The following is a 72,089-nucleotide window of genomic DNA, read 5'->3' as shown; positions in this document are numbered from 1 at the left end:
GTCCCTTGCTGCTTTTAATATTTTTTCTTTGTGTTTGATCTTTGTTAATTTGAGTAATATGTGTCTTGGGGTGTTTTGCCTTGGGTTTATCCTGTTTGGGACTCTCTGGGTTTGTTGGACTTGGGTGGCTATTTCCTTCCCCATTTTAGGGAAGTTTTCAGCTATTATCTCCTCGAGTATTTTCTCATGGCCTTTCTTTTTGTCTTCTTCTTCTGGAAATCCTATGATTCGAATGTTGGGGCATTTCACAGTGTCCCAGAGGTCCCTGAGGTTGTCCTCATTTCTTTTGATCCTTTTTTCTTTTTTCCTCTCTGATTCATTTATTTCCACCATTTTATTTTCTACCTTACTTATCCTATCTTCTGCCTCCGTTATTCTACTCTTGGTTCCCTCCAAAGTGTTTTTGATCTCATTCATTGCATTATTCATTTTTAATTGACTGTTTTTTATTTCTTCTAGGTCTTTATTCAACATTTCTTGTATCTTTTCAATCTTTGTTTCCAGGCTATTTATCTGTAACTCCATTTTGTTTTCAAGATTTTGGATCATTTTTATTATCATTATTCTAAATTCTTTTTTGGGTAGATTCCCTATCTCCTCCTCTTTTGTTTGACTTGGTGGGCATTTTTCATGTTCCTTTACCTGTTGGGTATTTCTTTGCCTTTTCATCTTGTTTAGATTGCTGAGTCTGGAGTGGGCTTTCTGTATTCTGGAGGTCTGTGGTTCCTTTTTATTGTGGAGGATTTACCCAGTGGGTGGGGTTAGACGATTGGCTTGTCAAGGTTTCCTGGTTAGGGAAGCTTGCGTCAGTGTTCTGGTGCGTGGAACTTGATTTCTTCTCTTTGGAGAGCAATGGAGTGCCCAGTAATGAGTTTTGAGATGGGTCTATGTGTTAGGTGTGACCTTGGGCAGCCTGTATGTTGATGTTCAGGGCTATGTTTCTGCGTTGCTGGAGGATTTGCATGGTATGTCTTGCTCTAAAACTTATTGGCTCTTGGGTGGTGGTTGGTTTCAGTGTAGGTATGGAGGCTTTTGGACAGTCACTTGTTACTTAAAGTTCCATGTAGTCAGGAGTTTTCTGGTGTTCTCAGGTTTTGGGCTTAAGTCTCCTGCCTCTGGATTTCAGTTTTATTCTTCCAGTAGTCTCAGGACTTCTCCAACTATACAGCACTGATAAGAAAACTTGCTAGGTTAATGGCGAAAAGATTCTCCCCCGTTATGGACACCCAGAGAGGTTCACAGAGTTACATGAAGAAGAGGAGAGGGAGGAGGGAGATAGAGATGAGCAGGAGGAGAAAAAGGGGGACTCAAGAGGATAGAGACAGATCTATGCAGCTGTCTGTTCCCAGAGTGTTCTCCGGAGCCCAGTCACCTACAAAGATTCACAGAATTGGATTGGGAAGAGAAGGGGAAAGGAGGAAATAGAGGTGTTCTGAGGTAGAAAACAGAGAGTCAAGATTGGGAGAGAATAATCTTCGGTTTAAAAATAGGGCTTCTCTTCTTCTTTTTTTTTTTTTTTTGTAAGGTTATAGTGTATTGAAAATGAAAATTAAGGAGTAGTAGAGGAGTACTAGAGGACTTTAAAAGAAATAAGAGAAAAAGAAAAATAAAAAATAGAAGAGAAAAAGGAAAGAAAAAAAAGAAGAAAAAAGGAAAAAAAAGAGAAAAAAAAAGAAAAAAAAAGAAAAAAAAATTTTTTTTCCCTAATTAAAAAAATAATAAAAATCTATGAAAATGAAAGTTAAGGAGTAATGGGGGAGTAATAGGGGGTTTTAAAGGAAAATAAAAGAGAAAAAATAAAAAATAAAAAAAGAAAAAGAGAAAAAAGTAAAATTATATCTAGGAGTTTCTCTGGAGCTGTTGCGGTCAGTGTGGGTTCGGCTCAGTTTCAGATAGCTCTTCGTTCCAGCTTACACTTCTTGATATCTACAGGCCCCTTCCGGTGTAGTCAGCGTTTCCTAGAGGGATTTTAATCTGTTGCACCAGTCCCTTCTGAAGCGGTTCCCTTTGTTTATTTGGCTTCTGTTTGCCGGTCTCTTCAGAGCCTCATTTCCGCCCTGACACAGGCGGGCGGAGGTGGACTCTTATTCAGGTAGCTAGTTCCGTCGCTCTGCGGGGCAGGGAGGGGCTGGCGCCGCGGGGAGGGGCTGGCGCTGCGGGGACAGGCTGGCGCTGCCAGGAGGGGCTGACGCTGCTTTCTCGGTCTGCGCTGCTCAGGCTCCCGGCTGTTCTATATGGAGCGCGCCCCGCGCTGCGCGAGGTTCCAGCCCTCGGGTGTTCCACAAAAGCGCAGAACGAAAAGCTGCGTAGCTCTCTGTGCCTTCCCCGTCAGAGCGGTCCAGGCAGCCAGGGGCTTGATGGGCGCACTATCCCCAGGTGTGGCACACTCACTCCCTTCCGCGGACCCAGTCTCAGTTTCCGTGGCGCCAGTCGGGTGCGCGGGCCTTCCGCCCTCCGCATCCCCAGCCCCAGTCCCCGCCCGCGCCGGTCGGGTGCCTGCGCCCTGTGTCTCGCCCCGACCTTCCCCTCCCCCCTGCCTCCTACCTCCGGCGGGGCTGGGCCGGTCCACAGCCTGCGAGCTCTTCTCTGGACTTTCTCGGTCTCTTTGTTCTGCGAACGGCCGGCAGTGTGTTCGGGGTGGTTAATTTACTCTCTCTCTTTTGGTCTCCCACAGTTCAAGTTGGCAACTCACAGAAGCTCCCTCCGATTGTCCCCAGGGCACTCAGGCCCGGACCCTACCCCAAGCAATGTCACCTAAGACTCCCTTCCCGGGACGGATCTCCGTCCTTAGCTCTTTTGTCTCACTTTTTATCTTTTATATTTTGTTCTACCTCCTTTCGAAGACAATGGGCTGCTTTTCTGGGCGCCTGATGACCTCAGCTAGTGATCAGAAGTTGTTTTGCGAAGTTTGCTCTGTGTTCAGTTATTCTTTTGATGAATTTGTAGGAGAGAAAGTGGTCTCCCCGTCCTACTCCTCCGCCATCTTGGCTCCTCCCCCTTCCTATTGGGTTCTTCCAAGGGAAATTCTTTTTTAAGATTAGAGGAAGGAATGAGTAAGGTTAGGGTCTTTATTTCCCTAGTAACATTCATGTCATGTCACTTAAACTGGATGGGCTGCATTGCCTAAACATATATACACCTTTCAAAGTAGCCTTATTTTCTCCTTTATTTTAATAACTATACTCTCCCTCTCCCACTCAGTCTAGAGGTGAGAAATAGCATTCAGTAGCCAAAGTGACTGCATTATCTCTATATTCACCTATGCTTCTGTAAATAGTCCATTTATTAAACATTTCTTGAATTTTTTAAATTGGAGTGTACCATCCGTTTTTACTTAGACCTTGTTCAATTATAGAAAAATAATAAGCAAGTACCCAGTAGGGCTATATCTTTGTTGCTGCCCTGTATATTTTTCCTGGGAAACCTGTTTAATTTATGCTCATTCTTTCCCCCTCCATTCTTCAGGTTAAGTTTTTTGACAAGTAGATGTGATCAAATCTTTGTTGTCATGTGCTATATCAAATCTTTAGACTTAGTGATCTGGCTCAGAAAGGAGCATGACATAAACAGCATTTTGGTAGTTTCGTATCTCAGCCAAAACTCATCTGCATTTTAGGGCAATGATCCATTAGTTTATAGAAAAGCGTCATGTTTTCTGATAGAAACCTTTCGTCATTCTAGTGTAAAACATCATGTGTGTATATTAAAACATCCACATTTTTGCTTTGGGATTATTTGTCGTATATATTTAACTGCCCAACCTCTCCTATAATATAAAACACAGATTTTATGTGTAATTTGGTTTGTCAAACAGATGAACTGTTCTTCCCTTACTACTATTCTTTTATGAAAAAAAAAAAAAAAAAAGACAAAACAGTGAGCTAATGGCATGTTGGATATTTAGACTCTTAGTAGGTATGTGGATGATGCTTCTTTAATTTAGCAAGGTATTTAGCATCAGTTCTATACACAGGAACTATCTGCCTTCACATTTAAAATTAATATAAGATTATAGCTTTATTTTAAATTCTCAGTTACACACCATTAGAAAGTAACAAATGAGATGAATTTTGAAAAATATGAGAAATTTTGAAAAAACAAAGTTATCAAGTAATTCCAGGAGATACTTTATAACATATCCAAGACATCATTTTAACAATACATATTGAAAGCTCCAAGCAGTATTTTATTAAAAAAATCAGAACATCTGTTTCAATACAGAATTATATTTTATATATTAATAAAACATTTAAATTATTTTTTTCAAGTAATATATTTTACATAAAGATTTATAGAGGTAATAATGATGCTAATTAGCAAGATTTTAAAAACCCTTTTAAATATTTAATTCATTTCTCACAATGAGATTTCTTATTTCCTAAAGGGCAACACACTTATGATCTTTGTCTAGTATCATCCAAAATTCTTTGAAGATACAATAGAAAAGAACTAGTCCTTTGAAAAGATAAGCATATTGATAATACTTAATCCTCAATCAAAAGAAGAAAAGGGAGAAGGACCAAATAAAATCATTTATTAAAAGTTAAAAATGATACCACAGAAATAAAAAAAAGATCATAAGAGATTACTGCCACTAATTGTATTCCAGGGAAATAGACAAACTATAGAAATGAGCAAATTCCCTAAAAGTGTATCACTTCCCATTAGAGTCAGAAAATAAGGACATACCAATACTAGTATTGAAAATGATCAGCAATAATAATAGTAAACCTCTAACAAACAATAGTCCAAGACCAGTTTCACAGGTGACTTCATGAAAAATTTAAAGAAGAGTTAACACCAATCCTTCTCGAACTATTCCAAAACCTTTAAGAGAAAGGGACACTATGAACTCATTCCAAGAGGTCATCATCATTCTGCTACCAAAACAAAAGACACCACAAAAAAGAAAATGATAGTTTAATATTACTGAGGAGCATAGATGTAAAAATCCTGAAATAAAATACCAGTAAACCAAATTTAGTAATACACTAAAAGCATTGTACACCATGGTCAAGTGGGATTTATCCCAGGAATGCAAAGATATTTGTAGATACATAAATCCAACCACATGCTATATGACATTAAGAAAATGAAGAATAAAATTTACATGATCATCTCCATAGACGCAGAAGAACATTTTGACAAAATTCAGTACAAATGCATAATAATAAAAAACACTCTCAACAAAATGGCTATAGAGTAAATATACCTCAACATAAATAAGGCCATGCATGACAAAGCTACTGCCAAAATCATACTCAGTGATAAATAGCTGAAAGCATTTCTTCTAACATCAGCATCAGGCCAAGCACACTCACTCTAACTTTTATTTAGCATAGTATTGGAAGCTTTAGCTACAGCAGTTAGACAAGAGAAAGATGTAAAAGAAATACATATTGGGAAATAATTAAAACTCACTATTTTTGGATGACATGATACTTTATATAGAACATTCTAAAGATGCCACCAAAACCTATTATAACTAATAAACTTTCAGGGTATGAAGTTAATGTACAGAGATCTATTGTGTTTCTATACATGAACAACAAGATATCAGACAGGAAAATTTTAAAAATTCAGTTTAGAACTGCATAAAAAGGATAAATCTAACCAAGGAGGTAAAAGACCTTACTTGGAAAACTATAAGACACTGATGAAAGAGATTTAGGGTGACGCAAACAAATGGAAAGATGCAGTGCTCTTGGACTGGAGGAATTATTCTCTTATTGGTCTATACTGCCCAAGGCAACCTATAGTTTCAGTGTGATCCCTATCAAAACACCAGTGGCATGTTTCACAAAACTGGAAGAGATACTTCTAAAATTTGTAGGGACACACAAAAGATTCCAAGTAGCCAAAACAATCTTTAGATAGAACAAATCTGGAAGTATCATGTTTCCTGGTTTCAAACAAGGTTACAAAGCTTCAGTAATTAAAACATTGTGGTACTGGGGGGAAAAAAAAAAAAAAACGGAGCAGACCAGTAGAACAAAATAGAGAGCCCAGAATTATGTCCACACTTATTTGATCAACAGAGGCAACAGAGGCAAGATTATACAATATGGAAAAACTCTCTTCAGTTATTAGGTCTTGCTTTTCCTATACACTTTAATTTTCATTTCCATCCATGTTGTATTTGGCAGGACCCTCTCACGGTGAAATCATATGCCATTTCATATATATACCACATCTTCTTTACCCACTCATTCATTGATGGGCACTTAAATCATTTCCGTCTCTTGGTTGTTGTAGACAATGCTATAATAAATGTGGCAGAGCAAATACTGCTTTGATATTCTGCTTTTATTTTGTTTGGTTACATATTCAGAAGATGAATGGCTGGATGACATGGTAGATTAATTTTTTGAACAACCTCCATAATATTTTTCATATTTTTAAATTTCAGTTCAGTTCAGTCTTTCAGTCATGTCCGACTCTTTGCAGCTCCATGGACTGCAGCATACCAGGCCTTCCTCTCTGTCACCAACTCCTGGAGTTTACTCAGACTCATGTCCATTGAGTCAGTGATGCCATCCAACCATCTCACCCTCTGCCATCCCCTTCTTCTCCCACCTTCAGTCTTTCCCAATGAGTCAGTTCATATCAGGTGGCCGAAGTATTGGAGTTTCAGCTTCAGCATCAGTCCTTCCAATGAACACCCAGGACTGATTTCCTTTAGCATTGACTGGCTGGATCTCCTTTCTGTCCAAGGGACTCTCAAGAGTCTTCTCCAACACCACAATTCGTAAGCATCAATTCTTCAGCACTCAGCTTTCTTTATAGTCCAACTCTCACATCCATACATGACTACTGGAAAAAACATAACTTTGACTAGATGGACCTTTGTTGGCAAAGTAATGTCTCTGCTTTTTAATATGCTTTCTAGGTTGGTCCAATTTATATACCTACTAATGGTGTACAGGTAGTCCCTATTTTCCAAATCCTCACAAACACTTGTTATCTTTTGTATTCTTGAATATAGCCATTCTGACATATATGAAGTGATACCTTAATGAGGTTTTGATTTACATTTCCTTGGTAATTAGTGGTTTTGAGCATGTTTCATGTAACTGTTGGCTCTTATGGAGTAGGAAATGGCAACCCACTCCAGTATTCTTGCCTAGAAAATTCTGTGGACAGAAAAGCCTGGCTGACCATGGTCCATGTGGTTGCAAAGAGTCACACATGACTTAGTGACTGAGCATGAATCCAAGTATGGCCATTTCTTCTTTTATTTGCCTGGAATACCATTGCCTATGCTTTCACTTTGAACCTATGTGTGTCTTTAGCACTAAAATGAGTCTCCTGTGGGCAGCCTATGTGTGTGTGTGAGCTAAGTTGCTTAAGTTGTGTCCGACTCTTTGAGACCCCATGAACTGTAGCTTTCCAGGCTTCTCTGTCTATGGGATTTTCCAGGCAAGAATACTGTACTGGATTGCTGTGTCCTCCTTTAAAAGATCTTCCTGATCCAGGGATCGAACCTGCAACTTTTATGTCAACTGCATTGTCAAATGGGTTCTTTACCACTACTGCCACCTGGGAAGCCCAGGCAGCATATCATTGGGTCTCACTGATACATTTTTTTGTCTATCTAATCACTCTATGTCTCTTGATCAGTGAATTTTATTTTATTTATTTTACATTTTTCTTTTGGCCTTGTCCAGTTGCCCAGGGGGCTTGGCAGGTGATCCTAGTGGTAAAGAACTCACCTGCCAATGCAGGAGACTAAGAGATGAAGGTTTGATCCCTGGTTAGGGAAGATCTCCTGGAGGAGGGTATGGCAACCCTCTCCAGAATTCTTGCCTGAGGAATCCTGTGGATAGAGGGACCTGGTGGGCTATAGTCCATGGGGTTTCAGAGAGTTGGACACAAGTGAAACAGCTATACATGGCATGCACAGTTGCCCAGGGTACAATATTAAATACAACCAGTAAGAACTGGCTACACCCTTGTGTGTTGTTCACCCAACACTTGGTTTTGATTCCCCAGGCCAGTGGGAATAGTGTCTTTCTGATAACATCTATTCAAATTTTTACTGCTCCACATGGTCCTGCTTGTCAGTTTTCAGACAAGGAACTTCAAATATGTAAGCATACTTACACTTTTCCTTTCTCCCAAATGTAGTATAACCTTTCAAATCTACTTTCCTTCAATCATGCAACATTGCATTCAGTTCAGTTCAGTTCAGTCGCTCAGTCATGTCCGACTTTCCGACCCCATGAATCGCAGCACGCCAGGCCTCCCTGTCCAGCACCAACTCCCGGAGCCTACCCAAACTCATGTCCATCGAGTCGGTGATGTCATCCAGCCATCTCATCCTCTGTCATCCCCTTCTCTCCTCCTGCCCCGAATTCTTCCCAGCATCAGGGTCTTTTCCAATGAGTCAACTCTTCATATGGGGTGGCCAAAGTATTGGAGTTTCAGCTTCAACATCAGTCCTTCCAATGAACACCCAGGACTGATCTCCTTTAGGATGGACTGGTTGGATCTCCTTGAAGTCCAAGGGACTCTCAAGAGTCTTCTCCAACACCATACTTCAAAGGCATCAATTCTTTGGTGCTCAGCTTTCTTCACAGTCCAACTCTCACATCCATACATGGCCACTGGAAAAACCATAGCTTTGAATAGGCAGACCTTTGTTGGCCAAGTAATGTCTCTGCTTTTTAAAATTCTGTCTAGGTTGGTCATAACTTTCCTTCCAAGGAGTAAGCATCTTTTAATTTCATGGCTGCAATCAACATCTGCAGTGATTTTGGAGCCCCAAAAAATTAAGTCTGACACTGTTTCCACTGTCTCCCCATCTATTTGCCATGAAGTGATGGGACCAGATGCCATGATCTTAGTTTTCTGGATGTTGAGCTTTAAGCCAACTTTTTCACTCTCCTCTTTCACTTTCATCAAGAGGCTGTTTAGTTCCTCTTCACTTTCTGCCATAACGTTGGTGTCATCTGCGTATCTCAGATTATTGATATTTCTCCCAGCAATCTTGATTCCAGCTTGTGCTTCATCCAGCCCAGCGTTTCTCATGATGTACTCTGCATATAAGTTAAATAACCAGAGTGACAATATACAGCCTTGATGTATATCTTTCCCTATTTGGAACCAGTCTGTTGTTCCATGTCCAGTTCTAACTGTTGCTCCCTGACCTGCACACATGTTTCTCAAGAGGCAGGTCAGGTGGTCTGTTATTCCCATCTCTTTAAGAATTTTCCACAGTTTATTGTGATCCACACAGTCAAAGGCTTTGACATAGTCAATAAAGAAGAAGTAGATGATTTTCTGGAACTCACTTACTGTCTCAATGATCCAACGGATGTTGACAATTTGGTCTCTGGTTCCTCTGCCTATTTTTATATTTTGTTTTGAGTTTTTGGTTTTTGTCTGCAGGTACTTGGTCTGTTAGAAGCTTCTCTACCATTACTTAAGATCTTCAATTTTCTCTTCAACTGACTTCATTTCATGTAATACTCAATTTTATTTATTGATAGGAATCATGCAGTTTAAAATAAATCATTGAATGGAGACAGACTATTTAACCAAATATTTTAATTTTTTGTGTTAGGTAGAACAAGCTTTTTTAACCATTTTATTTTAAATGATTTTTAACCATATATTTTTTCAAAGAATTACTATCCATATTTTAATTTCCTCCTTCATTGTGTATTTTAGTAGATTGTAGACTAATGTTTAGATTAACTTTTTGTTTCTTCTCTTGTATCATCTACTTTGCCTGACTTTTATTCCCAATACACAGTTCTCACTATTTTCTAGTTATGATTTATAAGTTTGATATAAAAAATTAATATTATAGTACAGTCTTTCAAATATTACTTTTATATTTAATGGGAATTCACAACTTAGATTTCCAAATGTTTAAACTTATTCATGTTTCTACTAATTCAGCAAACATAAAATGAAGCCTCCCATGTACCAATAACTTATTAGTTATTATAAACACAGTAATAAACAAGGAACTAATCTTCATCCTTAAGGATTGGGTCACAATCAAGAAACATTGCAATGCAATCTGTATAATGCAACATGTCCTACACCACTTAGGATGGATAGGTAAAATGTCCTAGTGCCCTGCTCAAATTTTATCTTATAGAAAATATTTTATTGTTGTTTTTCTTGTTTTAAGCTCTAGATTCATTCAGAAATCCTTCAGTTACTATTTCCCATGGATGCTTTCTTTCTCTTTCCAAAAGAATCCCTGAGGATATGTCTCATTTACAATCTTTTTGCAAGGATTTTACACATCACATAATATACACTCCCATTGTCAGCCTTCAACCCAATTCTGGTTTTATATTCACAAAATCACCTTGTGCTGTTCTGACATAGTCTGCAATGATTGAAATGTTGGCAGTTCATTTATTATGATTTTAACACTTTGGAAGAAAAGAAAAGATTTATAAAAGATGTTAGAAGCTCTAGAAAGCTAACACTCAAATCTCACTCTGCTTCTAACTAAGCTAATATGCATACACATTTCTGCAAGGTCAACTGCAGGAGAGTATACATACACACTGAGAGAGATTGAAAATTGTCTCAACAGCAAAAACCACAGCAATGATACTCTAAGGCCAGTACTCTAAACAGAAATGATCATATAAATAATAATAATAAATAGAAAAAAAGAGAAATGATCATCAACTAGTTCCAATGAATTCATTTGTCGTTTCTTCCACCAAAGAAGGTAGGGACTGTTTCGTACATGGCTTTATGCTCTCAGTTCCTAGCTAAGTTTTACTTTCAAAACAGGAGTCAGGAAATATCTGTTGCCCTAAAAATGACAGCCTACCATGTGTATCAAAACTGAACTTGGTAGGAGAGAGTTATGAATAAATGATATTATTCTTGTCCTCAAGGAATTCACAAAATTGAGAAAGATAGACAAATAAGCTAAACATTAATTGTGATTATATGATTGTAATCACATAAATGTGACTGATCTGATAAACAGGGTACTGTGGGAGAAGAGTGAGAGATCAACCTTGGCCTTTAAAAACTGGTTTCAACAAATGTAGTTATGAATGAATAAGAAGGAAATTTTTAACTGAACTAGAGAGAATGAAGTCCCTATTATCCCTATTACCCTCAAAACTGTATAAATAGCAGAGAATCAGAAGGAGCAGGACCTTTTTAGGGAAATTTCAACAATTTTGTATGTTGGGAGGTCAATTGGCATCAGGTCAAATGACTTATAGATTTTATTTTTTAGGTGGTATGGAATGATATAGACTACTTGAATTAGGAAGAAAATTCTGAAAGTGTGATGACACTTCTGTTTTCTCACTCAGTGCTTATTCCCACCATACCCCTACTTACATCCTGATACAACTCATTTTATTCAGTTATCTACTTTTTATAACAATGTATTTTGACTGAGGGAGTTAAGATTCTAGCAAAGATAAATCTCATTTCTAAGTGCCCACTATTTTTCAAATTTCATATTTTTAATCATCACAGACATGCAATAAGATAGACTTTCAGGATACATTGGGGAAAATAGCTGAAATGGCTCTTAGTAGGGAGAAACAGGTGAAGCGCCTTTGACTCGGCTCTGCTCAGCACCTTTGTGCATGGGAGATCCAATAGCTCAGCACACCTATAATGAAGTCACAGCATTTCATTTGGGGATTATTCCTCTAAACAGTTTACATTCATTGCATCTATCTGAGTCATGAACCCACGATTGAAGTCAGTTAACACAAGCATTGCCTTACTGTTTTTCTTTCAGAAGTAGACACATGGCCCACATCAATGTTACACTGAAGAGATCAATTGTAGGAAAGACTTACTCTTTCTTTTGTGTATCAAGGAATTTCATAGCCCTTGTTGAGGTGCACAGCCAGCTCATAATCATGAAGGGCACCAAAAACAGGAAGAATTTGTCATATAGAAGACAGAAGGGAGAACCAGGATCTTTGAGCAGATGGCAAAGCAAGTGACATCAAGAGTGTGATGAGGGTTAGAAACCACTTCCATGGGAAAGGGAATATAAACTACTTTTACAGACTATAGATTCTCGTTGGTACTTACCTCCCTTGATATAAATTTTTCTTTCTTGTCCTATTCAGCTGCGTCAGTTTAAAAGGAAGAATCATTTGTTTGAGTTCGTAAAGAGCTGAAGATTTGCCAAACAGGACCATCAAAAGACAAGGAAGCAAGGGAATTAAAGGTGATGGGAAAGGCACCCAACAACTCATCAGTACTCCAACTTCGCAGGAAAAGCAGAGCAGAGAATGTCTGGTAAGATGCTTCATTTCATCAGTAGTAAAAGGGTTAACCAGAAGTTTTGATACATTATCTTTGTGTATTCTTTTTTCTGTCTTTTGCATAGGAAAAAAAGATATATAATATGTGTTACAAAATATATTTAGATATAATCTCTTGTAAACAATTTTGTGTTGGTGATATTAATGAAATAAAAACCTTCAACTTTGATCAGCTTTCTTTATTTTTCTTAGTATATATACTTCACTGAAGTATACTTGACTTACAGTGTTTCAGGTATGCAGAAAGGTGATTCATTTATATACATATACTATTTTTGAAGTTATTTTCCATTACAGGTTATTACAAGATATTGGCTATAGTTCCCTATGCTATACAGTGTTTGTTTCTTGTTGCATATCTATTTTTAATTAGAAATCTAGCATTTTATTAATAGTAAGTCAAACAAGTGGAATCAAAATATCATAAAAATTTTAGTTAGGCAAAAATGCGTAAAGTTTTGAAGTGTATATATAATACATTTTATTTACATATATGTATATGAAAGCTTTTCCACTACCCTTGATAAGGGCTTGAGAAAGAACATCCAAAAAAGAAAAAAAGAAGAGATGGGGAGATTGGAAAGCATAAATTAAATGAAATGGGAGCACTGGCTATGAAATAGAGGAAGTGAAACAAACTAGATAAAAATAAAAGATCATCATATACTCCAGTTGTTTTAAAACATGACTGCTCATTAGAAATATATCTGGTGCTCTGAAGGAAAAAAAAGGCATTATCTGGGCATTTGAAATTTTCAAAAAATTTCAAGATAATTTGATATGCATCTGGAATTTTAAAAGTGATTGCAAGTTTTTCTATTAAATCCTAGTTTTGGTGATATAGAGTTCTAGTATTTTAACATTGACCAATCATAATACAATTGTATTAAGTGAGTAATAGTTATATAATCTGGAGAAGGTAATGGCAACCCACTCCAGTACTCTTTCCTGGAAAATCCCATGGACGGAGGAGCCTGGTAGGCTGCAGTACATGGGATTGCAATGAGTCAGACATGACTGCGCGACTTCATTTTCACTTTTCACTTTCATGCATTGGAGAAGGAAATGGCAACCCACACCAGTGTTCTTGCCTGGATAATCAATCCCAGGGACGGGGGAGCCTGGTAGGCTGCTGTTTATGGGGTCGCACAGAGTTGGACATGACTGAAGCTACTTAGTAGCAGCAGTTACATAATCACAATAGTAATAGATGTTTATCAGTTTTCACAATCAATTGCTAGACAGAAAATAAAAGATAATTACAACTGCAAGTCATAATGGGGACATGATTAACCTAAGAATATAAATAATATACATACTTACATAATAAGAATATAAATAATTACATAAATAATATAAATAAATAATTGGAAGGTCAAGCAGAGTGATTTGGTAAGTGGAAGTGCATACATGCACGTGTCTTCATCTGCCCAGTCAGTCTATGTCTGGTGCATTTAACCATTTGCATTTAAGGTAATTATTGATATGTATGGTTCTATTACTGTTTTCTTAATTGTTTTGGGTTTATTTTCTATAGTCGTTTCCTTCTCTTATGTTTCCTGCCTAGAGAAGCCCTTAGCATTTGTTGTAAAGTTGTATGGTTTTGCTGACTCTTCTTCACTTTTGCTTGTCTGGAAAGCTTTTGATAGGTCCATCTTATCTGAGTGAGAGTCTTGCTAGGTAGAGTACTTTTGGTTGTAGATTCTTCCCTTTCATCACTTTAAATATATCACACCATTCCCTTCTGGCTTATAGAGTTTCTGTTGAGAAATCAGCTGATAGCCTGATGGGAGTTCCCTTTTATGTTATTTATCATTTTCCCCTTGTTGCTTTTAATAGATAATTAGCATTTTCACACATTTTGTAAACATGTACCCCTATAGAATGTAAAGTATTTCACATTTTTGTCAAACTTTATTAACCAACAGTTTACATAAACATTTACAAATAATAAAATTCCTTACTTACATTGATGAGATTGCTCCAGTGTAACATATTTTGAATTCTTCAACTTCACATTGACTCATTTATCACCTAAGATTCATAAGTTTTTTATATTATTGTACTCACCAATACTAATTCTTAATTTTTTCTTTTTCTTAATTAATTAATTTTTTTATTGAAGGATAGTTGCTTTACCGAATCTTTTTTTCTGTCAAACCTCAACATGAATCAACCATAGGTATAGATATATCCCCTCCCTTTTGAAACTCCCTCCCATCTCTAAAATTTATTGTACTCCTTAATATTCATTCAAGGAGCTAGAAAGAATCAATCATAAATACATTCAAGAAAAAGTTGACCTATATAGTATTTGCATTTATCAGTATGTTTTTATTAGGTCATAATTTGTTTTATCAAAATATGTACTATAATATTGCTCAGTATGCAATCTGATAGAGATTTTATAGTATGGACATAAATCATTATTATGCAAAGTATCTTGTAATAAGCATTATAAAATGTGTATAAAGAGTCATGAAAACAGCATCAAAATGATTTTGAGCTGGATCCCAGAAGACTCCATGAAAAGCATTTGGGTTGGCATCTGAAAAAACTATAGAATCAATCTATTTTGTTGTCAATATCTGTTTATACTGAATCTTAAATTCAACAAGCTGTTACTTCCACATCATAATACTCTTTGGAGTCTATAGGGTTTGTTTTTGGTTTTGTTTGCTGCTTCCCTCCTCAAATTCCAAATTTTTCTTGTTATTTTCATCCATTTTTTAAATTTTAATTTTTTGGACATGGAATATTTAATAGAGTCAGATAAGCATATTACCTGCCTAGAGGTAGTTCATAAATGCTAAGAATAGTCAACAGTGTTGCTTCAACTATTGGCTTAGCAAATTGGCAATAGCACTTTAGTTGCCTTAACCCTCTGCCACCTTCATATTCTAATTTAATCTAATTTAGTAAATATAAATATATATTTATATTCACACACATGCACTCATTGGACCACCAATAGACTTTATATTTTGTTTTCTAAATTCTAATTTAAAAAATCTTAAATTCCAAATTTATGACGTAAACGTTAGAGTTTGAGAGGGGCTAAGGTCTTACCCAAGACCTCTTCCCTCATCTGATTTTGACCCAACTGAGGATTCAAATGAATAAAGCAGCTAGATATTTAAATATCAATTTTATTAGCAGAATGTCTAATATTTGGGATTGAAACTAGTTTATAGCTGTGGCAAGTTGCTATATATATTTCTCTATATATAAATTTCTCCATTTATTTCTCCATAATTATTTCTCTCTATATATAATTCATGTATATATACATTTTAATATATATTAAGGGGGCTTCCCCAGTGGATCAGTGGTAAAGAATTCGCCTTCAATGCAGGAGATGCAAGAGAAACGGGTTCGACCCCTGGGTCAGGAAGAACCCCTGGAGGAGGAAATGGCAACCCACTCCAGTATTCTTGCCAGGAAAATCGCATGGACAGAGAAGCCTGGTGAGTTGCCGTCCATGGGATCACAAAAAGTTGGACATGACTGAAGTGACTGAGCACATAGAGAGAAAAGTAATAACAAATATATATATATATACATATATATGTATATATATAATATGCATATGTGTATGTCATGCATATATACACCTTAATATATATTAAAGGATTAAAGTATACAGTTAAATAGATATGATTTAACTCTTTTTAATTTTTAAATGGCACAATCATGATATAAAACATTTCCATCATCATTTAGAGTAAATCCTCTTCTTCTACCTCTAGTCCCAGAGGTAACATCTGATCAACTCTCTGTTGCTATAGTTTTGACTTTTCTCAAAATTATACAATTTCTGACCTTTTTGTCTACCTTTCTCCACTGAACATAATGCTTTTGAGATTCATCAAAGCTGGTGTATGTGTCAGTAATTTTTTCTTCTTAATTGCTGACTATTTTGCTCTGTAGATACAACAGTATTTGCTTCTCCTTGTATACTTTGATGAACATTGGATTGTATTTAGTTTTTTGACTAAAGTAAATGAAGCTGATAAGAACATTTGAGATGTCTTTAGATTGACATAAATTTTTCATATTGCCTTTGCACATACTGAGGAGTGCTATTTCTGGTTTATATAGTAAGTATATGCCTAACTTCCTAAGATGTTATCAAAGTGTGTTACAAGGTAGTTGTACCATTTTACATTTCACCAATAGTGTGCACAAATTCAACCTCCATGTCCTCAAGTCTGTAAAAATATCTAGTTTTCCGTATCACCTATATATTTATTTTCAAACTTGTTTTCTAACAATTTCAAGTTGTCTGTCCTTTATAACTGCATAACAACATAAATTTCCCTTCCAAATATCAATGTTGTCTTTTATTTATGGAACTTCAGTGTCTTTATTATGGAGTAACACATTCAAACAGTGATTTATTAATTCAGTTTACATTGTTTTTAATTTAATCTGTAACCTTAACTTGTCTGGTTTGGTAAAGTTGCTATTTTTTCCTAATGGTTATTTTTCCCTCATGGATACAGCACATATTTCATCCTCTCACTGTAGGTTGCTTTATTTGTCCACTGTTCCCTCTTAAAAGTACAACTAAAAGTACAGCATGTTTTATTTTCCACAGTCACCTCCCACTAACATATTCCTTAGATCTTTCATATTATTCTTCAATTTCCCAATTCTAAAATTTGAAAGTATTGCAAAATAGCTGCTAGTTTTAACTCTAAATTATGATTATATCCTTCTTTACAATGGGGAGGGGGAGTGTATTCTTGAGCCCATGATCCATGGAATAGAATTCAAAGAATTTGTGAACCTGGATAGTGTAGTGGAAAATAATGATCACAAGTACTTTAAATTTGCTTCCATAGAGATATGGATCTTAATTATTGCTTCCTTCATTCTAATGAGGACTTAGTGATTTGCTTGACCAATAGATTGAAGTGTAAGTAACACTTTGAGTTTTCTGAGTCTAAGTTAAAAAATCATTTGCAACTTTTGGTTAGGAATTGATTTGTGATCTTAGAAGATTCCCTTTTGAAATGCATCATCATGATTCTGTTGTTGTTGTTTAGTCTCTAAGTCATGTCCAACTCTTTGTCACCCCATGGACTCTAGCCCACCAGGTTCCTCTGTCCCTAGGATTTCCCAGGCAAGAATACTGGAGTGGGTTGCCATTTCCTGCTCTAGAGGATTTTCCAGACCAAGTATCAAGCCCATGCCTCCTGCATTGGCAGCAGAGTCTTTACCACTGAGACACCAAGTAAGCCTAGGCATCATGATATGAGAAAGCAAACCTATTGTTGTTGAGTCGCTCAGTCATGTCTAACTCTTTGTGACCCTAGCAGATTGCAGTCTGCTAGGCTTCCCTGTCCTTCACCATCTCCCAGAGCATACTCAGACTCATGTCCATTGAGTTGGTGATACCACCTCACCATCTCATCCTCTGTTGTCACCTACTCCTTCTACCTTCTATCTTTCCTACCATCAGGGTCTATTCCAATGAGTTGGCTCTTTGCATCAGTTGGCCTAAGTATTGGAGCTTCAGCTTCAGAATCAGTCCTTCCAATAAATATTCAGAGTTGGTGTTGTTTAGGATTGACTGGTTTGATCTCTTGCAGTCCAGTAGACTCTCAAGAGTCTTCTCTAACCCCACAGTTCAAAAGCATTGATTATTTGTCACTCAACCTCCTTTATGGTCCAACTCTCACATCCAAATGTGACTACTGGAAAAACTATAGCTTTGACTGTATGTACCTTTGTTGGCAAAGTAACTTTTCTGGTTTTCAACATGCTGTCTAGGTTCATCACAGCTTTTCTTCCAAGGAGAAAGTGTTTTTTTAATTTCATGGCTGTAGTCACCTTCTGCAGTGGAATTTGGAGAGCAAGAAAATAAAGTCTCTCATGTTTCCATTTTTTCCCCATATATTTTCCATGAAGTGGTGGGACCAATTCCATGATCTTTGTTTTTTGAATGTTGAGTATTAAGCCACCTTTTCCACTCCTCTTTCACTTTCATCAAGAGGTTTAGTTTTGTTAGTTAACACAGTTCTTAGGGTTAAAGCTTATACACAAATGTTTAAAACCAGGCTCTGAAATAAAAGGAGTTGGCTAAAACATCCTTACACCTTTACATTGATTACTAGGAAGACAAAACATATCTATCAGTTCAGTTCAGTTCAGTTGCTCAGTCGTGTCTGACTCTTTGCGACCCCATTTATCGCAGCACGCCAGGCCTCCCTGTCCATCACAAATCCCTGGAGTCTACTCAAATTCATGCCCATTGAGTCGGTGATGCCATCCAGCTATCTCGTCCTCTGTCATCCCCTTCTCCTCCTGCCCCCAATCCCTCCCAGCATCAGGGTCTTTTCCAATAAGTCAACTCTTCGCATGAGGTGGCCAAAGTATTGGAGTTTCAGCTTCAGCATCAGTCCTTCCAATGAACACCCATGATTTATCTCCTTCAGGATGGACTGGTTGGATCTCCTTGCAGTCTAAGGGACTCTCAACTTATTGTAAATGATATAACTTGGTAGATTTAATTTTTGTGAACATTCACCTAAGTGTGATTAGTCATTTAACAAGGCAATTTCTCTTAGCTCACAATATCATCTATAGTCTGTGTTCTTTATCTTTCTTAATTTTAAAAAGAGAAACAACTTATTACATGGCATTTTGATGAACAAAATATTTTTATGCCCAAAGTGTATGTGCAAAACTCTTAATCTATATCAAAATTGTAAATTTTCATAAAAATTAAATAATAAGAGACCTGTATAGTTTTATTCTTAATGTTTCTTGCCAAAATCGGTGACTTAAAATTTGATCCCATTAACTATTTCTCTCAACATCACCTACCCACCTACACACACACACACACACACACACACACACACACACACAATGCCAAAGGAAAACAAAGACAAAAAAAGACTAAATCAGAAAATATTTAAGGAAGCAAACTTCATCAACAAAGAATGCAAATAAGTTAAAAGTTCATAAGAATTGGCTTTCTAAATTAAAGGTATTTTTAAAGTAGTGATATTAGAAGAAAGGGAAATAATGCCAAGCTTAACCACATTTTCATCACTTTGTTCATAGCAGGAAAATATCAACTTTCACAGATGTTTATAATATTTGTCAACATACATATCCAAAGATATAACAAAATCAGGATAAAGTTGCTGTTCATAAGAGCTTCAATTCTGTTGGACACGATCAAGGATTTATTAATTTGGGGACCAGACTCAGACCAGATGACCTTATCATTACTTATTTATCTTAGTGTGAAAATGTTTATTTTTTTCTTGGACAAACTGTGAACGTACCTAACATAATGAAAACAGAGCAAAGTGTCAGTTTCTGCTTCTAAAGCAAGTGTTGTGAATGTATATAGTAGAACTTGTGTATTATGTTGGTATAGTAGCTGTATATTACAGTGATCAAAAGTGAGGGTGAGATATTTAGAGCCAGACTGCCTAGGCCGATAAGTTACGTTAACCCTGCCTCTGAGCATGTTACAGAAGTTCATCGTGCCTCTGAGCCTCTTAGATAATCTGTATGTGCCTTAATTTTCTCATCAGTAACATGGAGATAATAGATTACCTAACTTATTAAAATTTTTGATAATTAAATGGGTCAGTTTTTATAAAGCATTAAGTTACCCCAAATGCATAGTAATATTTGCATCCAATAATTGTTTCCTATTTATATTTAGCCATTATTATCATGATCCTCCTTCTCATCATGAAAGCTGCTCTTCTGATGGTCTTGTTATTATTTACCTCTTATACCCCTTGCTTTGGGTCAATCCACAGACAGACACCAAAATTGTTCTATATACCATAGATCCTAATTTAAAAGTCAGTTTGCTTTATGCATAGTATTTTCAAACATTTGGTAAGATTTCACTATCTTTTGGATGATGTTGACATCGTATTTCATTGGGTCAGAATATGGCTATTTTTTCCCATTTCAGTACACATTTGGTCAATAAAACTGTATATGATACCTCTGTCTGTGCCTTATATTTAGAAAATTAAAAACTGTGCATATAGTTATGCACACAAAAGTTTATGTGTACATATGTAAGTGCTGAAATGAAAACTTGACGCATAGGCTTACTGAGTGTTCATCATGGGATAACACTTGTTCTAACAATTTTAAGTACACGACCTCATTTAATGTATTTGATTCTCACAATTGCTCTATCACGTCAATACCATAACAAATCCTATTTATGTATGGGACAGTATACCTCAAGGAGTTAGGTTATCTACGTTTACATTGTAACATGTGATCCCATAGTAACTGGCTCATAGGCTGTGACTTTAGCCATTCTGCTTCTGCACATTCAGCTTTATGTGCTGTAAAGTCTGCTCCACCCGGTGGGGTGTCCATCTTATTCTCTGTTGTCTCCACAGTGTTAGAGCGTGTCTAGCACCCTGTTGTGTTGTTTAGTTGCTGGGTCCCGTCTGACTCTGCAACTCCATGGACTGTAGCCTGCCAGGCTCCTCTGTCCATTGGATTTCCCAGGCAAGAATACTAGAGTTGGGTTGCCATTTCCTCCTCCAGGGGATCTTCTTGACCCAGGGATTGAACCCACGCCTCCTGCATTGGCAGGTGAATTCTTTTGCTGCTGAGCCACCAAGGAAACTCCCTAGTATACTGTGAAGTGAAGTGAATTCATTCAGTCGTGTCGAACTTTTTGTGGGTCCTCTGTCCATGTGATTTTCCATGCAAGAACACTGGAGTAGGTTGCCATTTCCTTCTCCCTAGTATACTATAGGTGCTCAATAAATATTTTTGAATGAATAAATTAGTCTATCATCTTGAGCTTGTTCATCATTAAGTTGCTCTCACCCTTCTTATCCTGATTTCTTTATTTGAGACAGAGAGTTGTATTAATATCTTTCACTGTATTTGTGAATATGTGATATTTTTCTCATCAATTTAATTGCACTGTGTTTTGTTGTTTTAATATGTTAAATTATGTTAAAAACATCATAGTCTGCATTTATTTTTGACTTGTCTTTTGACCAACATTAAATATATGGATTCTTCTCCTAATGTTATTTTATCTGATATTACTGTTGCTTAGCTGCTGCATTCTTCTTGGAATTACCCACCAGATAGCCACTGCTTGTGCCCTTAGACAGGGTCTCCTTAGGGAGTTGTCTTGCCCCAGGAGAAAGTCAGCATGGAAAACATTTTCCTTTTCCAAGCAGTCCTACTGCGCCTGATCTTCTGCTGTTCCCAGCTCCCACTGCCACGGGAGCTAAACTCTGCGTTGTGTCCATTTTGGGCCATGGTTCCTCCCATGAGCTGTGACCACCAGCCACAAGGCTCTTCACTTGCTTACTTTCATCTCCACTGGAATTCTGCACTGTCTGACCACTTGATAATTTTCCGGCTGTGGGAGTGGATAGTCCCTTAGGCTAAATGTGTTTTTTGTTTTTTTGTTTTTTCTTTTTTCATTTCTATGTTTGGCACAGAGCAGTATACTTCCTAGGTAGTGGTAGGGATAAAGAATCCTCTTGCCCACGCAGGAGACACAAGAGATGTGGGTTTGATCCCTGGGATGGGAGGATTCCCTGAAGGAGGAAATGGCAACTCACTTCAGTATTCTTGCCTGGAAAATTCCATGGGCAGAGGAGCCTGGCGGGCTACAGTCCATAAGGTCTCAAAAAGTCAGACTCAACTGAGCGACCATGCACACAGTGTGGCTGCAGCTTGTGCTCATTGAACCATCTTGAGACCTGGAACTTAGTATGAACTTGAAAAGGGATGTGCTTCTCTATCTCTGAACAATAACTATTAAGTATTACTTAAATGTGAAAGGAAGAACTGAGTTATTTATTACTAAATCATGTTTCTTTCTGAAATCTAAGGAGATATTGGGAATCACTCTGTTAATTCACTTCACAGAAGTTATTTTAGTAAGTGGCAACAATCCTGTAATGATCAAACATGAAACATCACTTCAACTGTTTTAACTATGGAAAAAATTAAGATTTAGCCCTGTGAACTTCAGCATAATGTATAAGAAAATCTCTATATCTTAAAATAGGTTTCTTTACCATCTGCCATATAAATGAGCCTACTTTAAACAATGATTGGCATCATTGTATGTGGACACATAATTTGCAATATTTGTATTAATATGACTTTAAAATTTTGATATGTTTATTGTATTTTCCAATTTTATTCCATATGTAAGCTTTTATATTTTCAGGGATATATTTGTTGTTGTTGTTCAGTTGCTAAGTCGTGTCTGATTCTTTATAGCTCCATGTACTTCCTCATGCCAGGCTTCCCCATCCTTCACAATCTCCCAGAGTCTGCTCAGATTCAGTCAGGGATGCTCTCTAACCATTTCATCTTCTGCCACTCCCTTCTCCTCCTGCCCTCACTCTTCACATTATCAGGGTCTTTTCCAGTGAGTCAACTCTTCACAACAGGTGGCCAAGTACTGGGGCTTCAGCTTCAGTATCGGTCCTTCCAGTGAATATTCAGGATTAGTTTCCTTTAGGATTGACTGATTTGATCTCCTTGCAGGCCAAAGTGTTCTCCAGCACCACAATTCAAAAGCATCAATTCTTTGGCATTCAGCCACTCAGCCTTCTTTATAGTCCAATTCTCACACAAAGATTATTTAAATATTCTTCAACTGGGTAAATGAAAAGTATTTTCATATTAATATACTTAAGTGGATCATGTCTTTTACTTTGGTTCCTAATGGTAATGATATATTACATTCTATATTCAAAATAAGAAAAAAGAAAGAATTAAATCAAGACTCTGCCCTTTTCCTTCTCTTAACAAGGGTTCCAAAAGCAGATTTCAAAGTTAATCACTTTTTTAATGAATTTCAGTCAACCATACCTAATTTGTTCTTTTCACTAATATGAATAGTACTAACTTGCTTCTTCTGAATTAAAGATCAGTAAGTAATTCAAAGAAGCTTTTATGAATCCGTCTCCCGGGCCAGGGGCTTCCTGTGGATCAGAAGGTAAAGAGTCTGCCTGCAATGCAGGAGACCCGAGTTCGATCCCTGGGTTGAGAAGATACCTTGGAGAAGGAAATGCTGACACACTCCAGTCTTCTTGCCTGGAAAATTCCATGGACAGGGGAGCCTGGCAGTCTACAGTCCACAGGGTCGCAAAGAGTCACACATGACTGAACGACTTCACCTTTTTTGTTTCTTTCTTCCTTTCTTTTCCTTTTTCTTTCGTTTCCTTTATCCTTTCCTTTTCCCTTTCCCATCTCCTTCCCTTTCTCCTTTCCTTCATTTCCCATTCCTTCCCTTCCTTTTTCTCTTTCCTTTTTCCTTCCACTCTTCCTTTTCTCCTGGGCCCAAGGCCTTTATCGAGGATATGTGCCATGGGTACTAAGTAGAACATCCTAATGTCAAATATATTAACCAGCACAAGTCTCTTAACCAATATACTGCATTGGATTAAGACTATTTCTGAATTCTCCTGCCAAGGATAAATTTAGCACAATTTGTGGTGTGCAAGTATTATACTTTAGCTGTTTATATAACTTTGACTTTGTCCCTGGAGACTTACTGAAGAAGTTTTCTATCCTTACTTTTTGTCTTTGGTCTAAGACTATCAGAACTTCATTTGTGTGTCTGACTCTTTGGTTAAATACATTTCCTTTGGGCAAGGAAGAGCTATCAGATGACAGAATTGGACATAAGTATATAGATTTCATGATCTATTGAGTATTGGGTACTATATTTCATCGTCTTCATATAAATGTTTATCTGATATGTATGTGCACATATGTGTGTGTATGCGAATGCATGAGCACGCTCAGTTGCTAAGTCATATCTGACTTTTTGCAATCCAATGGACCATAGCCTGCCAGTCTCCTCTGTCCATGAAAATTTTCAGGCAAGAATACTGGAGTGGATTACCATTTTCTTCTCCAGGGGATCTTCGCAGCCCAGGGATCGAATCTGCATCTCCTGCATTGCATGCAAGTTATTTACTGTTGAGCCACCTAATACTGAGGGATAAAATTTGAAAAGAATGAAAAATGATGTCTACTAGACTCATCTTTCTCTTTACTATATCTGCTTTTAGTTTGTATGTATTTGCTTTAAATAGAAAGTTTAAAATTACAATTTAATATATTGTGGTAAGAAAGATGAAAAAAAATATGAAATATATGAAAAATATGAAATATATGAAAATATAGAAAATATATGAAATATATGAAAAACATGAAATATATGAAAAATATTAAAATATGAAAATATATGAAATATATGAAAAATGAAAATATGAAAATATATGAAAATATATAAAATATGGAAAATATGAAATATATGAAAATACATGAAATATATGAAAAATATGAAAATATGAAAATATATGAAATATATGAAAAATATGAAAATATATGAAAATACATGAAATATATGAAAATATATGAAAAACATGAAAATATATGAAAATATATGAAATATATGAAAAATATGAAAATATATGAAATATATGAAAATATATGAAAAATATGAAATATAGGAAATATATGAAAAATATGAAAATATATGAAATTCATGAAAATTAATGAAAAATATGAATTATATGAAAATATGGAAAATATGAAAACTTACATGATTAAAATAATTCTATCTCTCTACCTACTTATCTTTTATATCTACTTTATATACTTTATATCTTTATATATACTTTATATATATTATATATATAAAATATTTATATAGAGATTTTATATTTATATAGAGATTTTATATATAATATATATAAATATTATATAAATTTTATATTTATATATAAATATATATATTTATATTATATAAATATATAGTATTTGTATATATTTATAACTATATATTATATATATAAAATATTTATATATAAATAATATATATATACTATATATATATACATACTATATATATATATATAATATATATATATATATACATATATACTTTATATCTACTAGGTAGAATAATCTAGTTTATTCTGAATTAAGAAATAATCAAAGAGTCTTGGGGCTTATTGCAATAAATGTTTGATTCTCAGGCTACAGGTTGACTGTAAGAGATTCTTCCCTACAACTCTTTCCCATGAAGCCAAGCTGACAGAGCAATCACTATCTGAAATATATCACAGCAATAGACTATAAACAAACTTTTTGTTTGTTGAATAGTTATAGTTATGTGGCTCTTTCATGAAGATCAGTGAAAGTGAAAGTTACTCAGTCGGGTCTGACTCTTTGTGACCCCATGGACTCTACAGTTCATAGAATTCTCCAGGCCAGAAAACTGGAGTGGGTAGCCTTTCCCTTCTCCAGCAGATCTTCCCAATCCAGGAATTGAACCCAGGTCTCCCACATTGCAGGCGGATTTTTTTACCACAAGGGAAGCCCAGGAAGATCAGTGACTGCATTCATATCCTGTGTCTAATATGAGGAAAAATGGAAGTCTGTGATGTAAACAGTACTGGTTATATTACAATTAAATCAGTTTTCTCTGACTGCTGTTACAATATTTTCAATTAAGTTTTATTTTATTTGTATTTAATTTTAATCTACAGAGGAACTATTAGTTTTTATCACCTCTAGGTGAAAATATTTTAAATAAGTGACTAAAAAAAAATCAACAGATAGGAAATACTGTATTGGTCTTAGGTAGCAGTGTTTATATTTTGAATTAAAACATCAATAAATAACTGTCAACAGAGAGTTTAAATTTGTAGACTTCTAAGCTCCAATACTTTGGTCACCTGATGCAAAGTGCCACTCAATTGAAAAGACTGTGATGCTGGGAAAGATAGAAGGCAAAAGAAGGGGGCAGCGGAGGATGACATGGTTGGATGGCATCACTGACTCAATGAACATGAATCTGAGCAAACTCTGGGAAGTCGTGAAGGACAGGGAAGCCTGGCATGCTGCAGCTCAGGGGGTCGTGAAGAGCTGGACGTGACTGAGTGACTGAATAAAAAAAAAAAACAAACACAAAGCTATAAACAATTTTCTTCAAAGTAAAAAACAAAGAACAGAATAATAAAACCCAGAAAAACAACAACAACAAAAAACATGTTTTATTGCTCAAAAGATCAGAGCAAAAACTGATTTGTAAAAGAATGTGAGAAGTTGTCCTACTGGTAAAGAATAAGCCAATTATACTTCTTGTCCCATCCAACTGGCTACTCATGAAACATTAAAATCAAATTACTTCAGGCAAGTGCTTCATAATGGATTAACTTGTGCATGATGTAATCAAGCTTTAGAATAATATTACAAATGCCAAACAGGACTTTCAACCAGCAACATTAAGACCCTTTGCCAGCTGAATCCATTACTGTAGAGAGAAATCCTTCAGGCAATGTTAGGTCACTGATTATAGCAATTTATTTCTCATTAGCTTATAACATCCTGACCTCTTCATCTGTTTCTGCTCTATGAAATTGCACTTCAGAATTTATATATACAAACTCATAAGGAATCATTTTATTACTATTACTTTCACTTAAAATGAGTATTCATTAGAATTCTAGTTAGGAATGCTGACATATTGGCTCTCTTAGTTTGAATTTCACAAGATACTGATATTCTGTATACAAAGAAAATTGCAATCACACTTATAGAGGTGTATAATTGTAGCACTCATCAAAGTATATTCAAAATATTTAATATTGATAGAAAATTTAGCTTTCTTCAATACAATTCTAAAGATATAGAGCAAACATTCAAATCCTTATGTCATTAAAAAAGTTTCAAAAGTATATGGGAAGCATTCTAAGTCATCATTAAAATTGAGCGTTAACTGTCATTAAAACCAAGTAACTGTTCTAGCTACCTGTCTGTCTCTCTATCTATATATCTGTCTTACAGATCTGGGGACCAGAACTCTGACATCCATTTCACTGAGCTAATGTCAAGGTGTTGGGAGGATTACCTCCCTCTCAAGGCTCTAGATTAGAATTCATTTTATTGCCATTTTTAATCTTCTCCAAATGCATTCATTGAATCATTTACCTTCTTTCTTCCTCAAAGCCATCAGCATAACATCTTGCTTCAATCATCACATTGCCACCTTTTCACTCTATGATTTTTTTCCTTCTTCCTTTCCCCATGTTTTGGGGGATTTCTTCTAAGCATTGAAAGAATGAGGAGCACTGGAACAGAAATGTAAGAAATTTAAAGGATGACTCAAAGAGAAAGCAGTCTCTGAATCTGGCTTAAAATTTCCAGTAAAATATTTCAGCAGTCCCTCTATTAAGTGCCCAGGGCTTCCCTGGTGGCTCAGTGGTAAAGAATCCGCCTGTCAGTGCAAGAGATGTGGATTCAATCCCTTGATCACGAAAAGCCCCTGGAGAAGGAAATGGCAATCCACGCCGGTATTCTTGCCTGGGAAATCCAATGCACAGAGGAGCCTGGGGTTGCAAAGAGTTAAACATGAGTTAGCAACTAAATAGCAATTACCTGCCTACTGTTTTTTCCAAATTCTGTGGGCAGGAATTATGTTTGAGCATACCGAACCATTATTTTGTCATATTCTTACCACTGTACCAAACAGTAGGGTACTAAATTGCCAGTCCTAGAAATATATAGCCTAGGAGTTTACAAAAGGAAAGTGGAATTCCTATTATCAGAATAAGAAATGCTCAGTACAGAGTCAACTCTAAGCTGATGTGCATTAGGCGTCTTGTGTCTAATCATAATAACTAACGACAATGTCTAAAAATTGTGTCTAATAGTAGAGCTCTTGACTTATGAATAGATTCATCAGTCAAGCACAGTGGCTCCATCATGTTTCTCTATCCTGGACACTGCCACTCCAAAATGTCATTTATCTCACCTGAATAACTGTAACAACATTTTATCTGAACCATTTCACACCATGTACTATCTACTGCAAAACATCCTCCATATCAATTCAAGCTTACAGATTAATGTTTCTTTTTTCTTTTCATGGAATTACTAAATTATGTTCTTTCCATTTGAAAAGATCAGAGACACTTGTGTATCTTAAGGAATGGGAAATTGCTGTAAGTTAAAAGAGTCAATTAAGAGAACGTAGTAAACAGACTTGGTAAATAGCCAGAAAATAGGAAGATGCACTTAGGCTTTAGTGATTTTGCTGCCTCTTCAGAAATGATATTTATTTTTGTAATTTTTAACTGTGTTGACTATTTTATTGATGAAAGACTTTGGATCAAGTACTCAATCCCTTCTTGGCCATAATATTCATAAAAACAGTGACTGTCAATCCTGTACATCATTATATATTACTAATACTTGATAAGCTATACATTTAGCTTTGCACTATAAGTATAAAGGATGAAGGATAGATTTAGAGGAAAATATAAAGATAGATTATTTGATTCAGTATAAATGATATTTCTTACTCAAAAGGCCAGACAGATTCAAGAGTAGAAAGAAGAGGAACAATCATAATTAAAACTATTAGTCAGTCACCTGTTTTTCAATACATGCCAAGTTATCACACAACTTGGTTTATGTTATAGTGGAATTCATGGGAAGCTATGAATGGTAAAGAAAGTCCAAATAAGCATAATTATTAGCTATGAGAAAATAATAGGACTAATTGAAGATAGTGTATATTTACAGATATGTTAGGGAAAGAAAAACATTTTTGAAATGAAGAACTGAAACTGTAGGGGAAAAGTATGTGATATTCTAGAATAAATAGAGAACAAGGTATATATTTGTGAATTTATTCAATTTTATGGTAAAGAAAATTTTATGCTATAATTAAAACAGAGAACAGAAATAAAATGGACTAGGATAAACTTGGAATGAACTGTATAAATGCTAGAAATGGAGCAAAGTCAAAATACTCTAAGAAAAATAAAAGGTAACTTTAAATCCAAATAAATTATAATTCAATTAAAAAGTTAACAAAGATATTTTCGAATATGATGGTTTTTACTTCACTGAGTGATGGTTAATAAATTGAAAATAAATCAGAGTATATGTTAAATTTATTGATTTTTAAAAAGAGGTAAGACAAACACATAGAAATATAAAATACAGCAGATTATTTATACTGGAGAAAAGATAAACATTATGTGAAAAATATAGTTATAAATTAAAAAATAAACACAAAAGACATCACAACTAGTATTTCAGTTTCCTAAGGCTGCAGTGACATTACCACAGACTTAGTAGCTCAAGAACAACTGTAATTTATTCACCCACAGAAGTACTGAGTACTGAAACCTGAAATAGGAAACGGCAGGCCCTTTGGTACACGCCTTTGGAACACTTTAGAGACAGTTCCTCCATTGTATTTTTGTAGCTTCTGAGGTGTCCCAGAAGGTGTGTCCTCTAATTCAAGGCTATTAGTCTTTTTATTCCAGTCTCTGCCTCCATCTTCACATGGTCGTCTTATCTATGTATGTCTCAGTTTTTGTTCCCTTCTTATAAGGACACCCGTTGCTCTTATAAGGGCTATCTGTCCACTATAATATCAAACTTAACCACATCTGGAAAGATCTTTCCATCTGAGGTTGAACTCTGGAATTCTGGATAGGCATGAATTTGTGGAGAACAGTATTGTGGAGAATCTAGTACATGCAGAATACAAAAATTCATCAACTTTACAAGAGAAAATAAGGTGAGACAAGAGAAGATGAAATATGGACTGGCAGAATTCAGGAAAGAAAAAAAAAAATCCAAGAGCAGAAATCTTTTTCATAGCAAGTACAAATTAGAATAGACAATGTTGAAACAGTCATGGACATGAAGTAAGATGAGATAAAAGCAAACGAGAAAGTATTAAAAATGATTAAAGATTTCAAATTTCTTTATAGGATTTTAAACACTAGAAGGTAGTAGAGTCTTATTAAAAAAAAAAAAAAACACTGAATGAAAAAAAAAAAAAAGCATTACTGAAATTTTCCATATTGCCTACTATTGTTGACGTGCAAGAACTCATGGGATTTGGCTTCTCTGAGCCCTTCATTAAGAAACTAAAATTGAAAAAAAAAAAAAGAAACTACAATTGGACCAACTTGAGTCAACCAAGAAATACATAGAAAAACTCGTACCAAGTTATCAATGATGAAACCACTCAGTTTCAGGGAAACAAGTCATTAGGTCGTGAGGAAACTCAGGTAGCCCTGTGGAGAGGCCCAGGAGAATAAACCAGAAACTAATACCAACTTGGCAAAACATGTGAATGAGTTATCTTGGAAGGAAGTCCTCCAGCTCCAGGGCAGCGTTCTAAGTAGCATATCCTGACTGACATGAGTGCAACCTCTTAAGAAACCTGGAGTCGAATTATCCAGCCAAGTTAGTCATGAATTCCTGATCTCCAGTGACTGGTAGAGATTTGTGTACAACTTGTATTGTTCTGATTGGGCAGAAGACTATGCATGTTATAAACTGTTAAAATATAGACTTTACAAAAGTAGGAATAGTAGTAAGTAAATAAAAATACTACCTATTTGCTTGACCTTTCTCTAATAAGAAGCTTTGACCCTTTGAATGAGACAGGAGCCCCCTTGCCCTCAATGACTCAGGCAAAAATCCACTGCATCTTAAAGAAGAGTAGAAATAGCAGGTATCTTTTGCGGAGGAGGAGTAAGCAGCATTTGTGAATACGGTCTCCTCACAGATTTCGATCAGAAGTCAGCACCCCCAGAGGTATGAAAGGATCTGATTCTCTCCCTAGGACACTCCAAATACACAAGGCACATTTCTGTTTTCATGAGAGAGGAGTCACAGAGAAGGTCCCTATTACTGAAGCCAATGCAGGACAAGGAAACCTAAGTCCTGCTCCTCCCTATTAATAACACAATGTTGAGGAAACCTTATATATCTGCAAAAAAATACAGAAAGTTTCCTGGAAATTTCCTAAAACATGAAACTGTAATACCCACAAAAGAAACCTATAAAATGACACATATTATAAATTGTTTTAGTTTGTCTTAACCAGTATAATTGCAGCAAAATAAGATAGTAATTACAGTCTCAAAAATTTGTTTTAACTTGGGTTTAAAATTCTAGATAATTCTTGGCATAGGTGATCAAATTTAAACTAAAAATATAGAATAACAATTAATTCATGTTAGATCTATAAAATTAAATCAATGGTCAGACAATTTAATTAAAACATGCTAATAAACAAAAAGCACAGAAATAAATTATTGTGAAAATATAAAATGTGTAAAAAATTTATAAAAATAATATTTCTATTCTAATTTTGATTATTTCTTTTGCACTATTTGCTTTAGGTTTATATTGCTCTTTCTCTAGCATGTGAACTTAAAAATAATGCATATTCTTCTATTGTTGGATGAAGTATCCTATAAATGCTAATTAGTTCAAATTAACTAAGGTGCTGTTCAGTTCAATTATGTCCTTATAGTTGTTTTTTTTTTTTTTTTTTGCCTGTGAAATATGCCAGTTACCAATAGAGAGGTATTGAAATACCCAACTTATAGAATTATCAGTTTTTCCCTTATATTATCTCATGTTTTGACATTCTCTTGTTAGGTGTTTGGAGATTAAACCCTATATCATTATGTAATGCTTCTTTTTATCCCTGATAATTGTTCTTGCTCTGTAGTCTTTCTGTGAAATTAATATAGCTACCTAAGGTTATTTTTTATTTTGTTTTTTGTTAATGTTATCATGATATATTTTTCTCTGTCCCCTTACTTTTAATCTATCTGTTTCATTGTGTTTAGTCTTTTTTAGATAATATATATGTGGATCTTTTTTAATTGTTTCAGACAGTCTCTGTATTTTAATCAGTATATTTAGACCTGTCATACATTAACTGATTGGTGATGTAGTTGAATTAATATCTAATGTATTTGTAACTATTTTCTGTTCCATGTTCTGTGTCCTTGTTTCTTTTATTCCTACTCTTTTTTCTGGCTTCTCTAGTTTTAACTGAGAATTTTATATGATTCAATTGTCTCTCATTTCTTACCGTATCAGTTAAACTTATTTTTAATCTACTTATTGCCATAGTTTGCAGTGTACTTTTACAACTAATCTAAGTTCATTTTCAAACAATAATATATCATTTTATGTGTATTCAGGTGCCTTATAGTAGGAAATGCCAAATTCCTTGAAATTAATGAAGTTAATCAATGAAATCACAAACTTGTTCTGAGAAAATATAAATAAAATGGATAAAATTCTATCTAGGCTAAGCATGAAAAAAAGGGTAGATGCAAATTGCCAATACTCAAAATTAAATAGATAATCAGCACTGATCTCTTAAACATTAAAAAGATAATAAAGAAATGTAATGACCACTTTATGCCTACAGATTTGATAACCTAGTGGAAATGGGGAAATTCTTTAAAAGATATAATCTACAAAACACAAACATGGAAAAGTAGATAATCTGAATAGATCTCTAGTTATTAAAGAATTTAGACCAGTAATCAATAAACAACCAAACGAGGAAGCGCTAGGCAAGATGGTTTTTTCGCTACTAAATTCTATATATTATTTAAGAAAAAACAGGAGTCCACTTACATTAGCTTATTTTGTGAGTCCAGTATTATGCTAATAACAAACCAAATAAAGTTATTAAAATAAAGGATGGCTACTTATCAATATCTCTCACAAATTTAGATGCAAACATTTTAAACAAGGTATTAGTGAAATATATCTGAAAATGTATAAACTAATTGCACACCACAATGAAGTGTGATTTATTCCAAGTATATAAAACTGCTTCAATGTTTGAAAATCATTTCATGTATTCTATGTCATCAACAGGCTAACTATGAAACATCTTTTGATTATATAAATAGAAAAAATAAAATAATATTAGACAAAAACAAACATACATTCAGTAAAACTCAGCAATCTAGGAATTGATTGGAAAATTCTTCAACTAAATAGATCTACAAAAGTAATTTCATACTTAACTGTGACTTCTCCTTATAACTGAGAATCAGAGAAGTCCCTCTTACAGACCCTATTCAATATGAACTAGAATTATAGCTAATTTATAACTCCAGAAAGAATGAAGAGACAAAACTAAAGAAAAACAACACCCAGTTGTGGATGTGACTGGTGATGAAAGTAAAGTCCAAGGCTGTAAAGAGCAATATTGCACAGGAACCTGGTATGTTAGGTCCATAAATAAAGGCAAATTGGAAGTGGTCAAACAGGAGATGGCAAGAGTGAACACTGAAATTTTAGGAATCAGTGAACTAAAATGGATCAGAATGGGTGAATTTAACTCAGATGGCCATTATATCTACTATTGTGAGCAAGAATCCCTTAGAAGAAATGGAGTAGCCATCATAGTCAACAAAGGAGTCCGAAATGCAGTACTTGGATGCAATCTCAAAAATGACAGAATGATCTCTATTCATTTCCAAGGAAAACCATTCAATATCACAGGAATCCAAGTCTATGCCCTGGCCAGTAATGCTGAAGAAGTTGAAGTTGAATGGTTCTATGAAAACTTACAAGACCTTCTAGAACTAACACCCCCAAAAGGTGTCCTTTTCATTATAGGGACCTCGAATGCAGAGGGAAGAAGTCAAGAGATACCTGGAGTAACAGGCAAATTTGGCCTTGGAGTACAGAATGAAGCAGGGCAAAGACTAATAGAGCTTTGCCAAGAGAACACACTGGTCATAGCAAATACCCTTTCTACACAACACAAGAGAAAACTCTACACATGGACATCATGAGATGATCAATATCAAAATCATACTAATTGTACTCTTTGCAGCCAAAGATTTAGAGGCTGTATACAGTCAGCAAAAACAAGACCAGGAGATGATTGTGGCTCAGATCATGAACTCCTTTTTGCCAAATTCAGACTTAAACTGAAGAAAGTAGGGAAAGCCACTAGACCATTATGACCTAAACCAAATCCCTTATGATTGGACAGTGGAAGTGAGAAATAGATTTAAGGGACTAGATCTGATAGAGTACCTGATGAATTATTGTCTGAGGTCCGTGACCGTTTGTAGGAGGCATGGATCAAGACTATCCTCAAGAAAAAGAAATGCAAAAAGGCAAAATGGCTGTCTGAGGAGCCCTTACAAATAGCTGTGAAAAGAAGAGACGTGAAAGGCAAAAGAGAAAAGGGAAGATATACCCATTTGAATGTGGAGTTCCAAAGAATATCAAGGGGAGATAAGAAAGCCTTCCTTGGTGATCATTGAAAAGAAACAGAGTAAAACAATAGAATGGAAAAGACTAGAGATCTCTTCAAGAAAATTAGAGATATCAAGGTAATATTTCATGCAAAGATGGGCTCAATAAAGGACAGAAATGGTATGGACCTAACAGAAGCAGAAGATATTAAGAAGAGGTGGCAAGAATACAAAAACTATCCAAAATAGACTTCACAACCCATATAATCACGATCCTGTGATTACTCACCTAGAGCCAGACATCCTATGAAAAGTCAAGTGGCTCTTAGGAAGCATAATTACAAACAAAGCTAGTGGAAGCGATGCAATTTCAGTTGAGCTATTTCAAATCCTAAAGATGATGATGTGAGAGTGCTACACCCAATATGCCACCAAATTTGGAAACTCAGCAGTGGTCACAGGGCTGGAAAAGATCAGTTTTCATTCCAATCCCAAAGAAAGGCAATGCCAAAGAATGCTCAAACTACCACACAATTGCACTCAGCTCACAGGCTAGCAAAGTATGGCTCAAAATTCCAAACCAGTCTTCAACAGTATATAAACTGTGAACTTCCAGATGTTCAAGCTGGATGTAGAAAAGGCAGAGGAGCCAGAGATCAAATTGCCAACATCCATTGGACCATCAAAAAGGATCATGGCATCTGGTCCCAAAAAGGTCTATATAGTCAAAGCTCTGGTTTTTCCAGTAGTCATTTATAGATATGAGAGTTGGACTATAAGGAAAGCTGAGTGCAGAAGAATTGATGCTTTTTGAACTGTGGTGTTAGAAAAGACTCTTGAGAGTCCCTTTGACTGCAAGAAGATCCACCAGTCAATCCTAAAGGAAATCAGTCCTGAATATTCACTGGAAGATTAGATCAAATTGCCAACATCAGCTGGTTCATTGAAAAGGCAAGAGAGTTCCAGAAAAACTTCTACTTCTGTTTTATTGGCTATGCCAAATGATTTAACTGTGTGGATCACAACAAACTGTGGAAAATTCTTTAAAAGATTGGAATAGCAGACAACCTGAGCTGCTTCTTGAGAAATCTGTATGCAGGTCAGGAAGCAACAGGACTGGACATGGAACAACAGACTGGTTTCAAATCGGGAAAGGAGTATGTCAAGGTTATATATTGTCACCCTGCTTATTTAACTTATATACAGAGTACCTCATGAGAAATCCTGGGCTGGATGAAGCACAAGAGAGAATCAAGATTGTTGGGAGAAATATCAATTACCTCAGATATGCAAATAACATCACCCTTATGGCAGAAAGTGGAGAAGAACTAAAGAGACTCTTGATGAAAATGAAAGAGGAGAGTGAAAACATCGGCTTAAAGCTCAACATTCAGAAAACTAAGATCATGGAAAGTGGTCCCATTGCTTCATGGCAAATAGATGGGGAAAACTTGGAAACAGTGAGAGGCTTTAATTTTTTGGCCTCCAAAATCACTGCAGATAGTGACTGCAGCCATGAAATTAAAAGACACTTGCTCCTTGGAAGAAAAATTTTAACCAACCTAGACAGTATATTAAAAAGCAGAGACCATACTTTGTCAACAAAGGTCTGTCTAGTCAAAGCTCTGGTTTTTTCAGTAGTTGTGTATGGATATGAGTTGACTATAAAGAAAGCTGAGCTCTGAAGACTTGATGTCTTTGAATTTTGATGTTGGAGAAGACTCCTGAGAGTCCCTTGGACTGCAAGGAGCTCCAACCAGTCTATCCTAAAGGAAATCAGTCCTGAATCTTCATTAGAGAGACTGATGCTGAATCTGAAACTCCAATATTTTGTCCACCTGATGGGAAGAACCGATTCATTTGAAAAGACCCTGATGCTGGGAAAGATTGAAGGCTGGAGGAAAAGGGGACGACAGAGGATGAGATGGTTGGATGGCATCACCGACTCAATGGACATGAGTTTGAGTAAACTCCGCAAGTTGGTGATGGACAGGGAGGCCTTGCATGTTGCAGTCCATGGGGTCGCAAAGAGTTGGACACGACTGAGTGACTGAACTGAACTGAACAAAAATAAAACATGTGCAGACTGAGGAAGAAGAAATAAACCCATCTTTAGTCATATGCTTAGTCGCTCAGTCGTGTCCACTCTTTGAGGCCCCATGGACTGTAGCCTGCCAGACTGCTCTGTCCACGGGGATTCTCCAGGCAAATATATTGGAGTGGGTTGCCATCCCCTCCTCCAGAGGATCTTCCCAAGCCAGGCATCGTTCCCAGATCTCCCACATTGCAGGCAGATTTTTTACCCTCTGAATCACCAGGGAAATCTGAATAGGATTAGTGCTGCTATTTTAAAAAATCCCACAGAGTTCTCATAACGCCTTCTAACATATGAGGACACAATGAAAACACGTTGACTGTTGACTGTGAACCAGAAAGCGGGCCTTTACTACTGCATGCTCAGTCATGTCTGACTGTTTGGGGTCCCATGGACTGTAGCCCACCAGGCTCCTCTGTTCATGGGATTCCCCAGGCTAGAATACTGGAGTGGGTTGTCATTTACTTCTCTGGGGGGTGAGGCGGGGGGAGAACTGACTAAAAATCTGTTAGAACTAATAAGTGATTATAACAAGATTGCAGTGTTTATGTTTACCAAACAAAATTTAATTATAAGTTTAATATGTAAGTTTTATTTCAATCAGAAGGAAAGAGATGAAGAAGTTGAGTCCAGAGGATTTTTAGGGTGGTGAAAGTATTCCATGTTATTATAATGATGAAAATATTTCATTATATATTTGTTCAAACCCATTGAATGTACAGCACCAAGGATAAACTATAATGTAAACTGTAGACTTGGGGTGATTATTATACATCAGTGTAGATCCATCCTTGGTGAGAAAAGTACCATTCTGCTGAGTGATGTTGATAATGAAGGTGGAGGCTATATGGAAATTCTATAAACTGCATTTTAAAAGATTCTTAATTAAAAACAGCAAGAACAATAACAAATAACTAAGTGACCTTGGGTTTGGGTATGAATTTTTATATATAACACCAAAATCATGTGAAAGAAAAAAATGGAAATTTGGACCATATTAAAATTAAAAAAAAATTATTTGTAAGAAACTTCTAAGAAGATAAACAGACAAGGCACCATCTTCAAGAAAATATTTGTAAAATGCATATGGTAAGGAACTTATATCCAAAATATACAAAGGACTCTTGAAACTCAGAAATTCAGTAATAGGAAGACTTACAATATAATTTTTAGAAAAACAGGACAACTATTTGCACAAACACCTTACCAAATATATATATATATGGATTTCAGCCAAGCATGTGAAAAGATTCTCAGCATGATTTATCATCAGGAAATTATAAATTCAAGCAATAACAAGATGTCATGACATAAAATTACTAAAATCAGGAAAACTGAACCAAATGCTGTTAAGGATATGGAAAAACATAAACATTCATTCATTGCTGCTAGGTGTGATAGACATAATTTCAAATTGAATTATACCATATTTTTAGGAAGAAGTTGATCTAGTGTTCTATAAATAATGTCAATAGAGAAAAATGAAAGAACAATCCCAAAACATTCTATGATGCAAATAGAACACTTTTAATCATACATACACACAGACAAAAACAAGTTGTAGGCAAATATGAGTTTTGATAAATGATAAAAATTAAATATGAGTGTAATCCAAAAGTATATTAAAAAATAATGGACCATATTCATGCAGTGCACTACTAGGGATCCAATCAGAGTTAAGGGTAAAATGTTACATTGAACAAAAAAATGTATAAAATGTCAAAATATCATATGCTCACCTCTTTTTCTCTCTTTCTGTCTTGTGTATGTGTGTGTGTGTGTGTGTGTGTGTGTGTCTATACTAGGTCTCTGTCTTTCAATGAACTTGTTTATTTATATATCTACCTATCTCTATCTTGACCCAAAAGCTAATTGTGCTTCATAACAAAACCCATGGGGTATTTAAATTAGTATTAGTAGTGTGTGATACTCTGGTTAAATACTCAAACAATATTCTTCCTAAATAAATAATCAAATAAAAATACAATGGGGGAAAACATACCATTTATTAATGACATGAATATATAGCATGTAAATTCAACAAGGAATGTTCAATATAATGAAGAAATGTTTTAAATGTTACTGAAATGAAATTTAAATAAGTAGATAATAAAGCATGGTAGCCATCTCATTTATTCTAAAATTAACTCTTGATTGATTAAAAAAAAAATTAATGCAGTCATAAAAATGAAAGAGAAAAAACCTCAAAAGAGACTTTGTTTATAATGTTTTAGTGAAGAAAGGCATTGTAAACAAAAAAGAAAAAAAAATAGTCATAAGGCTTAAAATAAGTCCATGACTTAAAAGTCAGTAAGACAAAGTTAAATAACAAATGATAAATATTTGTTTACAGATATTTTACAGATAGAAATATTTTATGTCACATAGACAAATACATACAGTTATTAGTCATAACATACAGCAATTCTATATTTTCCACTGCTTAGTATTATAAAATTAAACATAACATATTACATTGTTATACCTTACTTCTTCTACTCTAATTTCTTCTACAAGTAAATTTGAAATGCTGATGATAGGTAAATATAAAAATATGTTTTCCAGGTGTTGTATTTTAAATTGTTTCTGCTAGCAGTTTTTAAGACCATACACATTTCCCCATTAATGTAAATATGCTGTCACTATGTCAGGAGCTGATGTGTTTTGTTTCTCTGTTCACCTTTAAATGAAATGTGTTTTGAAGGATGAAATCTAACATAATGAATATAAATCTGAGGTGAAATTACTGAAGTAGCAAAAGAAAAATAAAACACAGAATATATAAATACCTCAGAGTTCTAAAATGTGGAATTAATGCTGACAGTACACTCTGCAGATTGCATATAGTTTCTTTATTGTTATCATCTGTATTCTGGAGGTTCTCTTGGGATTGCCTTTTCTTGCTCAAGGAATTTTGTTGACACATTGGATGTCAGCTTCTAAAAAATTTATGGAGTGGAACAGAAGGGTGTTTCCTTCCTAAAGTTTTATATACCCAAGTTTTCTTCTCCTGATGTGACAGCTGGGATTATCTTTGGATCATGCATTAGGATTTTTGCCAGGATACATTTGAACAGGAAAATAAGGAAAGGAGAATCCCAAAGTTTGACATGGACAGCAAATCTTCAAACTTTTAAAAATGAGCAATTTTTATTGGAGAAATCTAAGTAATGTAGATATTGATTTGATGATTTTAGTGTAAGTACATCTTCATATTTTACATATTTAACTTGCATAACCTTTAGCTTTGCATAGTTTATAAATTTAGTTATCTTATTTTGATTTTTTTTTGTACTTCTGCAGTAAGGTATCATGACAGTTTTGCATACAGTACTTGAAAACTAATTCTTTGTATTTGATCCAAGAAACTGGGGAGGGCATCCCTTCCGTTCATCAAATATTGCTGGCTTAGCCTACCCGGATGACAGCAACCAAATCAAATTATCTCCCACCTTGGGCCTTTCTGTCTCTGCATCCTTTCTTATTGTTTTGTGAGGGATAGCTAAGTTAGTAGGAGCAAGCCAGAAATTCACCATGCTGCATTTTACTAAATGGCAGAGTACTATATACACTTTTTTTTTTTTTTCTGTATACACTCTTGATTTTTTTTCTATGTACTTTTTTACAGCTAGGTGACTTATTCCTTAAATTATTGTGTACAGGCCTAGGTCAATGTAAATGGATATTACCTATATGTATGTATATGTATGTATCTGTTCATATACATATATATCTAATATTATATACATATACAGAAAACAATATTTCTGATGGATTAAAAATAATAGGTAGGAAGACCTGATCAGGGAAAGAAGCCTTAAATATGAGAAATTTATTGTATGTATTAAATATTTTATCCATTTATTATTTAAGGAAAGAACAAACATCAAATTATCCAGGAATAAATTATCTTCACATTAGAAAGAACCAGTAATGGGAAAAATAGATTCCACTATTCTTTAACAGAGCCTTACACAAAATCTATTGGCTCTTCAGCAAAATTTGATGATGTTTCTACCTATTGAACAGTCTTGTGGATTAATATTCAGGACAATAGAAAATGAAAAAAAGGCGATATATTTTGTAGTAGAATATGTTTTTACTCAATAATATATTATTTTATCCCCCAATATTGGCATTCAGAAATAACTGTACTATAAATATTTTATAATAGAAAAGGAAATAAGCATCACACTGAATAATGCGAGATTTGACCTACCTTGACCTTTTTCCTAAGCAGAGTGTCATCATGCAGATGCCTGGCTGGATGAAGCACAAGCTGGAATCAAGATTGCCGGGAGAAATATCAATAAGCTCAGATATGCAGATTACACCACCAGTATGGCAGAAAGCTAAGGAGAACTAAAGAGCCTCCTGATGAAAGTGAAAGAGGAGAGTAAAAAGTTGGTTTAAAAATCAACATTAAGAAAACTAAGATCATGGTATCTGCTCCCATCACTTTATGGCAAATAGATGGGGAAACAATGGAAACAGTGAGAGACTTTATTCTTTGGATCTCCAAAATCACTGCAGATGGTGACTGCAGTCATGAAATTAAAAGACACTTACCGCTTGGAAGAAAAGCTATGACCAACCTAGACAGCATATTAGAAAACAGAGACATTGTTTTGCCAACAAAGGTTCATCTAGTCAAAGCTACGGTTTTTCCAATAGTCGTGTATGGATGTGAGAGTTGGACTATAAAGAAAGCTGAACAAGGAAAAATTGCTGCTTTTGAACTGTGGTGTTGGAGAAGACTCTTGCAAGTCCCTTGGACTGCAAGGAGATCCAACCAGTACATCCTAAAGGAAAGCAGTCCTGAATCTTCACTTGAAGTACTGATGCTGAATCTGAAACTCCAATACTTTGGCCACCTGATGTGAAGAATTGACTCATTTGAAAAGACCCTGATGCTGGGAAAGATTGAAGGCAGGAAGAGAAGGGGACAACAGAGGATAAGATGGTTGGATGGCATCACCGACTTGATGGACATGAAGTTGAGTAGGCTCTGGGAGTTGGTGATGGACAGCAAAGCCTGGCATGCTGCAATTTATGGGGTCACAAAGAATCAGACACGACTGAGCAATTGAACTGAACGGACCTTTTTTCTATAGCAAGCATGTAATTTTGAGAAGATTGTTATATATGATTCACAACATTTCTGAAAACAACAATGAAATTTTGAAACGAGAAAAAAAGACAAAAGGAAACTGGCTGAGAAACTGAAGAGAATCTCAGGGAAAAGTTGTTGGGTGCTAAAATAAATGACCCATATTTTCATCTAAGGAAATACAACCCAGGGTAAAGAAAACTGACTTTAGACGAGGTAGTTTTGCTATCAAACTACATTCAGTGTGAAATAGACAACAAATTAGGATGGAATAAAACCTTCATATGATTAATAAAGACAGTATTAAAGTTACAATTACAGAAGTAGGCAAAATAATTTTCTATAGCTAATCTGATTTTACAACGCACTTTCCTTTGCATGAGTTTCTTTCAACAAAATTTTAATTCTTCTGAAACATTGTCACTACTTCCCTTTTAACCTTAATGAACAATTTAGGCTCAAGTTTTATATTTTCTGTGTAGTTGTCTTCTGAAAATCACTTTTTATCTATGAATAAGCTGGTTTACATAAAGATTGTCACCTATACCATATAACTACTGTGAGGTGGTGATGGACAGGGAAGCCTTGTGTGCTGCAGCCTATGGGGTGGCAAAGAGTCAGACACGACTGAGCGATTGAACTGAACTGATCTATGAATCAGAAGAAAAAAACCCACACAATTTGAAACACCTTTCTCTATATAAATTGAAAATGAGTGGTATCTTTATGTTTAACTATGCTTGTAAGTATTTTGCATTGAAATATTCAGTATGCCTCTACATTTTTACTGTTACTCCCATTTCATCATTAAATTTCTACCAAGATTCTACTATATTGAAATATCTTGATTGTAGGATTCAGCTAAGTTGATGGCATCCTAGAGTTGGCTTCTTATTGCAATAGTCCCTGTGAATGATGCAGTGATTTCATTCATACTAGTGGATCATTTATATTTCAAATACCTGTTTCAAAAATGTTTGCAAATTTCTGGGTGCAGTAGATTGGATGGTTAGTGTTCTTTGTCACTGTAAAATACATGTGCAAATAGATTCATTTTTGTTTCCTCATGTTTGTATATTTAACATAATATTTATTCTCTGGTTTTACTGAAGAATTTTCTAAGCTGCATGACCATTTTGTGGCAATTATTTTAGTTAAAATTAGTAAAAATTATCCTTAAACACATTTCCCTAGGCATATATATATGTATATGTCAGTATTGCAGTACTCCAGGAGCAAATCAAAGAGTAAGGATGCTTCACATTATGAAACTTATACTTGGGAATTCCTATAAATTGTGATGCATGATGGCCTATCACCTGGAGCCAATAAGGGTACTAGTGCCAAACCATATATAAAATGTTAGTAATGCTTATCTCTGTTAATTTTAGATGACATCTACATAAATAGAAGTTCAATATTTTCCCCAGAACTCAAATAAATTGTTTGTGCATACACTGGAGTCCATTGCTGTTGAAAGTATGACCCTTGATCAAAATAGTGATATAGGGTATAGGTTACAATCTTTATGTAAACCAGCTTGAATTCCAATCCTGACTCAGACGGGCATTGGCAGTGTTCTAATTTCCTGAATTTAAAATGTTTCTATTTGGCAAAATCTTATGTAGCCTTAATAATGCTTGCAAGAAATATTAGCTTCTTTACTGAATAGGAAAGGCAGGTACTGAGATGCTGTATAATTGCATAAGAAAGCACAGCTAGTAAATAGTAGGGATGGAATCTGAGCCAAAGCAATCCGTTTCTAACTTCTACAATATGCTGCCACTCAAAATCGAGATCACATTAATATTTACTCTTAGGCTTACTGGTAGGATTCAGTGACATGTGAAACATTAAGAATACAGTTTAATGCATGATTTTCATTCATTGTGTTCTAGTTATTTCAGTAGGCACTTTATTACCACATGGTTGAGACTACATGTAGGAAGGAGATGAGAAGAAGGGCAGTGATATTCAGAGAGAACTAAAACTAGAGACTAAGAAAAAGCTTGAAAGTATCCCAAGGTATTAACCATCCTATCTCTAAATCACTCTTGAGGTTTGGCTGCATCTCTGCTTGCATTTTCTTTCTCAATAAAGGCAATTCTTAAATTAGAAGCTTGACGATTTCAGTATCCCATTCACCATCTTTTACATTTACTGTAATCACTCTGCTTACCTGGTGGCTCAGATGGTAAAGAATCTGCCTGCAGTGTGGGAGACCTGGGTTCAATCCCTGGGTTGGGAAGATCCACTGGAGAAGAGAACAGCTACCCATTCCAGTATTCTGGCCTGGAAAATTCCATGGACAGAAGAGCCTTGCAGGCTACAGTCCATGGAGTTGCAAAGAGTCAGATGAGCAACTTTCACTTTCAAACAAATAGTCACTTTATGTTGCTTATTTTATTGAATAAAATCCCTAAAGTGTGAAAAGAAGGAAAGAAAAAATGATGAATGAAGGAAGGAAGGAACCAAGCTCAAATTTGACCATAGAGTGAAATTTCATAAGTAAAAACAACAATGTTTATTTAGCATAAAAAACAATGGCATATAAAATGGAAAATATGAGCAATTTTACTGATAAAATATATCCAGATACTTCAGTTTACTTTAACATTTGGAAACAGAAATATTACATGAAACACTATTACCAAATATCTCATAAAACATTTGGATCATTCATTTTTTGTATGTGTGTATATATGTGTGTATGATCACCTACCTTTTGCTTTTCAAAAGTTCCCTGGTGACTCAGATGGTAAAGAATCAGCCTGCAATGCAGGGGACCTGGGTTTGATCCCTGGGTTAGGAAGAAGCACTGGACAAGGGAATGGCAACCCACTCCAGTATTCTTGCCTGGACAATCCCATGGACAGAGGAGCCTGGGGGGCTATAGTCCACGAGGGTGCAAAGAGTCTGGCAAGACTGAACAACTGAGCGTACACACACACACACACACACACACACACACCTGAACTGAAAACGAATCTCATGTTTCTTAAATACCAACATTTAGAGAAAAATCTTTCAGTAAAGACAGAATAACTATTTGGCATCCCTTCTACTGTGGGGAATATTGAGGTGCTTTATACCAGTGGGAAAGCCTTAGAAATTTATATTTGAGATAATTTTCTAAAGTCAAGTATTTCTCCAGTATTTGAATGGGACTATATAATTAAAAGCAAAGTCCCTTAGAAAATGGCAAGGAGTAAACACTATTGGGTAATACAGTATGTGTTCATTTTAAAAATTTATTTTATTTTATTAAAGTATAGTTGATTATAGTTGATTGTCAATGTTGTGTTATATGTGTTAATTATTAATTGGCTTTGCCAAATGAGAACTGCTAAGTCAAGAAATATAGCTATAACTAATCTCTTTATGTATGTTCATAATTAAATGATTCAATTATTTAGATATTCCATGCATCTTAATGGCTGAAAACTTTTGCTTGGTATCTGATCATGAACACATTTGGAACTGTATTTATTTCCTAGGAAACCTACGCAAAAACCAAATAGTATTATTACTTCAAATTACTCTATTTTTTTTAATCCTATAGCACCAGCACACCAGCATGATACAAAACCAACTTCTTATTTGAAACTAAACAATAGCTTTTCTGTATAGAACTGAATGTAGAGAAATAAACAAATCTTTTTTGTGTTATCTGGATTAATATTTTTATTGTTTCTTTTACATCTGGCAATGGAACTTGAGGGAAGATGCATATATTTTATCTTAAAACACAGTGGCAGATAAATTCTGAACTCAGTTGTGGTATTCTCTTTTCTGCTTAAGTTACTTTATTAGAACAGTGGCAGATTTCTTCAAAGGCACTTTGTTGATAACTTTATAGTCTTGCACATCATATTTAATAATACAAAAAGGAATCTGTATGACCAGTCATGATATAATTAATACCATGTGAATTAATAATGTTCAGTTACTTCTTGAAGTTTTAATGCCTCCATCTGTCTTTTAGTTAACTTAAAATAGCTAATATTCTCTTGTTTTTCTCTTATGTCAGTTAAGTCATATAGGCTAGCCTCTGATGGGTATATGTATCCCTGATAATACAGCTAACTATTTGAGTTAAGAAAGGATATGGGTATTGCATCCTTCTATTTAACTGCTTTAAGAAAAGACATCCCCACTTTTGCCAGGTTGATCTTTGTTTATAAAATTCAGTCTCAAGTTTTCCAAGATGTCACAAATAAGGAAATAAATGCAATGTTTGTGACAAACACTTAATTATTCTACTTCAGTAAAGAAAACAAAGTGAAACAAGTCAAATAACTTTTATCATGTATTCATTAGAATTACATATTCTCAAAATAGTCTGTGATTTGGCGTCTATTTACAGAATACAATGATTATTTGATTGTCTTCTGGATAATATTTTCTTATATTTTTCATATTTTGCTTTACTTGTTTACAGTTACCTAAACCATAGAGCTTACTTGAAAGCTAAGCCTATGGATACCAAATTAATGAAGTGCTGTAGAAAATTATTTTGAAACTGTACTTTAATAGAGAAAATGTTAAGGAAGTTAAAAGAATAATTATAAAATTGAATCCCAACTTTGTTTCAATTGCATCAGCACAAATAGAGGGATTATTGTGAAATGAATCAAGGAGGTTTGTTTCCTTTTTTTTAAGGTGGCAAGAGCTTTCAACTGTAGGGGCACACTATATGGGGATTTGGCAGTCTGTGCCAGATATCAAAGTGGAGGTTATATGGAAAGTTGCTGACCTGACGTCTAAAACACAGACTTTATTGATTGTGAAGAGTGTGAGATGTCTGGCATATTAGTCTTTACTCTCAAGGGATTCATACTAACAGAGCTCTCATTTTAAGGATAATCACTAATTGAGACACACTGAAGAATGGCCTTGTAAAAAATCTAGGTTTTTAAAGAGTTGGACATGACTGAGCGACTGAACTGAACTGAGCCTTAAAGGTGCACAACATGTTTAATACATAGTAAGAAAAATACTAACAAAAATTATGCTTAGATCTTAAGCTAAACCAAAATTTTTTGGGTAAAACAGAGAATTCCAACATCTATGGCTGGTCAATTAGATGAGTGAAATACATGTGCAGATTTTTTTTCCTTCTTAAAGATTTTAGTGAACATTTTGTCTTCAAACTCAAAAAGCAAAAGTTTAAACCTAGACAAAATGGACAAATTCTTAAAAAGGTATAATCACCCAAGACTGAATCAGAAAGAAACAGAAGAAAATATGAACAGACTAGTAATTGGTAATGAAACTGAATTAATAATTTTATTTTATTTTATTTTATTTATAAATATCTTTTTTTTTTCTTTCTTTCTTTCTTTTTTTTTTTTTTTTATTAGTTGGAGGCTAATTACTTCACAATATTTCAGTGGGTGTTGTCATACATTGATATGAATCAACCATAGAGTTACACGTATTCCCCATCCCGATCCCCCCTCCCACCTCCCTCTCCACCCGATTCCTCTGGGTCTTCCCAGTGCACCAGGCCCGAGCACTTGTCTCATGCATCCCACCTGGGCTGGTGATCTGTTTCACCATAGATAGTATACATGCTGTTCTTTCGAAACATCCCACCCTCACCTTCTCCCACAGAGTTCAAAAGTCTGTTCTGTACTTCTGTGTCTCTTTTTCTGTTTTGCATATAGGGTTATCGTTACCATCTTTCTAAATTCCATATATATGTGTTAGTATGCTGTAATGTTCTTTATCTTTCTGGCTTACTTCACTCTGTATAATGGGCTCCAGTTTCATCCATCTCATTAGAACTGATTCAAATGAATTCTTTTTAATGGCTGAGTAATATTCCGTGGTGTATATGTACCACAGCTTCCTTATCCATTCATCTGCTGATGGGCATCTAGGTTACTTCCATGTCCTGGCTATTATAAACAGTGCTGTGATGAACATTGGGGTGCACGTGTCTCTCTCAGATCTGGTTTCCTCAGTGTGTATGCCCAGAAGTGGGATTGCTGGGTCATATGGCAGTTCTATTTCCAGTTTTTTAAGAAATCTCCACACTGTTCTCCATAGCGGCTGTACTAGTTTGCTTTCCCACCAACAGTGTAAGAGGGTTCCCTTTTCTCCACACCCTATCCAGCATTTATTGCTTGTAGACTTTTGGATAGCAGCCATCCTGACTGGCGTGTAATGGTACCTCATTGTGGTTTTGATTTGCATTTCTCTGATAATGAGTGATGTGGAGCACCTTTTCATGTGTTTGTTAGCCACCTGTATGTCTTCTTTGGAGAAATGTCTGTTTAGTTCTTTGGCCCATTTTTTGATTGGGTCATTTATTTTTCTGGAATTGAGCTGCTGGAGTTGCTTGTATATTTTTGAGATTAATCCTTTGTCTGTTGCTTCATTTGCTATTATTTTCTCCCAATCTGAGGGCTGTCTTTTCACCTTACTTATAGTTTCCTTTGTAGTGCAAAAGCTTTTAAGTTTCATTAGGTCCCATTTGTTTAGTTTTGCTTTTATTTCCAATATTCTGGGAGGTGGGTCATAGAGGATCTTGCTGTGATTTATGTCGGAGAGTGTTTTGCCTATGTTCTCCTCTAGGGGTTTTATAGTTTCTGGTCTTACATTTAATAATTTTAAAACACAAACATAACAAAAGTCCAAGACCATATTGCTTCACAGGTAAATTCTGAAACTATTCCAAAGAATTGCAGAGGAAGGAACACGTCTGAACTCATTTTATGAGGTCACCATCACCCTGATATCAAAACCAGAAAAAAAGATATCACAAAAATGAAGATTATCGGGCATTACCATGGAAGAATATAGATGCAAAAATCCTCAGCACAATACTAGCAGAGTGACTCCAACAATACATTGAAATAATACACCATGATCAAGTGGGATATATTCCAGGGATGCAAGGTTTATTGAATATAGGCAAATCAATCAGTGTGATCCATCATATTAGCAAATTGAAGAAGAAAATCTGAAAGAAAGAAAATGAAAGTGTTAGTCACTCAGTCATGTCCGACTCTTTGGGACTCCATGAACTGCAGTCCATCAGGCTCCTCTGTCCATGGATTCTCCAGGCAAGAATACTGGAGTGGGTAGCCATTCTCTTCTCCAAGGGATCTTCCTGGTCCAAGAATCAAACCTCAGTCTTCTGTGTTGCAGGCAGATTCTTTACCATCGCTCATCTCAGTAGAGGCAGAAAAAGCTTTTGATAACATTCAATATCCTTTTGTAATTTAAAAATGCAAAGAATGGGTGTAGGGAAAACCTATATCAGCATAATAAAGGCCATCTCTGACAAACCTACATCTAATATTATACTCAATGGTGAAAAAGTGAAAGCATTCCCTCTATGATTAGCAACAAGACAAAGATGCCCACTCTTACAACTATTCAGCACAGTTTGGAATTCAAGCCACAACAATAGAATAAAAAGAAATAAAATGACTCCAAATTGGAAAAGAAAATCAAAACTGTTGCTGTTTGTAGGTGACATGATTTTTATACATGGAAGATTCAAAGATGGCACCAAAAACTACTAGATCTCATCAATGAATTTGATAAAATTGCAGAGTAGAAAGTTAATATACAGAAATCTATTGCATTTCTATACACCTAAAGTGAAATATCAGAAAGGGAAATTAAGGAAATGATCCCAAACTATCACATCAAAGAAAATAAAATATTTAGGAATATTAAGAATAATATTAGTAATAAACCTACCTAAGGAAGGAAAAAACCTATACTGTGAAAACTATAAGATACTGATGAAAGAAATTGAAGATCACACAAATAAATGGAAAGTTACACTGTGTTCTTGATAGGAAGTCTCAATTTTCTTAAAATGACCATAATACCCAAGACAGTCTACAGATTCAAAGAAATCTCTATCAAATTACCAGTTACATTTTTCACAGAACTAGAACAAAACACTTAAAAGTGTGTATGGAAACACAAAAGACCTTGAATAGCTAAAAACAAACTTGAAAAAGAACAGAGCTGTAAAAAGCATACTCCCTGATTTCAGGCTATACTACAAAGCTACAATCATCAAAACATTAAGATACCAGCCCCAAAACAGATTATATAGATCAATGGATCTGGATATAAAACCCAGAAATAAACACACACTTTTGGTCGATTAATCTATACAGAGGAATCAAGAATATGCACTAGAGAAAAGACATTCTCTTCAATAAGTGTTGCTCAGAAAACCAGACAGCTACATGTAAAAGAATGAAATCTGAACATCCTCTAACACCATATACAAAAATAAACTCAAAATAGATTAAAGATATAAATATAAGGCCAGATACTATAAAATTCCTAGAGTAAAACCTAGACAGAACACTCTTTGACATAAGTGACAGCAATATATATATATATATATATATAGATAGATAGATAGATAGATAGATAGATAGATAGATATATTTTTTTTAATTCATCTCCTAAAGAATCTGCCTTCAATGCAATAAACCCAGGTTCAATCTCTGGGTCAAAAAGATCCCCTGGAGAAGGAACTGTCAACCCACTCCAGTATTCTTGCCTGGTGAATTCCATGGACAGAGGAGCCTGATGGGTTACAGTCCATTGGGTCACAAAGGTCGAGCATGGCTTAGCAACTAAAACACCATTACCACCTAGAGTAATGGGATCAAAAGCAAAAACAAACAAACAAATAGGAACTAATTAAACTTAAAAGCTATTGAACAACAAAGGAAACTACAAACAAAATTTTAAAATACAACCTACAGAATGGGAGAAACTATTTATAAACAATGTGATCAACAAGGATTAATTTCCAAAATACAGAAACAGCTCATACAGCTCAATATAAAAACAAACAAAAAAAAAACAACTCTTTCAAAAAATGTATTGAAGACTTAAATAGAGATATATGTAAAGAAGACATACAGATGGCCAATAGGTAGATGAAAAGGTGCTCATCAGTGCTAATCGTTCAGTTCAGTTCAGTTCAGTCCCTCAGTCATGTCCGAATCTTTGCAACCCCATGAAATGCATCACCCAGGCCTCCCTGTCCATCACCAACTCCCGGAGTTTACCCAAACTCATGTCCATCGAGTCGGTGATGCCATCCAGCCATCTCATCCTCTGTGGCCCCTTCTCCTCCTGTCCCCAGTCCTCCCAGCATCAGGGTCTTTTCCAATGAGTCAACTCTTCACATGAGGTGGCCAAAGTATTGGAGTTTCAGCTTCAGCGTCAGTCCTTCCAATGAACACCAAGGATTGATCTCCTTTAGGATGGACTGGTTGGATCTCCTTGCAGTCCAGGGGACTCAAGAGTTTTCTCCAACACCACAGTTCAAAAGCATCAATTCCTCGGCTCTCAGCTTTCTTCACAGTCTAACTCTCACATCCATACATGACCACTGGAAAAACCATAGCCTTGACTAGACTCTAGGACCTTTGTTAGCAAAGTAATGTCTCTGCTTTTTAATATGCTATCTAGGTTGATCATAAATTTCCTTCCAAAGAGTAAGCGTCTTTTAATTTCATAGCTGCAGGCACCATCTACAGTGATTTTGGAGCCCAAAAAAATAAAGTCTGACATTGTTTCCACTGTCTCCACATCTATTTCCCATGAAGTGATGGCACCAGATGCCATGATCTTAGTTTTCTGAATGTTGAGCTTTAAGCCAAATTTTTCACTCTCCTCTTTCACTTTCATCAAGAGGCTCTTTACTTCTTCACTTTCTGCCATAAGGGTGGTGTCATCTGCATATCTGAGGTTATTGATATTTCTCCCGGCAATCTTGATTCCAGTTTGTGCTTCTTCCAGGCCCAGCTTTTCTCACGATGTACTCTGCATATAAGTTAAATAAGCAGGGTAACAATATACAGCCTTGATGTACTCGTTTCCCTATTTGGAACCAGTCTGTTGTTCCATGTCCAGTTCTAACTGTTGTTTTCTGACCTGCATACAGGTTTCTCAAGAGGCAGGTCAGGTGGTCTGGTATTCCCATCTCTTTCAGAATTTTCAACAGTTTATTGTGATCAACACAGTCAAAGCTTTGGCGTAGTTAATAAAGCAGAAATAAGTGTTTTTCTGGAACTCTCTTGCTTTTTCGATGATCCAGCAGATGTTGGCAACTTGATCTCTGGTTCCTCTGCCTTTTCTAAAACCAGCTTGAACATCTGGAAGTTCACGGTTCATGTATTGCTGAAGCCTGGCTTGGAGAATTTTGAGCATTACTTTACTAGTGTGTGAGATGAGTGCAATTGTGTGGTAGTTCGAGCATTCTTTGGCACTGGCTTTCTTTGGGATTGGAATGAAAACACATTTTCCAGTCCTATGGCCACTGCTGAGTTTTCCAAATTTGCTGGCATATTGAGTGCAGCACTTTCACAGCATCATCTTTCAGGATTTGAAATAGCTCAACTGGAATTCCATCACATCCACTAGCTTTGTTTGTGGTGATACTTTCTAAGGCCCACTTGACTTCCCATTCCAGGATGTCTGGCTCTAGGTGAGTGATCACACCATTGTGATTATCTGGGTCATGAAGATCTTCTTTGTACAGTTCTTCTGTGTATTCTTGCCATCTCTTCTTAATATCTTCTCTGTTAGGTCCATATCTTTTCTGTCCTTTATCAAGCACATCTTTGCATGAAGTGTTCCCTTGGTATCTCTAATTTCCTTGAAGAGATCTCTAGTCTTTCCCATTCTGTTGTTTTCCTCTATTTCTTTGCATTGATTGCTAAGGAAGGCTTTCTTATCTCTCCTTGCTACTCTTTGGAACTCTGCATTCAAATGGGAATATCTTTCCTTCTCTCCTTTGCTTTTTGCTAATCTTTAGAGAAATGCAAATCAAAACTACAATGAGTTAACACCTTCCACAGGTCAGAATGATGATCGTGAAAAAAATGTCTCCAAGTAATAAATGCTGGGGAGAGTGTGAAGAAAAGGGAACCCTTCTATACTGTTGATGGGAATGTAAATTGGTGCAGGTAGTATGGAAAACAGTATGGAGTGTCCTTAAAAATCTAAAAATGGTTATCAAATGCTTTTCTCTAACCAGTGGAATAGCAGCCTGTTCCACACAGGTCTCATGGAAAATGGAGTGAGTGAAATAAGTGTACTTCCTTTTCCATGCAAGGAGTTATGATTCATTTTGGAAACCACTCCATCCATTAGTAGAATGAGCATTATCATCGATAAAGTGGTGAAAAAGGGAGAAGAAAGACAGCTAAATCTCCATTTTTCTGTAAAGGGGAAATAAACTTAATATCTTAATTTGATAAATCAAGATTTGAAAATTTAAGTTTATTATTTAAATACATAGAGAAAAATATCAAATTTTTCAGCTAAGGGAAATGAAACTAGTTTCTTCTGGAAGAGAGAGGAATAGGAGATTGCTTTTTACCATAATGATTATCATATATCTCATTAACCATGTTCTATGCAATACACATAAGGTAAACTTAAAAAAAAAAAAGAATTAAAATTAAATTAAAACTAAACACATTGAATTAAATCTTAGTGACTTAACCAGAATCAAAGCAATATGTGTTTCCAGATATGTTTATGAAGACTTTGAAAAATAAAACAGGAAATTTGATAAGCTCTCAGTAAGGTACCACCTTTGAGTCTTGGTTGTCTGTGATCTTTTAATTAATCTTTTTAGCTAACACTTTACACAAATTAATGTTTCTATTCTAAAAGAAAATTGACTTCTTTCTATAATTAATTTATAAACTTATAACTATGTAATAGTGATCTTCAAAAATCATAGAAATATTTCATTGTAAATATTAGTTAATTTTCTTTTTATTTCAATATATGACATTGCAGTAGTTTAAAATAATGGGCAATAAAGCTGTACTTCACAAAGAATTAGTATATTAATTATGAGAAAATTCAGGCCAGCCAATGTTTCTTCTTCAGTTTCCTTGAAATTTCAATGAATGCAATTTTACTCTAAAATAGAGAACATTTTCAGTTATCAGATAATGAATAAATGTCCTAATTATGTGTGATAAATGCACTTTATTGAAATTTGAATGTCTGCTTTTATCAGTTGCTCTCAAAATGTTTTATGCAATTGAATTGCATATTTCCCATGCAGTTAATTGCACATTTTTCTTTCTATTAATTTAAAAATAACATATACAAATTTTAAGGATTATTTGAGGGAAAATATTATGTAAGAACATATATCAAATATATGGAAAGTCAGCGGAAATATATGCTATAAGTCTGACCTCAGTGATACACATTTGTAAAATCCCTCCTCCTAAAATATTGCCTTTAAATTTCTAGGACTTAAAGGATATGTATGCAGATGAAAGAAACTTTCCACTTTACTTGCAATTCATTGACATTACTCACAGTAAGTAGGTACTAGTATAAAGACTAGAGATGTGTTCAAGAAAATTAGTGATACCAAGGGAATATTTCATGCAAAGATGGGCACAATAAAGGACAGAAATGGAATGACCTAACAGAAGCAAAAGATATTAAGAAGAGGTGGCCAGAATGCACAGAAGAACTATACAAAAAAGATCTTCATGACCCAGATAACCATCATGGTATGATCATTCACCTAGAGCCAGACATTCTGGACTGGAAGCATCACTACAAACAAAGCTAGTAGAGGTGATGGAAATCCAGCTGGGCTATTTCAAATTCTAAAAGATGATGCTGTGAAAGTGCTGCATTCAATATGCCAGCAACTTTGGAAAACTCAGCAGTGGCCACAGAACTGGAAAAGGTCAGTTTTCATTCCAATTCCGAAGAAAGGCAATGCCAAAGAATGTTCACTCCCACACAATTGCATTCATCTCACATGTTACCTGGATAAGGCAATGGCACCCCACTCCAGTACTCTTGCCTGGAAAATCCCATGGAGGGAGGAGCCTGGTGGGCTGCAGTCCATGGGGTCGCTAAGAGTCGGACACGACTGAACGACTTCACTTTCACTTTTCACTTTCATGCATTGGAGAAGGAAATGGCAACCCACTCCAGTGCTCTTGCCTGGAGAATCCCAGGGATGGGGGAGCCCGGTAGGCTGCCGTCTATGGGGTCGCACAGAGTCGGACATAACTGAAGCGACTTTGCAGCAGCAGCACATGCTAGCAAAGGAAAGATCAAAATTATCCAAGCTAGGCTTCAATAGTGTGTGAACAAAGAACTTCCAGATGTTCAAGCTGGATTTAGAAAAAACAGAGGAACCAGAGATCAAATTTCCAACATCCAATGGATTATAGAAAAAGCAAGAGAATTCCAGAAAAACATATGCTTCTACTTTATTGACTACACCAAAGTCTTTGACCGTGTGGATCACAGTAAACTCTGGAAAATTCTCAAGAGATGGGAATACCAGACCACCTGACCTGCCTCCTGAGAAATCTGTATGTAGAACAAGAAGCAATAGTTAGGACTGGACATGGAGCAACAGACTGGTTCTGAACTGGGAAAGGAGTATTTCAGGCTGTATATTGTTACCCTGTTTATTTAACTTCTATGCAAAGTGCATCATACAAAATGCCAGGCTGGATGAAGCACAAGCTGGAATCAAGATTACCAGGAAAAGTATCATTAACCTCAGATATGCAGATGACACCACACTTATGGCAGAAAGTGAAGAGGAACTAAAAAGCCTCTTAATAAGGTGAGCGAGGAGAGTGAAAAAGCTGCCTTAAAACTCAACATTCATAAAACTAAGATCATGGCATACAGTCTCACAACTTCATGGCAAATAGATGAGGAAACAATGAAAATAGTGACAGACTTTCTTTTCTTGGGCTCCAAAATCACTGCAGATGATGACTATAGCCATGACTTTAAAAGATGCCTGCTCCTTGGAAGAAAAGTTATGACAAACCTAGACAGCATATTAAAAAGCAGAGACATTACTTTGCTGACAAAGTCTGCCTAGTCAAAGCTATGGTTTTTCCAGTAGTCATGTATGGATGTGAGATTTGGACCATAAAGAAAGCTGAGCACCAAAGAATTTACACTTTTGAATGTGGTGTTGGAGAAGACTCTTGAGAATCCCTTGAACTGCAAGGAGATCAACCAGTCAATCCTAAAGGAAATCAGTCCTGAATATTCATTGGAAGGACTGATGCTGAAGCTGAAGCTCCAATACTTTGGCAACCTGATTCAAAGAACTGACTCATTGGAAAAGACCCTGATGCTGGGAAAGGTTGAAGGCAGGAGGAAAAGGGGACAACAGTGATGAGATGGTTGGATGGCATCATGAGTTTATGCAAGCTCTGTAAGTTGGTGATGGACAGAGAGGCCTGGCCTCCTGTAGTCAATGGGTTCGCAAAGAGTCAGCCACTTCTGAGCAACTCAACTGAACTGACCTGTAAAGCTGCTGCCAACGCTGAATTATCAAGTACTAAATCATTGCCATTGCAGGAAGTACAGTGTTGAATTCTAAGCCTCTGACCAAAGTACTTTGGGCAGTTTATCAATACACAACCTTGTTTCATTGGTCATTCTCTTTAATGATACCTTGTTTAAGGTATGTAATTACTGCATTAATATTGCATTCATGGACAGCAGCACAGTTGCTCCTGCCTGAAGAAATCTTACCTGATGTATGTGTTTTCTCTGTGAGGCACATTGCATATTTCTTAGCCAGTAGGAACACTAAAGAGCACTTTAGCACTATGCTTGGGGGGCATTTTAAACAATGAAATCACCATCAGAAAACACAAAAATGTGAAAAATATTTTACTGAATGGACCATGAAAAATACACTTACTTACATTTTCAGAGTTGAAACAAGAAGGCAAATATTACCCTGTGCCACCTCAGCTAGGAACGTGAGACACAAGACACGCTTTTCCTGTTCTGCCCATGTTCAGGAGTGCAAAGTGTGTACTGATTTGGGAGTTACAAACACATTGTAGTGAGTAGGTGAATTTCCAAGTATAGAATCCGTGAAAAGTGATCAATTGTGCTTTTATTCTTAAGTTATCATCTGTATGCCAGTGAGTACAAAACTGCTCAAACCTTGACTGAGTCCTTGGATCCAGACTGTAAATTTCTTGAGAATTTCCATTTCAATGTGAATTTTAGAAATAAACCCAACTTTCCCCAAATTGAATTTTTCCTTTTAAAGAGCAAAACCTAGCTTTCTGCATTCTGAATATTAAAGTAAAAAAAAAGAAAAAAAATCACAATCAGCTTGAAGCTGTATTCACGTTTTATGATTCTATCTTTAATATGAGCCGCTAATATCTGGCCTCAATCTTTCCATTCTTTTCCCTTACCCTTTAAATGCCAACCATTAGGATGCATTTAATTTCCTCAATATGCAATGCTATTTCTTGTCTCTGGGTCATTAAGCAACTTGTTTTCTCTGTGTTTGGAACACATTTTACCCTCAACCTCTTTAATCAAGGTAATTGCCATTCTGCCTTTAGGATTTGTTTTACATATCACTTCTTCAGAGAGACTGTTCTTGACCTTAAGGACTGTTTAGATCCCCCTTCTTATATACTAATCATTGACTTTGACAATGCTCATTATATTTATAATATTTAGCGGGTTTAATTTTCATTGTTACACACTCAGCATGGAAAAATATAGCTGATTATATTCAGCTGTATAAGATATATTCTGTTTTTCTGCTACAAACTTGATGTCACTCAACTTAATCCTGTCACTCTTCCAATAAGATCAGCTATTTTAAGATTATATGATACAAAGTGTATCAATTAAATTTAGTGTGCTGAAAGAGACTACAAAATATAGAGAAACTTTACTCATTCAGCAGTAAATTATCTCTCAACAACAGAAGTCTAGACAGTTTAGGTTTGCTTTGATGAGGTAATATTGTGATCCAGTTCCCCTTTATAATACACTCTAACATTTCTGATCGGATCATCCTAAACTGACTGTTTGAAGTTGGGTTTCCTCTGAATTTACATTACAGCCTATCAGTTCAGTTGCTCAGTCATGTCCAACTCTTTGTGACCCCTTGAATCACAGGACGCCAGGCCTCCCTGTCCATCACCAACTCCCAGAGTTTACCAGAACTCATGTCCATTGAGTCGGTGATGCCATCTAACCATCTCATCCTCTGTCGTCCCCTTCTCCTGCCTTCAATCTTTCCCAACATCAGGGTCTTTTCAAATGAGTCAGCTCTTCGCATCAGGTGGCCAAAATGTTGGCGTTTCAGCTTCAACATCAGTCCTTCCAATGAACACCCAGGACTGATCTCCTTTAGGATGGACTGGTTGGATCTCCTTGCAGTCCAAGGGACTCTCAAGAGTCTTCTTTCTCCAACATCATAGTTCAAAAGCATCCATTGTTCTGTGCTCAGCTTTCTTTATAGTCCAACTCTCACATCCATACATGACCACTGGAAAAACCATAGCCTTGACTAGAGGGACCTTTGTTGGCAAAGTAATGTCTCTGCTTTTTAATATGCTGTCTAGGTTGGTCATAACTTTCCTTCCAAGAAGTAAGTGTCTTTTTTCATGGCTGCAATCACCATCTGCAGTGATTTTGGAGCCCCCAAAATAAAGTCAGCCACTGTTTCCACTGTTTCCCCATCTATTTTCCATGAAGTGATGGGACCAGATGCCATGATCTTAGTTTTCTGAATGTTGAGCTTTAAGGCAACTTTTTCACTCTCTTTTTTCACTTTCATCATGAAACTCTTTAGTTCTTCACTTTCTGCCATAAGAATGGTGTCATCTGCATATCTGAGGTTATTGATATTTCTCCCAGCAATCTTGATTCCAGCTTGTGCTTCATCCAGCCCAGCATTTCTCATGACGCACTCTGTGTATAATCTAAATAAGCAGGGTAACAATATACAGCCTTGATACTCCTTTCCTGATTTGGAAGCAGTCTGTTGTTTCATGTCCAGTTCTAACTGTTGCTTCCTGACCTACATATAGGTTTCTCAAGAGGCAGGTCAGGTGGTCTGGTATTCCCATCTCTTTCAGAATTTTCCACACTTTATTGTGATCCACACAGTCAAATCATTTGGCATAGTCAATAAAGCAGAAATAGATGTTTTTCTGGAGCTTTCTTGCTTTTTCAATGATCCAGCAGATGTTGGCAATTTGATCTCTGGTTCCTCTGCCTTTTCTAAAACAAGTTTGAACATCTGGAAGTTCACAGTTCATGTATTGTTGAAGCCTGGCTTGGAGGATTTTGAGCATTACTTTACTAGTGTGTGAGATGAGTGCAATTATGCAGTAGTTTGAGCATTCTTTGGCATTGCCTTTCTTTGGGATTGGAATGAAAATTGACCTCTTCCAGCCCTGTGGCCACTGCTGAGTTTTCCAAATTTCCTGACTTATTGAATGCCACACTTTCACAGCATCATCTTTCAGGATTTGAAATAGTTCAACTGGAATTCCGTCACCTCCAGTAGCTTTGTTCATAGTGATACTTCCTAAGGCCCACTTGTATATATATATATATATATATACAAGGAAAATGACTTATTTATATGGTAGTTGTGTGTTTAATGGTCTGATAAACTTCAAGACTATTCCAAAGTGACTGTATTATTTCATATTTCCACAGATCCTATACTTATTATCTGAATTATCAGTGTCTCCCATTGGAATTAATACACTTATTTCTAGTCACATTTCCTTGTGATGTCTTTGGCTTTAGTATTGTGGCAATGGTGGTTCCAGAGAATGACTTGGGAAGTGTTTTCTCAATTTTTCTTAAGAATATTTTGTAGAGATTTGGTATTAGTTCTTCAAATGCTGGGTAGAAGTGCGTCCTGTAAATAAAGCTGGTTCAAGTATTTTGTCTAGTTGGACAATATTTGCATTTGGTCAGACTATTTAGTCCATTATTTTTAATGTTGTTATTGATATAGTTGAATTCACATCTGCCATTTCAGTTTTTAAATTTTCTATAGCTTTCATGACTTTTGTTCCTCTATTTCTTCTTTACTTTCACATTAAATAAATATACTCTAATATAGTAGTTTACTTAATGATGGTTTTCATTATATATGTTATATTCTAAGTGCTGCTTTATGATTTACCATGTACATTTGAATTTATCTAAATCAGCTTCTGATTTATAATAACTGAATTCTTGTAATATAAAATGTTACTCCTATATATAAAATGTTACTCCTATAATATAAAATGTTACTCCTATTACCTTTTCTCCTTTTTGTGATATTATACTTGTACATATTACATCTACTAGTATTTTAAGACCAAGAATACATAATTACTACATTTTTATCTGTAGTCATTTCCTTGCTTCCATTCACCCTCTTTGTGCTATTGTTAATAAATATATTACAAATAAATTATATTTCAATATTGTATGTGTCTGGTTATATATGCATATATATATATAATTTTATGCAATTCCTTAAGTTGTCTTATTGTTAATAAATATATTAAAAATAAATTGCATTTCAATATTTTTATTATTGGTTTTATACATGTATATAATTTTATGCAATCACCTAATTTATATATATATATATATATGTATATGTATATGTGTGTGTGTGTGTGTGTGTGTGTATAGATGTAATTTTATTCAGTTGTCTTAAATCAGTGAAGAGAAGAAAGAGGAAGAATATTAATTCCTCAGTCTTGTAAAATTATGTAATTACATTCACTGATTTTTCTTTTTCCATGTGGATAAGAATTACCATCTGGTGTCACTTGCTTTCAGCCTGAAGAACTTCCTTTAGTATTTCTTGGAAGGGCAGGTTAGTTGCAACAGATTCTCAGTTTTGTTGTTGTTAGTTTCTTTTTGCTTTTCTTAATCTAGTAAAGTTTTTCTTAGCTTTCACTTATGAGCGATTTTGCTGGCTATAGAATTTTTGTTTGACAGTTTTGTTCTTTAAGCACTTTATTATTTGAGCATGTGCTTTCTGGAATTCACTGCTTTTGCTGGGAAGTTATTATTAATCCTGTTAAGGTTCTTTTGTAAGTGATGAGTCATTTATTTCTTGCTGCTTTAGAAAAATTTTTTTTATTGAAGTATAGTTGATTTATTGACAATGTTGTTAGTTTTAGGTGTACAGCAAAGTAATATATCATATATATATATATGCACATATCTTTTTGATAAACATACATGTATGCACATATATAGAATATGTGGCTTTATAAACATAAGGAAATATGTACAGACATATATGTGTGTGTGTGTATTTACATATACATATACATATATAGGCTTCCCAGGTGGCATTTGTGGTAAAGAACCCACCACCAATGCAGGAGATGTAGGAGACTTGGGTTTGATCTCTGAGTTGGAAGTGGCAATCCACTCCAGTTTTCTTGCTGGAGAATCTTATGGACAGAGGAGCCTGGCAGGCTACAGTTGATGGGATCATAAAGAGTCAGACATGACTGAAGTGACTCAGCACACATGCATATATATATATATACACATATATATATAGTATATAGTGTGTGTGTGTATATATATATATACATGTATACGTGTATATATGTATATATATAATGTATATATACATGCATACACAAATATATATATATGCTTTTTTAGATTTTTTTCCATACAAATTATTATAAATATTGACTATAATTCTCTGTGCTATGCAGTAGGTCTTTGTTAGTTATCTACTTTATATAGTAGTGTGTATATGCTAATCCCAAATTCCTAATTTATTCCTCCCCCCAACTTTCCCCTTTGGTACCATAAGTGCTTTTCCTGTGTATATTTCTGTTTTGTGTATATATTTTCATTTTTATCATTTTTTTAGATTCCACATATAAGTGATATCATATATTTGTCTTTCTGTGGCTTACTTCACTTACTATAATGATCCCTAGGTCCATCCATGTTGCCGAAAATGGCATTTTTAAAAATTTTTTATGGCTAAATAATATTCCCTTATATTTATAAACCACATCTTCTTTATTCATTCATCTGTTGGCAGTTATTCAGGTTACTTCTTTGTGTTGGTGATTGTAAATAATGCTGCAGTTTCAGTGTGATGTATCTGTAAATTTATTTGTGTTTGTCCTATTTGTAATTCAGTTAGCTTCCAGGATTGTAGACTGTATTTCATCAAATTAAGGTAGTTTTTTAGGCATTATTTTCTAACACTTTTTATGCTCCTTTCTCTCTCCTCTTTCTGTAGTACTCCCATTACATGTATTTTGGTGTGCTTACAAGTCTCTAACACTTTTCTTAAGCTCTCCCTATTTTATTTTTTTCATCTTTATTTTTTTAAGCTTATATGATCTCTAGCAATCTCTTTACAACTTAGCTTATTCTTTCTTCTGCCATTTTAAATCTATTGAGCCACTCTAGTAATTTTTTTATTTCAATGGATAAACTTTATAACTTCATAATTTCCATTTGGTTCTCATTTATGCTTTCTGTTTATATTTATTATATTTATATCTCATTATCTTTCTATTATATTATGTCTGTTTATATTTATATGTGTTATGTGATATTGTCATTATATCATCATTTTACTTTTTAAATCATGATTTCCTTTAGTTCTTTAGGCAGGAGGAGAAGGGACCAACGAAGGATAAGATGGTTGGATGGCATCACAGACTCATTGGACATGTGTTTGAGCAAACTCCAGGAGATGGTGAAGGACAAGGCAGCCTGGTGTACTGTGGCTCATGGCGTCACAAAAAGTCAGATACGACTCAGAGACTAAACAACAACAATTGATGGAAGGAACTATTAATGGAAGGAACTCACTTTGCCATATAGGATGTGCATACAGGAATGTGAGGAAGCATTGTGGCCATTTTTAAAACTCACTGACCACAGTAAAATGGTTTCTCCCAAAATAAATATCATAATTGCAATATAAATAAAACAGATGTTTATAACTAAAATGCAGTGCTATAAAAATAAGTGCCTGTGATACTAAATAAATAAATAAATAAATAAACATGTTTATAATGTTTGCTTTAAAACCTTATAAATCAAACACCTGTTTCCTTACAGGAGCTTCTTTTTCTTCTTTTTTTTAAAATGTGCATTTACCCTGCTCTGTGCACTGTATTCTCCTCTTTCTTTGCATGCCTTGTCGTTATTTTGTGTGAGAAACTGGGCATTTTAGATAATGTTTTGCACCAACATTAGACATCCTGGCGTGCAGAGTCAAGCAGGCCTTAGGAAGCATTACCAAGAATAAACCCAGCAGAGGTGATGGAATTCCAGCTGAGCTATTTCAAATCCTAGATGCTGATGCTGTTAAACTGCGGCACCCAATATGCTGACAAATATGGAAAAGTCAGCAGTGGTTACAGGACTGGAAAAAGTCAATTTCCATTCCAAGCCCGAAGAAGGACAATGCCAAAGAATGTTCAAACTACCACAAGATTGTCCTCATTTCACATACTAGCAAGGCAATGCTCAAAGTCCTTCAAACTAGGCTTCAGTATATGAAGTTCTTCATGTATATGGATGGATAACTTCCAGCTGCACAACCTGAATTTAGAAAAGGCAGAGGAATCAGAGATCAAATTGCCAACAACCATTGGATCATAGAAAAAGCAAGGGAATTCCAGAAAAAAAATCGACTTCTGCTTCACTGACTATGCTAAAGCCTTTGACTATGTGAATCACGATAAACTGTTGAAAATTCTTAAAGAGATGGGAATGCCAGAACACCTTACCTGCCTCCTGAGAAATCTGTATGCAGGCCAAGAAGCAACAGAACCAGTCATGGAACAACGAACTGATTCAAAATTGGGAAAGGAGTACATCAAGGCTATATATTGTCACCTTGCTTATTTAACTTATATGCAGGGTACATCATGGGGCATGCCATGCTGGATGAATCACAGTCTGGAATCAAGATTTCTGGGAGAAATATCAATAAACTCAGATATGCAGATGAAACCACACTGATGGCAGTAAACAAAGGAGAACTTTGCTTCAAGGGAAGGGAAAGAGCCTCTTGATGAAGGTGAAAGAGGGGAGTGAAAAAAATCTGTCTTAAATCTCAACATTCAAAAAACAAAGATCATGGCATCCAATCCCATCACTTTTTGGCAAATAGATGGGGAAACAATGGAAACAGTGAAAGACTTTATTCTCTTGGGCTCCAAAATCACTGTGGGTGGTGACTGCAGCCATGAAATTAAAAGACACTTGCTCCATTGAAGAAAAGCTATGGCAAACTTAGACAATGTATTAAAAAGCAGAGACATCACTTTGTTGACAAAGGTCTATCTAGCCAAAGCTATGTTTATTACTACTGGTGTTTCCAGTAGTAATTTATGGATGTGAGAGTTGGACCATAAAGAAGGCTGAGCACCAGAGAATTGATGCTTTTGAACTGTGGTGTTGGAAAAGACTCTTCAGAGTTGCTTGCACAGTGAGGAGATCAAACTATTCAATCCTAGAGGAAATCATCCCTGGATATTCATTGGATGGACTGATGCTGAAGCTGAAGCTTCAATACTTTGGCCATCTATTGGGAAGAGCCAACTCATTGGAAAAGAGTTTCCCAACATGAGAATGTTGGGAAAGGGTAAAGGCAGGAGGAAAAGGGGAAAACAGAGGATGAGATGGATGGCATCATCAAGACAATGGACGTGAGTTTGAGCAAACTCCGAGAAAGTTAAGCACAGGGAAACCTGGAATGCTGCAGTCCACGGGGTGACAAAGATTCAGACACAACTTAGTGCCTGACACCAATAACAACTTTGGTTACTTGCTCTCTGATCCCTCTAGGCTTAATATCGTCATTTTTTTTTTTTTTTTTTAATGTTTGAAAGTTAAAGTCACTCAGTAGTGTCCAACTTTTTGTAACCCCATGGACTGTAGCCCATGGGATTCTTCAGGCCAGAATACTGGATTGGATAGCTTTTCCTTTCTCCAGGGAATCTTCCCAACCCAGGGATCAAACCCAGGTCTCCCACATTGCAGGTGGATTCTCTACCAGCTGAGCCACAAGGGAAGCCCAAATGAAAGTGAAAGTGTCTCAGTCCTGTCCCACTCTTTGCAAGCCCATGGACTACATAGTCTATGGAGTTCTCCAGGCCAGAATACTGGAGTGGGTAGTTTTTTCCCTTCTCCAGCAGATCTTCTCAACCAAGGAATCAAACCGGGGTCTCCTGTATTGCAAGCAGATTCTTTACCAACTGAGCTATCAGGGAAGCCCTTTTTTATGTTTAGTGACTAATTTAGTGGAATATTTAGTGCTGTTTACCTCCTACCCACCCCCCAATGTGTATACACACACACAGACACAAATAGTGTTCAGCCCAGAATGGTTTCACTCATTAAATACCAATCATGCAAGGATGGCAGCTATTTAGGTAGACATCTCATACCTGACCATGAACAACTGCTAAATTGCACTAACCGATTATTCTGTTATTTTCAATAATTCCTTGGAGCATAAATTAATTCAATAAATTCTACAAACTGATCAAATTCTGGATCTTTTCAAAGAATAGTTGAGATTACTGTTTTATTTGTTTTGATTCTAAGAGGACTCTGTTCACCTGTCTTATTCCAAGTTTATATAAATATGTGTTAGATCCTCAGTTGTGACTGACTCTTTGTGAACCCATGGCCTGTATCCCCCCAGGCTCCTCTGTCCATGGAATTCTCCAGGCATGAATAGTGGAGTGGGTAGCCTTTCCACTTTGGTCACCTGATGTGAAGAACTGACTCTCTGGAAAAGATCCTAATGCTGGGAAAGATTGAAGGCAGGAGGAAAAGGGGATGACAGTAGGTGAGATGGTTGGATGGCATCACCAACTCGCTGGACATGAGTTTGAGCAAACTCTGGATGTTCATGATGGACAGGAAAGCCTTATGTGCTGCAGTCCATTGGGTCACAAAAAGTCAGACATGGCTGAGCAACTGAACTGAACTGAGCCATTCTCTTCTTCAGGAGATCTTCCTGACCCAGAGGTCAAATCTGGGTTTCCTGCTTGCAGACCGTCTCCCTGCTTTGCAGGTGGATTCTTTACTGTCTGAGGTAGCCCAGGTTTATAGGAATAGCTAGAAACTAATTAGTCTTCAATTTATTCTATTTTGGATCTCCTCTTAAATTTCTCTCACCACAGCCTTAATGGTTCTTGAGAGTGACTTTGGTCTTAAACTTCTTCACTCTTTGCTGCAAATGAATTCAGTTTTCTTTGGGACAAGGTCAAGAGCTCTCTGTTTTATGATCCATTTTGCCTTATCTATTCTAGGGAAAATTTCTGAGACTGGTCTTTGGGGCTAATGATAAGGACAATACCAAGCTTCTTTGTGAATGGTACCTCTAGGCTAGGGGCTGAGCAGTTGTTGGGTGGGCAACAGCTTGTAGTCCTTTTGACTTTCCTGTCCTGGCATGTAATGGCAGTCTCAGAAGCTAGGAGCGCAGTGATGGGGGCAGCAGTATTCTCAACATGCCATATTCAAAGTAGACCCTCCATTTCACAGAGGGGGTTAAGAGTAAGAAGGAATTCTCTACCTCTCTACCACACTTTCTTAAGCTTTGCTTTAGCAACAGAGAGCTTGGGACAAGATGAGAAATGCTGGAATCTTCTTCTTTCCAGGTGAAAGCCCTCCATCGGATTCTGAGGGTGGGATCCTAGCTTTCTTGAGTTTAGCAACCCAGAGTGGAGTCTCTGCCATGTTGATCTAGAAGGAGAAAGAGAGGGGAAATTATTGGTTCAAATAACAGACTCTCACCTTTCCAATTGAATTTTTGTAGACATGTAGATATTTCTTAATTTGTTATTACCCCTTAGGATCATTTACAGAAGCTTTAAAATTCCTGTGTATAATTTTTATCAGTTTCACTGGAAAAGAGTCCAGAGAAGCTCCTCATATTTTCTTGTTGGAGGTAAATCTGTTGAGTTGAATTGACTGAAAGAGGAATCCTGTCTTAAGTGCCAAATTTTTACTTCTGAGGTCCCATCCAATGCAAATAGTCTGTCTCTTTTTCTTTGTTCCTTACATTAGTTTCTTTTTAATATTTCAAATCTAAAGTCTAATGACCACATGCTTTTTCCCCAAGTTATCCATATCATTTTTGTTTATAAGGAACCATATTGTACTGGCTCATTCTTAAATGGTAAAATGAGTTTAACTTCCTCCTTCATTGTTGTATGAAAACATGGAAACATGTTCAGACTTAAAAAAATAACTGGAAAAATGTGAAAATTATTTTCTCTCATAATTATTATGTTTGAAGTTTTTATGATATATTAAGTATGCATGACTTAAGACATGAGCAATGTCAGATGATGTACCACGAGACACTGACATTTTTAGAAAAGTGAGATATCCCCTTAGATAAACATGTGTCAGATACCAAACACAAAGACCATGATAAGCCCACCTACAGGATTAGTCTTGAACACATGGAATTTGACTTATATGTTGCTGAAATGCCACAAAAATTAAAACCTATGTCCCTATGTAGTACTATAAGTTCATAGGAAGATTTTAAGAGTGACTTAGACTTATTGCAAAGGTGAAAATGAATACAATAAAATAACTTGAGTCAGTTTACATGCGGCTTTAGAAACACACATTAGTTTTACTTTATATCTTTCCAGAAGACAGATGGTTATTAGCTAAGCTTTAAAATGAAACTTGTGTACTAACCAAGTAACAAGTAAAATGTTCAATATTACATTGGCATAATTTAACAACTGCAATTACTGGGCAAGGCAGTCTATGAAATTAATGATCTCTGCATGCAGAACTTCTAAACATATTTTGTAGCGAGTGGGAGAGGTCTGTTAAGCTTAAATCCACAATAATATCTAACAGATTCTGTCCCCAAGTTACTAACTCAATCTCTGGTATAAAATGAGGGTATTATCATTTCAAGAATTAAGAAAGTTACTAAGTACCTCATTTTCTACTAGTAGATTTTTAATTACAGGGAGAATTAAGCTTGTGAAATAATGGACATACTAGTTTTCTGCTTCAAAATACAATTATCATATAAACTGTTTAATTCTTAATTGTTGTTAAGCCAGGTAATTGTGACAGTAGTGTTGACTTCAGGAAGCTTTTTTTTTTTTTTATCAGAAACTGAAATTAGATGGATGTTCACACATTTTAGTTATATGTTATTTTTGAAAAGTAACTTTTATAGCTAAACACTGTTCTAATTGAAAATAATAAATTGCTATGAAAATAATACTAGTTGGCATTTATAAAATTATATATTTCAACTCAGTTTGAAATGGTTTACAAACAATTTTTAACCCTTATCTTGTATTTCTTATGCAGCTTGCTATAAAAACTGTTCTAGTTGAAAAAGATAATATCTCTATTTCCATTTCAGTAGATTATCTTAGTAGCGTAGAACTCAGCATCCAAGTAAGAGTCCTGCTTGTCATGTCTAATGAGTGCTGCCTGGAAGCTGATGGCAGAGTATTAGCATTTTTCAAATTTATATGATCAGCCTATCCTATCTAGACTCATTTGCAGTGATAGATAGATTAATAAGACTTCCCTGTACTTGTTTTCTTCTTTATACCTTTTAAAGCAAAATATCTGAATCTTCTGAAGGTTTGAAACAATGATCATATAAATTTTTTGGTTCATTCTGAAATGACACCTCATTCTAACCTCCACCAGAAACTGTCAGTATCTTCAGAGTGAAAAACAGAATATAATTTCAAAATCAAATTAGACTTAAAGGTGGGAAAAAAAAAATCACTGGATAAGACAGCTTAAAGCAGCAGAGGAAGAACAGCTAAACCATAATAAAGTTTGAAATGCATTATTCTAGATATAAATCACTTAGAATAATTTTAAAGGAATAGTTATTAATAGGTGACATAAGTACTATCAAGTGATAATAATGGTTATATATTATTAAAAGTATAATTATTATTGGAGGAGGCAGTACAAGAGATCATCATGGGATTAGTTCCCCACACTGACCCCCAAAATATTTATGTCCTAGGAAAAGAAAAATGTGTAATTAGAAAGTTAAACAAAAGACTTATTGGAATAAGAGAATCAAGCAGAATGACACAATGGAATCCTTGAATGATGGGGTTAAGAAGGATTACACTGTGATCTCAAAGGTTTTGTGCTTTTGAAAGCCAGGGAAATAGGAATCTGCTCAGAGAGTTATGTTATCACCTAAGACATTCGCAACATCAACTTCATTGGCATTGAGATGTTTCTGTGACTCCGTGGGCTGCATACATTTATGAGTAGACTAGCGTACATTACTCATGAGCATAGATGGGATGCCCTGATATAATAAACAGTGATATTTTGGGATGACAATTTTTGTTAGGTAAGACTTAAGAGACATGCCTTTCTTGAGAATAGGATTTAGACAGTGATTTATGCCCATAATCTGATGAAGCATGAGGATAGGAGGTTTCAGTAGTGTATTAAAAATGTAGTATCCAAAGGCATAATCCATTTGGAAGGGGAAAAATCATGAAAAACTAATTACAGTTCAGGTCTGGCAGTTATCTAAGTCAATTCTGCCTTCATTCCGCTGGGCAAAGGTGCATAACACGAACCCAAATGACTGCACAAGGAGAAAACACATGAACTCAGCCAAGTATCTCAAGAAACACATTGACAAAGATAACAGTACTGAATATCGGCATTCCAGGAGTCAGCAAACTAAGACGGACTGGAGTGGGTGAATTTAACTCAGATGACCATTATACCTACTACTGGGGGGAGGAATCCCTTAGAAGAAATGGAGTAGCCATCATAGTCAACAAAAGAGTCTGAAATGCAGCACTTGGATGCACTCTCAAAAATCACAGAATGATCTCTGTTCATTTCCAAGGCAAAGCATTCAATATCACGGTAATTCAAGTCTATGCCCCGACCAGTAACACTGAAGAAGCTGAAGTTGAAGCTTTTACACCTTTTAGAACTAACACCCCCAAAAGACGTGCTTTTCATTATAGGGAAATGGAATGCAAAAGTAAGAAGTCAAGATACCTGAAGTAACAGGCAAATTTGGAGTTGGAGTACAGAATGAAGCAGGCTAATAGAGTTTTGCCAAGAGAACACACTGGTCATAGCAAACACCCTCTTCCAACAACACAAGAAAAGACTCTACACATGGACATCACCAGAAGGTCAACACCGAAATCAGATTGATTATAATTTTTTGCAGCCAAAGATGGAGAAGCTCTATGCAGTCAGCAAAAACAAGAGTGGGAGCTGACTGTGGCTGAGATCATGAACTCCTTATTGTCAAATTCAGACTGAAATTGAAGAAAGTTGGGAAAACCACTAGACCATTCAGGTATGACCTAAATCAAATCACTTATGACTATACAACGGAAGTGAGAAATAGATTTAAGGGACTAGATCTGATAGACAGAGTGCCTGATGAACTATGGATGGAAGATTGTGACATTATACAGGAGACAGGGAGCAAGACCATCCCCAAGAAAAAGAAATGCAAAATAGCAAAATGGCTGTCTGAGGAGACCTTACAAATAGCTGTGGAAAGAAAAGAAGTGGAAAGTAAAGAAGAAAAGGAAAGATATACCCATCTGAATACAGAGTTCCAAAGAATAGCAAGGAGATATAAGAAAGCCTTCCTCAGTGATCAGTGCAAAGAAATAGAGGAAAACAATAAAACAGGAAAGACTAGGGAGCTCTTTAAGTAAATTAGAAATACCAAGGGAACATTTCATGCAAAGATGGGCTCAGTAAAGGACAGAAATGGTATGGACCTAACAGAAGCAGAAGATATTAAGAAGAGGTGGCAAGAATACACAGAAGAAATATGCAAAAAAGATCTTCACTACACAGATAATCACGATGGTATGATCACTCTCCTAGAGCCAGACATTCTGGAATGTGAAGTCAAGTGGGCCTTAGGAAGTATCACTACAAACTAACCTAGTGAAGGTGATGGAATTCCAGTTGAGCTATTTCAAATCCTGAAAGATGATGCTGTGAAAGTGTTGCACTTCATATGTCAGCATATTCGGGAAACTCAGCAGTGGCCACAGGACTGGAAAAGGTCAGTTTTCATTCCAATCCCAAAGAAAGGGAATGCCAAAGAATGCTCAAACTACCGCATAATTGCACTCATCTCACATGCTAGTAAAGTAATGCTCAAAATTCTCCAAGCCAGGTTTTAGCAATATGTGAACCACATTCTAGATGTTCAAGCTGGTTTTAGAAAAGGCAGAGGAATCAGAGATCAAATTGCCAACATCCACTGGATCATCGAAAAAGCAAGAGAGTTCCAGAAAAACATTTATTTCTGCTTTCTTGACTATGCCAAATGATTTGCCTGTGTGGATTACAATAAAGTGTGGCAAATTCTTAAAGAGATGGGAATACCAGACCACATGACCTGCCTCCTGAGAAACCTGTATGCAGGTCAGGAAGCAACAGTTAGAACTGGACATGAAACAGCATACTGGTTCCAAATAGGAAAAGGAGTATGTCAAGGCTGTATATTGTCACCCTGCTTATTTAACTTGTATGCAGTGTACATCATGAGAAACGCTGGGCTGGGAGAAGCACAGCTGGAAACAAGATTGCTGGGAGAAATATCAATAACCTCAGATATGCAAATGACATCACTCTTATGGCAGAAAGTGAAGAAGAACTAAAGAGCCTGTTGATGAAAGTGAAAGAGGAGAGTGAAAAAGTTGGCTAAAGCTCAATATTCAGAAAACTAAGATCATGGCATCTGGTCCCATCACTTCATGGCAAATAGATGGGGAAACAGTGGAAAGAGTAGCTAACATTATTTTGGGGGGCTCCAAAATCACTGCTGATGGTGATTGCAGCCATGAAAGTAAAAGACGCTTACTCCTTGGAAGGAAAGTTATGACCAACCTAGACAGCATATTAAAAAGCAGAGGCATTACTTTGTCAACAAAGGTCCATCTAGTCAAGGCTGTGGTTTTTCCAGTGTCTTGTATAGATGTTAGAGTTGGACTATAAGGAATGCTGGGTACAGAAGAATTGATACTTTTGAACTGTGGTGCTGGAGAAGATTCTTGAGAATCTCTTGGATTGCAAGGAGATCCAACCAGTCCATCCTAAAGGAAATCAGTCCTGGGTGTTCATTGGAAGGACTGATGTTGAAGCTGAAACACCAATATTTTGGCTACCTGATGCAAAGAACTGACTCATTTCAAAAGACCCTGATGTTGGGAAAGATTGAAGGCAGAAGGAGATGGGGATGACAGAGGATGAGATGGTTTAAGTCACAACCAGATTGTAAAGGAATCTTTGAAAGAGAAAATGAAGATAAATGCTGAAAGACAGTTTTATAGTAAGAGATAAAAAAGAAGATAAATTTTCATTTAGTATGTTCAGAGAAATATCCAGCTGAAAATCAGACAGGACATTGTCATAATATACCTGAATCAGATATAAGAAAGAAAATATTGAAAATCTGTGAGCATTAAAATACTACCTAAGAACTTTACCATTAATTATATCCAATTTATTGAAATTGAACAGTAAGAAAATCTAAAAGTAGATTGTCTAGATAACAAGAAATAAGTCAAGATCTCATGAAATGACTTTTTTCCCATATGAAGTTATTATAATTTTAAATCTACAATGCAGTAGAGACAGAGAGAGCACCAGAGTGAGAGCAAGGCATCTTGTAG

General features: G+C 35.7%; 1 long non-coding RNA gene across 1 annotated transcript; it reads right to left on the bottom strand.

Moving 5' to 3' along the window:
- Positions 1-41,064: 41,064 nt before the first annotated feature.
- Positions 41,065-63,889, bottom strand: LOC122698963. Its single transcript, XR_006342469.1, has 3 exons — positions 63,747-63,889; positions 41,428-41,430; positions 41,065-41,105 (listed from the first exon to the last, which is right to left on the bottom strand). It is a non-coding gene; the product is annotated as an uncharacterized LOC122698963 (long non-coding RNA).
- Between the last annotated feature and the right edge of the window lie 8,200 nt (positions 63,890-72,089).

This window comes from Cervus elaphus, chromosome 8 (genome assembly GCF_910594005.1).
Source record: "Cervus elaphus chromosome 8, mCerEla1.1, whole genome shotgun sequence".
Classification (NCBI taxonomy): Eukaryota; Metazoa; Chordata; class Mammalia; order Artiodactyla; family Cervidae; genus Cervus; species Cervus elaphus.
Note: the sequence above shows the minus strand (reverse complement) of the source record. Positions and strands in the feature narration are given on the sequence as shown.